A 61,052-nucleotide genomic window follows, 5' to 3' on the forward strand; every position below is an offset into this window, starting at 1 on the left:
AACATAGCCGTGCATCATTTATATTATAGTCGTTATAATATATAGTTTGAATGTATGCATGTAATGTATGTTATTTCATTTCATTACTTTGATATATATGTGTAATGTATATGTAGTAATAAAATGAACATTACATGATGCATGACATTACTTTAGGTAATCTTATTAACGTTACAATTTAATAAAGTATGTCAATCAATGCAATGTAGGTTTTAATTTGTTTTATTTACTTTATAAGAGTTATAAATAAATGAAATTAGAAATTAAAATGAATAACTAAGAATTGCATGAAAACTTAGGTAAAATCATCTTTTGAAATAGTTTTAAAATATGGTTCACATAGACCTTGTTCACAAATTTCTAATGAGATTAGAAATTAGATTAATCTTTTTTTAATCGATTTAATAGGATTAAATTGATTTCAATAAAAGACTAAATTTGTAGTAAATATATCTATAAGGGACCTTTTGTCTAAAGCGAGTTCTATCTAGGTTGGGGTACTTAAGATGACAGTAATGCCACACTCCTACCTGGGAACCTACATGGAAAAGTGAATTAGATAGATTTACTGAAAGCATGTAATTGTTGATTAAAACATTTGTTAAAGTGTTTTAACGAATATTAATCAAAATTGTTTCTTTCCAAAGTAAGTGTTACTTTTGGGCAAACGTAAACAATCACTTAATAAAAATAATTAGTCTTATTTTTCCTAAGTAAATTAAACCCTAGGTTGTTAAAATACTCAGTAGGAGGGAAAGATGTATATGATACGTCAATTTTTCCACTCACGTTTCTCCCTTAATATTCACACCGTGAGACGCATACTTAGCCTTGAGGTGCCCTACGAGCATCCCCCCTTCAAATGATGTTTGCATGGGTCAGTATCAAGGTGAATGGAGAGAGTATTTATAGTAAATGGGAGAGGGAAGTGTGTCAACATGTCCTATGGTCTCTTTCATTGGTTTGCACCGTGAGATTTTCTTGCACGGCCTCGAGGCACCCTGGGAGCGTCCCTCTTCGGACGGTTTATGCAGTTGGTCAATATTTAAGGCGAACTCTATATATGGATATGATCGCTTTAGTTTTTACCTCAATCGATTTTTCCTTCGATTAGTTCATTGGAGCGGAACTCTATGATCTAAAATGGAGGGTAACACTTACGAAAAATTATTAAGCAAGTTAATGATTTCTTGGTTGAATAAATGATGACTGATTGTTATAGGAATAAGAGTTATTCTGGTGTAATGATTGGTTGAGAGTGTCTCAATTCAGTGAAGGGACAACTGACTACCCTTCGGTGGCTTTAGTCCTAAATCACTGAAGTGTCATTACAAAATTAGATGTTAAATGGGGTTCATTTAGATTTTGTTAAAACTGATTGGATTTTTTAAGAGTTATGCTAAAATCTAATGTAGATCAATGTGTTTATTTTTTAGCAAATATGTCAAATAGCATTTTTCCATTAATTTCCTTTTCTAGTTTGATCGATTTCAATTACACAATGTGGAAAGAATCCATTAAAAAGTTTTTCGTGGTAAACAACCTCAAAATTGTCATGACTAAGGATTGTCCTGATGTCCTAACCCCTGATGCACAACGAAATGTTTGTAATGCATATGAGGTATGGATGAAGGCTAATTTGAGGGCCCGAGTTCACATTTTTCCAAGCATACCTGATGCATTGGTCAAAAGGTTTAAGAACATGGTCATTGCACATGAGATCATGGAATCAACTTGAGAATTGTTTAAACGAAAGTTCTCACGATTCAAGCAAAACGGGATTGATGACAATGAAACCAGTACTGTCAGTTCCCAAGATAATCTCCAGTCTATATTGAATGTCAAGGGACTAACAAAGAAAGAAACCGTTGCCAACTCTAATAAAGTTCATCGACAAGGATTGTCCTCTGAGATAAAACTTGGAGTTTATGACTTGGGTTTTAGAGCTGATCCCACTACTCTCTAGAAAGAAAAAACTCCAAAGAAAATAAATCTGATTCATTTGTCTTCGATGATGGAGCGAACACATGTGCAGCGAAAGAAAAACAGATCTAAAGTACTCTAATTAGATTAATTATAAAGATAAGCATGCATGTAATAAAACAAGAAAAATGGGGGAAAAGAATACAACCTTTGTAGTCTTTGAATCTTCTCCAAATCAGCTTCAATCTTCTTACAAACGGTTCATAGACCACTACGAGAGTCTTCCCAACTATTCTCAGACCTTGCAACACTGCCTATTTTATTCTAGAGCATTGGAGTTATAGCGTTAAGCAGAGATGCGACGGCGGCGTCATGAAATCTCTGGAGCGTTACGACACTTGAGGAAGTGTTGCAGCGCTGCCCTGTGATGCGTTATTTTATGTGATGAAATAATGGAATGAAATGCAGTCATGGAAATGCGTTGAGCAACAAGTTTTCTCAGCGAAATCCAAGTATAAACCCCGCTGAGTTTCCTGATAAGTTCAGGGTCGAACTCAGGGGCTAGGGAAAATAGTATGTGGTGATAATTTCTAAGAAGACTTTACGGTAACCAAACAATCAAATAGTTGTTTGGGTTGTTGTTTGCAGTATAAAATAAATGTATGCGGTGGATTTGAGAAAAGTTTGATTATGCGGTAGATACACTGAGTATGCGGAGGAATGGGTTGAGAAAGTCTTTAGCTAGCGTTTCACGGAAATGCGTCAAACTATGCGATCATGCTACACTATGCATCAGCAAATCATTTTCTAATGCAAATGTGGTGCTCCTAGTTCTAGGATGCATGTGTTGAATGTAAGAATGTCCATAGAGTTTATTCCTAAGTCTCTACTCTTTTCCTATGTGATGATGCAAGATGCACATAAAGACAAGATGACCGCACACAATTATATCCTATCTCTAGGATGTATGCGATGCGTTAATAGCAAACAGTGCTTATTCTTAAGCTCCTATCTCTTGATTATGCGTTCTAATCTGACTCTCCCAAGGCTAGATTCTAACCTGAATTTTCCAAGCCTAGATTCTGCCCTTAGACTACCCTCCTGAGTATCTCTAATGGACGAATGATGCATACATAATACAAGATAATCGCATGGAATGAAGATTCCCAGTTATACTAGCTAAGTGCTTCTCAACCCATTCGACAGATTTAGCTACTCATGCGTAATAAACAGAGAGTGAACAGATATAAAGAAGTAAATTCCATTTCTATAGATAAGTTTAAGTACAAAATGACAATATAAGATAAGGATAGAGAGCCTGGTAGCAATCCCTTGCTTCCCAAAGCTTTTACACTGTCAATTCTACTCTGTTCAAAAGTTATTCTTGCTTCCGCAAGAGCTAACCCTATCTCTGATCTCGACGCTTTCGACACTCTTCCAAGTTCACCGAAACGATCTCTCGGCACAACCTCGCTTCTCTCGCTTTCGCCTTAAATAAAAGAAAATATAAGAACATGGTTATTCTATCTAAGGAAAAAATCTCTAACTATTTGAACTCCTTTTCTGAAGGTTGCCTTCGGTATTTATAGAGCTTTGGGGTGAAAGGCGTCTTCTCTCTTATGATTGCACTGATGGGATGGCTTTAACTCTCTGCCCGATGCACCGAATATTTCTCCCCGAAAAGCTTAGTACTTGCTACAGTAGACCGTTAGCGGCTTGCCAACTTAATTCGGACTCGACCATCATCAGTTTCTGTCCCATCGTGATTAATTATGCTTTTCACCCAGATGCGCCTACCAAGTTGCGCCGGCTATATGCAAAAATCCTTCTTGAGCAGATGTCTGCAAGCATAAATCACTGGAAAGCCTTGCGGTAACGCTGCACTCGACCGTTAATTTCTTGTGATCGCATTTTTCACCTTGCGTCAACACATATTCTGCACAAAAATACAAAAGTAATCTGTTTTTATGCGATGAACGCATGCGACCGCAATGTTACAAACTTAATGTTTTTTTGACGCAATTTTATATATTTTATCAATGCAACCCTGCATTATTTAATAACTTAGCACTATAATAACGTGCATTTCTACCCGTTATCACACCCTCAACTTTAAACAATGTTTGTCCTCAAGCATAAGCTAAATATTTCTTTTAAAAAGTCGAGCACAATCTCTTTTCCTAGATTTCTCAAGGATACTTCCTTCAAATCCTATACACCAAAATTTCCTTAAGTCTTATTCAAGTCTCTTTTTAAAATATTTCTAAGACCTAGGAGGTGCAAGTTTAACCTTTAAAAGAACTTTACTAGATTTCATGACATCGCATGATTTATTTCAAAAAAAAAATTGTTTCACTAGGGTGTTAAATAATTTTTATCCTTGCATATTTTTTACATTATTATTTTTCTCTGACCTTTCGCTAATCCAAGTGTCTTGCCTTCATTTTGGCATGCCCCCACGTGTGTCACGTGGACATCCAACTACGAGCAAGGCACTCTTTATCAAACTAAACTCATACCTACTTGGCAGCGGAGTTACGATCATTTATTTTTGCATTGATCATGATTGCCACCTTCATTTTGTCTTGACCCCACGTGTCATGCGGACATCCAATTACGAGTAGGATCCGATTGCAACATTATGATGATTTTTTTAAAGAAGTAATTATGTGATAACAGATAATAACAAGGTGATGAAAGTTCATGAAGTATTGATGTAGAAAAGGGATATTCAAAAGGTTTGCGTCCCTGATGAGGTTGAATCACATAATGACTCAAGGACAGCTTATTTTACAGTGCAAGCTGGAATTTTTACGTCTACGGCGGTTTTTCTTCTTTTCTCTGTCTTCTGGAATCTTGACTGCCTTAATCTGGAGTTTCTCCCTATTGATGTTCATTATGATTTCCCCCTTGTGCATATCAATTTGAACGCGACCGGTCAAGAGGAATGGTCGTCCCAATATGATGGGTACATCTTCGTCCACTTTATAATCCAAAATGACGAAGTCTGCCAGCAAGATGAATTTGTCAATTGAGATTGCGACATCTTTCAACTCTCCTTCAGGATGTATTTGGGATCTATCCGCAAGCAGAAGAGTCTCCGTCGTGGGCGTGAGTTTGTCCATATTCAATCGTTTGAAGATTGATAGCAACATTACATTTATACTCGCCCCAAGATCACATAGTGCTTGGCCACTGTAGAACCCTCCAATAGAGCATGGTATCGTGAAGATTCCTGGGTCGCACATTTTTGGTGGGATCATAGCATTTTGCGTTACTGCCACTGTCGCGATCTTGTCTTCATCATTTTGTTTCTCTTTCACTCTTTGCGGGACTGGTGATAGTTGGACTTCTTCTATCTCATGTTCTGAAGGCTTGAGGGTGGACGAAACTTTAAGGTTCATCTTCTCAGGCTTTTCCAAATTATAAGTTAACGGGTCCTCGGTTGTCACTGCATTCAAGTTGGTCGTGATGGGTTCCTCCCCTACTTCCGCAGTCATTTTGTCGCTTAGCAAGGAGACTGCTAAGCATTGTTCCATCCCTGTACCCTCAGCATTGCGAGAAAGCTCAGTTGAGCTCGGCAACGCTTCTTACGGTCTATTTTTGAGCTCGCCCACAATTTGTCCCAGCTGAATTTCAAGATTTCGAATGAACGTTACTTGATTCTGAAGCACTGATTCATTCTTCTCAATTTACTGCTTCAACAATCTCTCCAAGGACGAAGATTGCAGTGTCTACGAGCTGCTAGCTTGGTTATGTGTTGAACTGTTTGTTTGCAAAAAAAATCTGGGTGGCCCTTCTTTTTGCGCCACTGGTTGAAAGTTTTGTTGCTGATTTTTTCACACGAAATTTGGGTGATTTCTCCACCCGGGGTTGTATGTATTGGAGTAGGGATTATTCTTTATGAAGCATACTGACTACAGATTTCCTGGGCATTCTTCCATCGGATGAGCATCTCCGCAGATGACACAACTTGCGGTCATTTTGGCAATTACGTTGATCTGCCATTTTTTCGCTCCCGTGCTGTTAATTATGATGCCTTGTATCAAACTCATCATCGCAGTCATTTGGTTCTGAAAGGATGCGATGGCCCCGTTGTTCACATCACTATCTTTAATTCTTAATCTTTGATCGCTTTTCCGCCAGTCCTCGTGATTTTTGGAAATTCGATCAAGTATATTTTTTGCCTCTTCATATGTTTTGTCAAGCAGACCACCAGCTGCTGCCACATTGGCAACGGTCTGCAATGCAGGGTTCAGTCCTTGGTAAAAAATCTCCATCTGGAAGCAGCCTGGTAAGCCGTTATGTGGACAGTCTCTTACCAGCCTCTTAAACCTTGCCCAAGCATCGCTGAGCGATTCGTTAGTTTTTTGTTCAAAATTAGTTATTAGTTTCCTTCTCCTGGCATTCTCGGTAGGTGGGAAGTATTTCTTCATGAACTTTTCCACGACTTGTTCCCACGAGGTTATCTCTCCCGGTTCGAAAGAAAACGTCCATTTTCTTGCTTGATCGCATAAGGAAAATGGGAACAAAGTGAGTCGAACTTCCTCAGTAGAGATATTCGAGAACACAAAAGTGTTGCAGATTTCTATGAAGCTCCAGAGGTGGGCGTGCGGGTCCTCGCCACGCCTTCCTCCAAACTGCCCAGCAGTCTGGATCATCTACAGCATTACCGGTTTCATTTCAAACCTCGATCCGTCTAACGCTGGCCTCATGATTCCTAGAGAGAAATCGTAGAGGTTGGGCGACTCATAGTCACGAATGAGTCTACTACGGTCATTCGCCAGAAGGATGGGGTTGGCCATTATATTGTTTACGTTTGCGGCTCTTTCTTCCGGTTGTTCCGCCATTCTTGGGGTTCTGTCTTGTTGTTAGCGGTTGTCTTTTAATCATCATCGAAACGTCCTCTCAATCTTCGGGTTGTAATTCGCGGAGATTGAGAGCTACAAAGAAATCAGAAAAATTATCGTTAGCACACTGAATTGCCGAAATCCCCGGCAACGGCGCCTAAAACTTGATGTGTTATTTTATGTGATGAAATAATGGAATGAAATGCAATGATGGAAATACGTTGAGCAACAAGTTTTCTCAGCGAAATCGAAGTATAAACCCCGCTGAGTTTCCTGGTAAGTCCAGGGTCGAACTCAGGGACTAGGGAAAATAGTATGCGGTGATAATTTCTAAGAAGACTTTGCGGTAACCAAATAATCTAATAGTTGTTTGGGTTGTTGTTTGGGGTATAAAATAAATGTATGCAACGGATTTGAGAAAAGTTCGATTATGCGGTAGATACATTGAGTATGCGGAGGAACGGGTTGAGAAAGTATTTAGCTAGCATTTCACGGGAATGCGTCAAACTATGCGATCATGCTACACTCATACGACAACAAATCATTTTCCAATACAAATACGGTGCTCCTAGTTCTAGGACGCATGTGTTGAATGCAATAATGTCCATAGAGCTAATTTCTAAGTCTCTACTTTTTTCTATTCAATGATGGAAGATGCACACAAAGACAAGGTGACCGCACACAATCATATCCTATCTCTAGGATGCATGCGATGCGTTAATAGCAAACAGTGTTTATCCCTAAGCTTCTATCTCTTGATTATGCATTCTAATTTAACTCTCCCGAGGCTAGATTCTAACCTGAATTTTCCAAGCCTAGATTCTGCCCTTAGACTACCCTCCCGTGTATCTCTAATGGATGAATGATGCATACATAATACAAGATAATCGCATGGAATGAAGATTCCCAGTTATACTAGCTAAGTACTTCTCAACCCATTCGACAGATTTAGCTACTCATGCGTAATAAACAGAGAATGAACAGATATAAAGAAGTAAATTTCATTTCTATAGATAAGTTTAAGTACAAAATGACTATGGAAGATAAGGATATAGAGCCTGGTAGCAATCCCTTGCTTCCCAAGGCTTTTACACTGTCAATTCTACTCTGTTCAAAAGTTATTCTTGCTTCCGCAGAAGCTGGCCCTATCTCTGATCTCGACACTTTCGGCACTCTTCCAAGTTCACTGGAACGATCTCTTGGTACAATCTCGCTTCTCTCGCTTCCGCCTTAAATAAAAGAAAATCTAAGAACACGGCTATTCTATCTAAGGGAAAATTCTCTAACTATCTGAACTTCTTTTCTGAAGGTTGTCTTCGATATTTATAGAGCTACGGGGTGAAAGGCGTCTTCTCTCTTATGATTGCACTAATAGGATGGCTTTAATTTTCTGCCTGATGCGCTAAATATTTCTCACCGAAAAGTTTAGTGTCCTTGCTATAGTAGATCGTTAGCGGCTTGTCAACTTAATTCGAACTTGACCATCATCAGCTTTCTGACCCATCATGATTAATTATGCTTTTCACCCAGATGTGCCCACCAAGTTGCGCTGGCTCTATGCGACAATCCTTCTTGAGCAGATGTTTGCAAGCACAAATCACCGCAAAGCCTTGCGGTTACGCTGCGCTCGATCGTTAATTTCTTGTGATTGCATTTTTCGCCTTGCGTCAACGCATATTCTGCACAAAAATACAAAAGTTAATTGTTTTTATGCGATGAACGCATGCGACCGCAATGTTACAAACTTAATGCTTTTTGGACGTAATCTTATATATTTTATCAACGCAACCCTGCATTGTTTAATAACTTAATACTGTAATGACATGATTTCTGCCCATTATCACCCTGCATCTAAGTGTTCTGTCCAATAGCGTTGAGCTAGTGTTAGACTTGTTGGGATTGGTGTCCTAATTCTCCTGGAGTCTTGTTGTTTTGTAAAGATACACATTGTTCAATGAATAAAATAACTGTTATTTAATTCTAGTATTTACTCATATCCAATAAACAAAGCTCATTGATTATCTTATATGAACTTAAGTATGTATATGTGATATACAAGTGGATCATGCCTTAAGTGATAACTGTATATGTGATATACAAGTGGATCATTCCTTAAGTGATAACCTAAATAGGTCTGTAGTATAAGGATTAAGGTGGGATACCTTATCCTAGTGACACTACGGATACAGCCCGCTTTGTAGAAATTTGCAAGTGTTGTAAACTACTACAGATGGTTGATCCTGGCCATTCATGTGGAGACGTGCAAGCGGGGGTGTCCTATACAAATAATTTGTATAAGACTTGGACCATGAGACGACTAGACTCTGTATATAACGTTGTTGATACTAGAGACTTACATCTCACCTAAACGACCATAGGTGACACGACCTCAATCCTAAGTGTTTTGGGAACTCCTACCTTTGAGGGTGGTCCTTTGATTAGTATGGGTGAGAGTGGCCAGATTGCCAACTCAACATGCCTACCTTTTTGGAGACTTGTCTGATCTGGGAGCTAGGAACTCAATCCACAATATGGAATTCACTCCTTTCCAGAAGCAGGGATAAGTAGAGAGATTGCTCCCTTAAGGACTGAATCTGGGGCTTGAACATAGTGGCCACAGCTTCTCTTTGGAAGGGAAGACTCAGTCATAGTAGGACTATGACTTATGTTCATTAGAGGGATCAGTGGTACTTAAAGAGACAAATGTAACTACAGGGGCATAACGGTTATTGGCCCAGCTGTACTTACGAGCGATCTATGAAGGGTGGTCGCACTGCTGATTGGTTAAGATAGACACATAATATATCTGTAGTAAGGAGAGTTCAGCTGTCGGTTTTTAGTGGAGTGTCTGGCAGTTAATGGATGGTGGATCCCGTGGCTAAAGAGTTTAGTCAGTTATTCACGTACTGTTGGTGCTTTGAGCTACAAGTCCATGAGGTCCCCTTGGTAGCTCAATGGACCCAGTTGAGGATCAGTTCTTGGTGTTGATTTGAAATGTTCAAATTGACAAGAGGTATTTTGATTATATACGATATAATCGATTTGATGTATGATATACATCTAGTGGAGGATTGATGTAAATGAGATTTACATTAAGTACAATGGAATAGAAAAAGAACTATGGTTTATATGTTTCACCAGATGAAATATTAAAACTATAGGTTATAAATATAGTATGATAAGTTGGTTATCATTTATGTTTATAATAATATTAATTATCCATTAATTCTTTTTCTTTTAAATAACCAAAGTAGTGGGTGGTTATTGAATCATGGTAACCATGATTTTAAAAGGAAAAAGGTTTTCCTATTTTAAAAAGAAGTTTTTAAACGATTGAAAAAGTTTTGAGTTTTCTCTCCGCACAAAAGAAACTCACGTAGTTGTCAAGTAAATACAGATTTATTAAACGACGGCTGGGCGAGCTAAACGATCATGAGTATTTACTAAACGATCACATAGTTTTGCTAGACGATCGTTTGCTCAAAGTAAACGATCTTGTAGAGTCTATAGGCGACAGACCGAGTTAAACGATCGCATAGCTTTCACTAGATGATCGCTTAGCTTTATCTAAATGATTGGGCATCGACCTATACAATAAGTCTCCGCCATCTCCCATTTGCCCAGTCATGTACGCAATCGGTGTTTCCTTCGTCTACCTCATACCAAGTCTGAATAGAGCCTACCCTCTAGATTCTCACACCGAGAATACCAAGGTAGCCTTGTTAGTGGTGTCAGACTCAACTCGACACCATCGAGGTTTTCTGGAGGCCGTTCGTGGTGCTGCGGAGGAGTTCGTGATCGAGGATATCGTTAAGGATGAGCATGAAGTGTTCGTGCTATGTTCATTGCGGTGTTGCGGTCGTGTAGATCAGGCGTTCGAGGTTGCTGTTGTTCGAGCATTCGTGTGCAACGAAGCGTGGAGACGCTTCTGCCATTGTGCGTAGAGTTTTTCCTTTATGCATTTGAGTTTATTAATGTTGTAATTTCTCTATATGAATTGTATAACCGTTTGTTTGAAGTTGACTGTAAATGTATTGTTCATTCATGATTGTGATTTGGAATAATCTTGTTCCGCTGCTCATGGAAATCTCAAACCCGATTTCCTTCAAGACTTAGGTTTAATCAAAGTGTTGCAACGCTCGACAGGGCAACATCCTTCATTCCTTCGTCATTTGATTAATTTAGCTCCTAACTTCATCATTTTAACACTTTTTGTCCCGAACGCTTAATACGACTGCTTGTACATTCGAGTCCTACAAAATAATCAATTTAAGTAAATTAAGTAGCTAAAAAATTCCGAGTTAAGTAGAAGAAGATAGCACATTTCCAGTGTTATCAGCCCCACCCTCTCATTGGCTCGAGAGGGACTCGGTTTAGTGATTGGATCACAAATCAATCGTTCATTAGAGGATCAGTGGGACTTAAGGAGCAAGATGTAATTTCGGGAGTAAAACAACGTTTGACCCAGCCGTTATCACGAACAACCCGTGAATGGTCGACTTACTAATTATGGTTAAATCAAGTGGACGAAAATATATCTACAGTAAGGAGAGTGCAACTATCGAGTTATAGTGGTGTGACTCGGTAGTTAACGAATATTGATTAATTTGGTCTAACGAGTTTAGCCAATTAATCTCAGATCGTTGGAGCTCATGATCTATAGGTCCATAAGGTCTATCTACTAGCTCGTAAAACATTAATACCTTGGATTAGTGAATTGAGTAGTTTTGAAAGGTTCAAAATCAAAAATTAAGATTTTCAATTTGAAATGTTCAAATTGAATTTAAGTATTTTCAATTTGAAATGTTCAAATTGAATTTTAGGGTTTTCAATTTGAAGTGTTCAAATAGCAAATTAACATTTAATTTTGATAAAATTAAACGAAATTGGAAAGTTTAAAATATCTAAATATTAATTATATGAATAGGATTCATGTTTAAAATTAGATGTTTGTTAATTTAATATTTGATATTAAATTATTATTTAATTAATTAAAATAAAATTAATTTTTCAATTTTCAAATCACAAAAAATTATTTTTGGAATAGATTTAATTTTGAATTAAATCAGAATGAAATTGAAAATTGAATGGGATTTATTGGAAAATTCCACTTTTCATAGTGGTTTGGTGGCTTCTTCTCCATCAAAACACATATCCCACTTTCTCATTGGCAATTGAAGTGTCAAAGGGTTGTCTCCTTCAGTGGCTGAATGTATATGATACATAAAAGCATAAATTTTCTCAAATGGAAGGGAAGGCGGCTGGAATTTAAGGAAATTCTACGGAAAATCTCTTGCTCTCTAAAACCCTCTCAATCTCATACTCAATTGACTTTAATATTGAGTTCCCTCACTCAAATCCAAGACTAAGAATAGTAGAGAAGATACTTTTGGTGGTCTACTACTGATTTGAAGGTCAAATTCGTGAAAAGCAGCTTGGATTTGGAAGATTCTTCAATAGTACAAGTTTTGAAAACCCTATTCTTTAGTAAGTTATTACTTTGCATGCTTATATAACTCAAATTAAGTGTAATTAGGGTGCTTATAGATTTTGATTACTTTCATTGCATGCTTGTACATTCCATCAAAGCGATACTTCCAAATACTCTCAATTGAACAATGGATGGGGTTCTTCCTATCCATGCTTGTTGAGGCATTTTGTTCCACAAGCTTCTAGTAGGAGAACGATTGGACAAGTATACAACACATTCAATAGCTTGTGCCCAAAATTATTTTGGCATCTTCTTACTTTTCAACGTGCTTCGAGCCATATTGAGTATCATTCTATTCTTCCTTTCAACAACACCATTTTGTTGAGGAGTCCATGGAACTATCATAAGCCGACGAATTCCATTTTCTACGTAAAAAACTTTGAATTCATTTGAAGTGAATTCTCCTCCCCTGTCTGATCTCAAGGCTTTTAGGTAATAACCACTTTCTTTTTCGATAAGAGTTTTAAATCTCTTGAATATGCTAAATATTTCTGATTTCTCCTTGACAAAATAAACCCAAGTTTTTTTTTTTTTTACTTAAATCATCAATAAATAATAAGAAATAATTATTCTTACCAAAAGAACTTGATTTAATCGATCCACAAAGATCAGTGTAAACTAGAGTTAGTCTCCTTGCTATTGAAGAAGATTCTTGTGGAAAACTCTTCTTTACTTACCTGTCATAAAGACAACCTTCACAAAATTGATCTGGATGTTTGACATATGGCAGTACTTAACCATGTTTTCTACCTTGCTAATAGTCTCAAGCCATCAAAATTTAAATGCCCAAGTCTCAAGTGTCAAATCCAAGATGGATCTTTCAAACATGACTTCAAACATTTAGTAACATCAGTTTGAATATTTAATAAAGACATTCTATTCTTCATCATTTGCACTTAAGCAATCATATTATCACAATTATCCCTTAACGAAATATTATAATTCTTCAACAAAATATTATAGCCTTTCTCTAAGAGTTGTCCCAAACTCAAAATATTGTTCTTCATAGCAGGCACATAATAAACATTAGAGATAAACTCATGCTTCCCATTCTTCAAGTTTGATCAAAATCTTACCTTTTCATTTGACAAAAAATTTTGTGGCATCACCAAATATGATATTACCACCAACTGATTCATCAAGTTCAACAAACATTGACTTACATCTACACATGTAATTGTTTGCACTGCTATCAAGATACCATGCATTATTTTCACATGTTTCTTCATCTTTGCATGCTAGAAGCAAAGATGACTCACCGCTTTCTTCATCTTTTTCAGCATAATTTACTTTTGTCTTTCACGACCTCTTGATGAATTAGAGTTTGAATTACTCTCATCAAATTTTCTTTGACCATAATTTCCTCACCTCAACCTATGAAATCACCACGTCCACGATTGTTACCACGTCTTCGACCTCGATTTCCTTTTTCTTGGCTATCTTCTTTATCTCCCAACTGTAACTTTCACTGAAAAAGTTGTTTAGTTGTTTGTTTGTTCTTCTTGAGAAGCTTCTCTTCATGGGCTTGTAAGAAACCCATAAGTTAATCAATGGACATTGTACTCATTTTGATTTTTCAATAGCTACAATGATGAAATTCAATTTTTCAGCCAATGAGCGAAGTATCTTTTCTACCACTTGCTCATCATTTATCTGTCTCACCATATATTTTTATTTCATTTACTACTGCTAGCAATCTTGAGGTATAATCTGAAATCAATTCAGATTCCTTCATATGTAGTGATTCATAATCACCTCTCAATTTTGGAGGCAAACCTTCTTGACTCGATCTACTCCTTTATATGTATTCTCCAAAATTTGTCATGTCTGATGTGCAGTAGTTGCTCCAAAAATCTTCTCAAAATTTGGATCATTGATGGCTTGATGAATGATGGTGAGAGCCTTTTGATCTTTTTTTCTTGTATTTTGTAAAGCTTCTCGTTGAGCTTGATTTAAAGTCACATCACTTTTTGGTTCTTCATAACCATTATTGATAATATCCCATACATCTTGTGAACCAAGTAGAGCTTTCATACAAATACACCAAGTGCTACAATTTTCTTTCATAAGTCAAGGCACTTGGAAGGGAACCAAATTGTTATTTGTCATTTGCAAAACAATTATTGTTTTTCAAACTCAAGCTCTGATACCACTTTGTTGGAAGCCTGTGATGGACACTCACAAATAAATAACCAACAAACGATTATTTGAGAGGAATCAAAAACACTTTTACTTGAAAGACTCTTCAAACTTGGTTCACACTTTTGATTGAACTCTCTTTCTGTATTCTTCTCTACACACTTGGATACATCAACAATGTCAATGTCAATTCTATTTATAGGATTGTCATGGGTAAATTTAAATACATAACTCATACTCTAATTAAATATATATGGAACAATTAAAATCATACACTTAATTTATGTGAAACTCTACTAAATTAACTCTTATGTTAACATAATTAATTAACTCTCATCTTTTAATGTTTTCAACTCTCATAAATTAATTCATCTATAACCTCTCATAAATTAATTCATCTATAACCTCTCATAAATTAATATGATTAATTAACCCACATCCTTAAATTCAATTGTAACTTATCTAGTTAAATAAAACATGTTTAACTTTCAACATGTAAACCTTAGATAAAACTTTTAACCCATTGCTCTAATAAAAATAAAATGATCTCATATGTCAAATAATATTAAATTCCACTAAGACAACTCAAAATATTTATTCTGGTCCCCCTAAACACATAAATTTAAAACTGAAAAATATTGAAGAACTTGAAAGTTTAAAATAAAAAGTTCTAGAATTTCAAATACCAAGACTCGTTCCAAACATGAAAAATGTGAGTGGAAGCTTCTGCCTAGTCCCAATAGCACGAATACGGATTCTTCTTGTCATTCGTCGGTCCGTCCTTGCCCTTATCTGAAAAACATATCATAAGAAATGGTGAGTATGAAATAAGTGACCCACTACTGGGCCCACTAACTGAATTTGTTAGCCTTCTTATTTGGGCATCGGTGTACATTTTATAACATGGTAGTCGTGGTGATCCCATAGGAACAAATCATGGAGATCCAGTGGTCCTGAAGGAACACAAATCATGGCAATCTAGTGATTCTGAAGGAACACAAATAATAGCAGTCTAGGGAACCCGAAGGAACACATATCATGGCAGTCTAGTGAACCCGAAGGAACACATATCATGGCAGTCTAGTGAACTTGAAGGAACAAAAATCATAGCAATAGTGATGATCCTTTAGGGACACCGAATCGGTCATAAATGGTGAACCCGAGGTTCACAACCATAAGATGTACACTGCCCGATAATAGTGCTAATAGTCATCCTCAGTCCAACATGCAACATACAACATCCAAATTTTATATCAAACCATAAACATGTTATTATGATCTTAGTAGCATAATTTATAGGTTTCCGGAACACCCACGATCGTCCATCCATTAGAAAATCATTCCATCACAATAATATCATGATTTCATGTGTATACACAATCTTAACATCAACTTAATTAGACTGTCTAGTTCAAGGGCGAACCAGTAGTAACCACTTACCTTAGAATTAAGTCCAAATAGCTAACAATTTAACTTCGTAAAACCTTGAATCCTGAATAAATTCAAAAACATAAACCGAAAATAAATCCAACATTTAAGGCACAATTTCAATCAGAACTTAACCCGAATGTCTCCAAACAACTTACCCAATACGTGATTTGATCCAAAACTACTTCAAAACTTCAAAATCAACACGATCCAACAACTATATCACCAAATCAACCTCTAACTCTAATGAACAACTTTAAACCTTCTAATCCAACCTCCAAAAATCACAATTAAAACAAAAATTAAGCGACACATAGTGGGTATCCAAAAATTCTCAACAAAGACCCTAAACCTTACAAAAACGAATGCCGAAAAATTTTAATCTTGTCGGAAAACACCTTGAGAGTATGTAAAACCCAATTTCAACATCAAAATTATATGGGTAAGCTAAAACTTAAACCAAAATTTGATGAGTATTCAAGATTTTCCAAGAAAACCCATAAAACACCAAATAACTTACCCAAAATATCAATTCCGACGACAATGGCGCTAGCGGTGGTGACGATGGCAGCAACCATAGACGGACGGACGGTCGTTGCTGTCAGACAATGCAATAAACTTCTAGATTTGTATTTGTATATAATTCCTAACTTTAAAAATGTAGGTCCATGAATTCATGATTTTTGTGTCTAATCGATTTTAAAAATATCAATTATGCATCAAGTCTATTACATATTTGAAAATGTTATATTAGACATGAAATTTAACTTGATGTTTAATAGGTATGATATGTTACATATTTGTCTATTAATTATAAAATTTAAAATTTAAGGTTTAATTAGACACTTCCAAAAAGAAAGTTCAATTAGACTCAAAACTTTTTTTTTGGTCTTCTAAAATATCCAAATTTTAAACATTTCTAATATTTCTATAATAAATTGAAGCATATAGATTTATTAGACATTTTAGGAATTTGAGTCAAAATTGAAAGTTTAAGGATTTATTAGTAACAACTTTCAAAACTAAAACTAAAGTTTTAATTTTTTAACTAAAGTTTTAATTTTTTTTTTTTTTTTTGAAAGACTAAACTTTTTAATTTAACCTTCATACAAATGTAATTTTCAAACGTATTGATATATAATATATTGATTAACTAATACAAATTGCCAAATTATTACAAAATCTTTATAGAATTATATGACCTAAATATATAAGAAAAACCATTCAGTCAATTTTCATAAAATAATTTTATAAAAATAAAATATATTTTTATATTTTTATATTTTTATATGCATATGAGAGAAATTAAGAAAAAAAAACAAAAAAAAACAAAAAAAAAAAAAAAAAAAAAGTTTTCATGACCTATTTCGAATGTGCCAACAACTAAATACTATATATATTTTAAAAAATTAAAAATTAAAATCGAATATACTTTAAAGTTTGTTAGTTGTATTTTAACCCCTATAAATCTTAAATTTAGTTTCTTGATTGCTGATTTTTTTTCCAACCAAATTTTGAAAATTTACTTCCATATTTTATTTTCTTGCCTACAAATTATTATTATTATTATTATTTAATAAATTACAGTAAAAATTAACTTTAAAGAAGTAAATTAAGAATTTATTAAAAATACAGACAATTAAAATTATAAGAATTAAAATTAGACATTCGAAATATAAGATAAAAATGGCATTTTAACCAAAATACAACTACAATTTTTATAAATTAATGAAAATGAATATACACGTGTAAAAAGTCACCAGCTGAGAGGTAGCACGTGCCCGGCCCTTAATAGATCCGCTGTCGAGAGCCACTGGTCCACCAAAGGATCCTATGCCTCAACCCTTTCGGTTAGAATAAATGTATGATGTATACCAAAAATTTTAAATGGAATATGTGTGGGCCACATACATTCCTTCCTGATCCTATATGGTAGATCAGATGTAACCACGAAATACACTACGGGGACTCGTAGTCTCGTACCCCTTCTTATTCATACATATAATATCTATATTTAATGTCACACAGGAAACATTGGACAAGCAACGAGTACCATCTCACTTGCTTCTCATTTGGCTACTACAATATTATATAAACAAAGCCCATATAATAATGTCCATAATCTTATTATATAATAATTAGTAATCTTACGTATTCAAACTACTGCTTCCGCTATAGAGGAAACCTTCCCCAGAATATTGACTTTATCTCCCACTTTTATGATCTTTCCCTTCCCTTCAACTGCTAAGTTCTTCCAAACCAAATTCTGGCCAAAGAAAATCTGGCAAATCATATCCAAAAAAAAAAAAAAAACAAGTGAAAAACTCTTTTGTGACGCATTTTCCCCAAAAGGAACAAAAATGGTAATATTGTTCCTCCATTAATCAACTAATTTCAATTTTTGGGAAGTATCATGATCATGCAATAAGAAGGGTTTCAATTTTTTCAAATGAATGATTTAATATATACACACGTATCCCAGTTTCAGATTCAGTTCTTACTTTTCCCTTCTGTTTATGGTTTGGATGCAGGACGGTATCTGATCGGATATTCTTTAGAGTTTCATTTGGCTCAGGTCCTGCAATTCCAGTCTCCTGGTTTATTGAAGGTAACTGAAAACAAAAGAGTATCTTTTTCAGATGCCAATTTTGTACAAAATACAAACAGGTGAAAGCAATACATGATGCCTTGCCAGTGTAAAAATGAATATATATATATATATATGCTAAGAACTCTACGTTATAAAAGTTAGCTCAATGATATTGATAACACATACCTTCTGACCTACTGCAAAGTTCTTTATTACCCTTCTCATGTATGTATGCACTATTGGAGGCCTAAATCCATCAGTACAAATATGCTATGCATGGACACGATAAAGCAGAAATTCCCCCAAAACTAATTACATGAAGGGTGAGTAAATCATAGACAAGAGTTTCTTTCTTTCTTTTTTCCGCTGCTTTTATCAAGCAGTTCGGAATTTGTTATGGAAAACTAACAAAGAAGTCCCAGAACGAATATAATATTTTGATAAGGCAATTCAATACCTTGCAACGGCTACATAGCCTAACACCCTGAAATATGACGTTGTCTATTTTGATCTCCGTCCACAAATCCTCAGAGAATGGTTCACAGCCATCAACAAGAATGCTAGTTTAAGGACAAAAACAAAACAGGAAAAAAAAACAAACGCTTAAAAGCGATAAGTTAATCATATATCAGGTAAGCCATCTAAAGAAATAGCATTAGGGATCCATACAAGAAATGAAACTTTGGACAATTAAAGAAAAGGTGGGGCGACATACTTAGGTCTAAAGCGATTAATTGATACGGGTTCTTTGAGAACTGTATTCAAGGCATCCAAAGAACCCTGCAAGAGAACTTGGACTTAGAAACACGGTAAGAAAGATAATGATAATTGGAGTTCCAACTGTGTCAATAGTTTTTAAACCTGAGATATCAACATGTATGGGAACTCATCAGAAAACATGATTTGATGTCCAGGACCATATTTGGGATCCACTTCTCTTGTTTGTGAAGCTGCAGAAGACAGAGCAACAAAGAAATTTGAGCATGCTGCTCTGAAATTTGAATGGTTATGAGCTTGTGAGACACTATACAGGACGACTATACTAAACCAAAAGCAAGCCTATGGATTCTTCTAATATACTGAATCAGAATCATTCCTTTCATTTAAGGACCACTAAGAAATTGAATGACATCCCCCCTACAGGATTTACTACATTGAATCTCCCAGACCTGCATTAAAGCGAACCAAACGACTGGGTTTTCCAAGATAATCTGAAAACCACTTCGAAGGAGCATCTCCCTCATCCAGTGCAGAGCCAGACCATTCCCAGACAGAGACACCATCTGCATTCTGCTGAGGTTCACGCAGGGGAACCTTTAAGACATCCATCCCCGGTGCTTTTATGACTGCAAAATGAGAATATGCTGGAGATTGCATGTTTCCATTCTGAAGGTATTCAGAATGATTAAATTCGAGGCATTTAGATATAAATAAATAAATAATTGAAAGTGTACCAAGAAACGAGGTTTCAGAAGGGTTCCAGTCCTCCAAGAATGCGTCGTTCGGCAGGTGTACCTCGACCAGAGCAAGTTTAGGTTCCACTCTCTGAGTGTATGCCCTTCCTTTATAGTTGACAACCAGCCATTGACGGTCCCATCGAAATCCTAGGAAAGAGAAAGAATGAGCTAATTTGAGAGTGGGCTCTGGAATTTGAGGGCATAGAATAATAATAATAACAGTAATCGGAAGGAAGGGGAGAAATGAAAGGAGGGTTACCAGTAGGAGTAAGAGGTGCTTGGAGAACTGAAATACCGCGGCATGATTTGATTGGGTAAATGAAGATTGCAGATACAGCGGCCATATCTCCCCAATGACTGAAGAAGAAGAAGAAGAAGAAGAAGAAGCCTATCAATGTTATATCAATGTTACGCTACTACTGTTCTACCTTACTATTCTACCTGTCCCCTATTAATGCAAGTGCACAGTACCAACGTACTTTTTTTTACTTTTCTTGGAAAGATATAGCCAAGCCAAGATACTGAAAAGACTACACCGACACTCGAACAAAAGCATAGAATATCCTATTTACCCCCCTTCCCCTAATACCGTACTTTATGTTATTTTCAACTCTTACGTCATAACCATACGCATCTTTTCAAATTTAGATAACTGAGAATAATAATATAACATATGATTTTAGGGTACCATATTTTCAGGGGTTTAGGTGTTAGTAAACAAATCATTGAAGATGGTGAATTTTGTATAATTCTACCACAAAATGCATGCTTAATTGACACGTGACCAATGCAAAAAATAAAATGGCGTATCATGAACCGGTTGGATAACAAATTATCCAAATAATAGAGAATATTTTTTTCATTTTCCCATACTCGCAATTGAAAAAAATATTCCATAATTATTATTTTTATTATTATTTTCTTAGAATAAAAGGGGCTATTAGCCCTCCGATTCTTTCCGAAAAGCGACATCAACCGAAAATTTTAAAAATAAAAGTTGTCTCATTTAGATTTGATGAGTATAAAAAATGATCCCAAAGTGGGTTTGACCTTGTATTGACTAACAGAAAAATAAACCATCTACAAATTTTTAACTGAAAGGCTAGTTTTTATTGATTTAATATAGTTTATTAGCTTATGTGTTTTTTTCTTAATCCCCCCAAAATCCCTTTCCTTCTTTTTGCTTTAGCCTTACTTCAGTGGCTGCTCGTTCCAAATTCTCCTAAACCCCCTTTCTCAACCACCAAGGACAACCACGATTTTGTAACCACATACGAATATTATCCGTTCCGGTACGTAGACCAAATGATACAATGCGAGCAAAAGTTCCGTCATTCATGGAGATATAGAACAGCATATAAGTTATCATGCTTGCATATCCACCATTTACTTACTTAGACTTCCCCAGATACCATCATTGTTTCTTCTTCAGCCACCTAGTGTAGCAACTTTTTTTGAAATGATACAAAAAAAGATATCTTTGTTCACAACAGAAAAACTTTCTTATGATGAATTCGATCAACTAAGTAGGGCCTGAGGCCCCCTGCGAATCCGTAAATCTCAGGAGCAATAGCTAAATGATGATGAGCCATATCAGTCAGCCATAAACTTTGCGTTTGCGGATGGAATCCCCCGAGAAGGGTTAGAATGGCGGTTCCTGCTGAGCGGTTCTTTCGGGCGAGAAGCGTGCATCTCCCGCAACGCAAGCTGCATTGTTCGCCACTATCCGAGAAGCAAAAGATTCGAGAGTCCAGGCTGAAAATACATGCATAGATAGTGAAAAATTTCATTCAATTAGATTAGATATGGTAAATTTTTTAAAATATGGGACAGCAAAAGAATTGACTGTTGAGCCGTATGAGGTAGGAAACTCTCAAGTACGGTTCTAAGGGAAGGAATTTACCTGCCTTATATAATATGGTACCATAGTTCATGAAACTTACATATTTATATAATATGATATCATAGCTTGAGTTTATAATATGGTATCATAGCTCATGAAACTCAATGTGCATAAGGTCTAAAGAAAATTTGAATCCAACCCAAAAATGGTGGAACCTCGAAAATATATCATCTTGAAAGAACATGTTGGACAGATCTCCCATCGGATAGATAAGATAACTAGTAAACATAAGTTCGAATTCCTACAATAATTATTGGGACAAGAGGAAACACATAGCAGCTTATTAATTAAGTACATCATTTAAGAACAGAATACTTAAGTGAGAAATTATAGATCCGGTTACATCAAGTTCCAAAAAAATAAAACATTCGATTTCATTTCTATTATTACTGCACTGCAAAGCTGTAGCACTAAACGAGCCCTAGACAGCCACCAACCTTTTGAGTATCCTGCAACAATTTTCTCAGAAAGAAGGCAACACAACCTTAGTCTTAGTGGGAATCATTATAATGAGGAAGAGAATAATGCAATTGCTCAAATAATGCTCACTTTCAGGAACAGGCTACATAAGTTGAAATTGGCCGAAATAGATGACAAAAACTGGTCATACATACTCTAGAGCCTAGACGGTTAAATAGTTTAGCGGACATTCTCAGGGAGTTTATAAGGTGAAAATGTTTACAAAGGTCTCCCTTCACACGTCAACGAGGAAGACGATTCTCATGCAAATGTGAAGAAGACGTACTATGAAACTGAAGCAGTGTTGGTACCATGTTATGCAATTGCGTTGGTGATATTCCATGCAATTGGATTGGCCGCATATCACTCAATTCCTGCCACAAAAATGGAAATGAAGAAATCTCACATAAATGCAAGTCAATACCATATGTCTTCGATGTCAAATCATAATAATAAAACAGAGTCGGTCAAATGCATAAATATATTAGTTGTTGGACCATCGTTATCATGCGAAATCATGCCAGATGCAAGTTAATTATACATCTAAAATCTAATCTTTTGATGAATTTTTTTCCTCCCTTGTTTTCTCGAGCCAGTTATGTCCGTCTAGCGTTTCCTCACATAACAATAAGAACTATTTGTTAAAAAGCCAGTTACGCCCGTCTAGCATTTCCTTCCCTTGTCTCAAGTTTGTTTCCTTTCATGTCAGTCAATATCAAACTTTTCTAATATAAGATAGATTAAAGAATAAAAAGGAGAGACAAGGCTACACCAACCAAAAAGTGCAACCGAAAGAGAGAATTTTGCCAAAAAAAAAAAAAAAAGGACTAGCTGATGAGTATCAAAGAAAGAGGAGAGAATCAGTAAACAAAGTGCAAAAGGAACCCAAAGGTTACTGAAAGAAGTGCCAGACCATATTTCTCCCCAGATTTATCCATTGTCCTGAATCAACCTTTTTACCTCTCAAACCAAATATTTCAGAATAGCGAAGAGGCCCATGTAGCACAACAGCCTACCCTTCTCCCAAAAAGGAGGCTGCACAAAAATCTCCAAGATGAGTCACTTTCAGTCTACCATATCTACATGGTTTAATAAGCTATTAAATACGGTTGGTATGATAAACTTCAGCTCGTTTTCTCTTCTAGGAAACACAAAGTCACGCTAAACTTCATTGAAATCAAGTGGAAATTTTATTTGTACCGATAGAGTACTGATTTTTGGTAATACTTTTTTTTTTTTTTTTTTTTTTGTATTAGTACTGATTATCGAGAGTACTACATCAATGCCACAAAAATAGTACAACCTTGAACCAAAGGAGAAAACCAACTCTTCAATATAACAGAAGCATATGGGAAAATGGATATATGAATGGAGAAATAGAACAAAAGCAACCCATGCAGCCTGATTGTCAATCAAATACTTTCCATATTAAAAGTAAGGTAATATCAAGATTTTGCAGATTTTCCTCCGCACAGGTCTACAGCCTAAACCTAATCATTTTTCTAACACGTCTAAGCTAATAAAGTCAAAATTGGCACTTTCAATGCTTTTTTTTCTCAAGTTGTGCGAGTCATCTGTTAGGTACTAAAGTACCTTTAAGAACCACCCTAAAAGCCAGCTATTGGGGTGGGAGAACCAAGAAAATTTTGGACCGATGACCTAATATTTCGGCCCATATTGCCAAATGACCCGATTTTTTAAAAAACCGTCAATTGACCTTCTGCTGACGTCATGAAGGTATGAGATTACAAGAATTGTCCTTAATAATTATCTCGCTCGCTACATGGTTCTCGCCCTCGCTGTTTATCTATCTTCCATCATGATATGATTGTTTGTCACTGTACGATTGATTTGACAATTTTCACGAATTCATCTGTCTACAACTTAAAATCGTTAACACACAGTAAACATATAATGGTGAATTCTTTAAATTCTAAACTTCATTTGAACAGAGTTTTTCGAAACCAAACGGAGTTTTCAGAACAGGTTTTTCATAATAGAATGGACTTTTCTTGAATGTGGTTTCATTGGTGTTTGTAGGAACGTGGTCTCAAAAAAGATATGTAAATAGCATAATGAAAGGGGCGTGGGACAGAATGACAACGAAAGGGGTGTGGGAAACAACGACAGCGACCTAGGTGGAGAGAGAGAGCAACAACGACCTAGATGGAGAGAGAGAGCGACAACGACCTAGGTGGAGAGAGAGAGGGAGCAACAGCGAGAGAGAGCGACAGCGAGAGAGAGCGACAGCGAGAGAGAGCGACAGCGAGAGGCGACAGCGAGAGCAATTGAGAGTGAGAGAGATTTATGTGTATTAGACGATATTCATCTGCTTAATCAAAAATGTTCTCTTGCTTTTTAGGATGACGGAAAAGTGTCTACTAATTCGATACGGAAGTGATTGGGATGAGAATCAAAATTTGTATGTTGGAGGTGAGCTAACAGGAATTATTGTGCCTATTACATTGAAGTATGAAGAACTTAAATCTCATATTTATAGGGTTGCAAATGTAAGTTGCTCAGAGTTTGATGTTGTTACGAGAGTTAAATATAAGCTTGACTATGAAGCCCCTCCACAGTACATACAGAATGACAGTGATGTTCGCTTCCTTCTTTTTCGGGAAGATCTTTGTAGAGATCAGCTATATGTAACGCTAAAATCGAACCCTGATGGAAATGTGAATATGAGTAATGATGGTACAGGGGTAGATAAACAATACGAGATATCATGTGAGCTTAATCAAGAAGAGGGTGATATTCCATTGTCTATGAATACTCGACCATCAACATTATCAATAAACAATGACAGCATTCATGCATAGGACTTCCAAAGAGAAATTCAATGTAACGGACCAGTGCTTGGTAATGAGAGATTAGGAGGACTTACTTCAATGGATTGTGGTCCTTCAGAAGAGTGTGATCCTTTCGTGGTTAGTAATGAGAGATCAATAGAATTGAATTTTATGGATTGTGGTCCTTTTGAGGAGCGTGATCCTTTCGTGGTTGATAATGAGAGATCAACAAGATTGAATTTTATGGAATGTGGTCCTTCGGAAGAGCGTGATCCTTTCATGGTTGATAATGAGAGATCAGCAAGATTGAATTCTAGAGACTGTGGTCCTTCAGATGTGCGTAGACCTGCAGTGGCTGTTAATAAGAGATCAATAGGATTGAATTCTATGTCTTCATGTCGTAGAGGGGAATTGATCATACCTGGTACCTCTTCATCTGAGATAGATGTTGAAGTTGGTCAACTATTTTTTGAGTAAGAGTGACTTAAAAATGAGATTGTCTATTTTGTCCATAAACAATAATTTTGAATATAATGTAAGGAAGTCAACTAAACTTTTGTTTACTGTCAAATGTATCGAGGATAAGTGTAAGTGGAGCCTTCGTGCAGTGAAAATCCCAGGGTGTGACAGATTTAAGATCACAAAGTATATGTGGTCACACACATGTTCTATTGGAATTTTAAATCATGACCATAGATAAGCAACGGCTGCAGTAGTTGGTGAACTAATCAAATACAAGTTTACAGGAATAGGACGTGTTTATAAACCTCGTCACATCGTTGAAGATGTGAGGAAAAAGTACGGCGTAAACATAAGTTACAATAAGGCGTAGCGTGCAAAGAAAACCGCTTATGCTCTCGCTAAAGGTACTTCAGAAGAGGCGTACGCTGTTTTACATGCATATGGTGAAACGTTAAAAATGGAGAATCCAGGTACAAAGTTTGAAATTGAACTTGAAAATGATATGCATTTCAAGTACATATTTATAGCATTAGGGCCTTGTATTAGAGGTTTGCAAGTTGTTGGTCTGTGATAATTATTGATGGATCGCATTTGAAAGGAAAATATAAAGGGACCATGTTGGTCGGCATTTTCATGGTCGTTAACAACCAAGTATATTTACTAACATATGTCATAGTGGACAATGAAACTGATCGAGCTTGGAAGTGGTTTATGTCGAATTTGAAGTGTGCCATTGGAAAACCCCCTAACTCGGTGTTTGTGTCCGATGGAGCGGTATCTATTAGCCTGTCTCTTATACACATCTAGATGTGTATAAGAGACAGCCATTCATCAGAGCAACGGACAGAACCCGCGTCGACCTTTTATCTAATAAATGGATCCCTTCCAGAAGTCGGGGTTTGTTGCACGTATTAGCTCTAGAATTACTACGGTTATCCGAGTAGCAGATACCATCAAACAAACTATAACTGATTTAATGGGTGCAGTCTTTCCTACAGCACTTCATGAATTGTGCACATATCACATAGAAAAAAATATTCTTTCCAACTTTAAGGGCAGTACAATTGTTGGGATGTTCAAGAATGCAGCCAGGGCATTTCACATGTCAGAATTCCAATCACACTGAGACCAACTACGTACTTTTCGAAATGGTGTTGTATCAAAATATTTGGAGGATATTGGTCTTGAAAGGTAAGCGCGTGTTTACCAAACAGAACAAAGATATGATAACATGACGTTCAATAGTGCAGAGTATTTCAATTCATTGACCAAAGAATATCAACAGCTGCCCATAATGTGCTTATTGGAACATGTTCGAGGCCTCATCCAGTCATGGTTTTATGAATGGAGAAATTATTGGACATCTCGAACGACGTCACACTCAGACTACTGTAAAAACCGATTAGCAAGTGAGTGTGACAAGGACAAACGATATCGAGTTGAGCCGATTGATCGTTATAGGATCCATGTGTGGGACAATCGATTGGACGGTATTGTGAACCTCCATACGAAGGAATGCACATGCAAGAAATTTGACTCACTTGGTATCTCATGTTCGCTTGCAATTGTGGCTGCGCGAGAACGAAACATCCCCCTCCGAGGTCTGTGCAATCTATTTTATAGCGTTGACTCCCTCATGGTTGCTTATGCAGAACCCGTAAATCCACTCGGTCACATATCTGAATGGAAGAGACCTTCGGGATATGTGGAAAAGCATATTGCACCTCCTAGAAGAGTGGTATAAGTCAAGCGACGAAGAGTACGAAGAATACCATCAAGAGAAGAACACCGCAGACAAATAAAATGTGTTAGCTGTGGGAACTATGGGCATAATCGACAAAACTGCAGTGAACTGCTCACATCTGGGTGACCTATTGAATTAAATCCAAAGATTCAAATATCGGTCGAGTGTGATTTTCTATGTGCCACTTGTAATCCTCAATGTACATAGTCTTGTCAATTTCAAATGTATATCTTTTTCTAGTTAATCTATTCATGAATACTCAATGTAATCCCCAAGTTTGTAATGTCTTGCTATCACTTACACAACTTTACTCAAGTTGGCATCTCTGGAAATGTCTCGCTATACTGTTGATAAACCGTGTCGTAAGTTGAATCTCAATTTCCTTATGTTTTGTTATTTTCTTTTTTAGTTCGACTAGAGGTGTGTATTTATCAACAGTCGTTCTCTTACGTGTTGTTTTTCAACTCTCGACCATAACCTATAGAAATATAACAAAATGGTGAACATGTCAAATAACAAATATGAAGAAAGAGATTTTTTAACCACATAATGATCATACCTGTGAATCGAGATGTATGGTGTCAAAGTGTTTTTCAGAAGGTGGAACCTCATACTCCTCAGACTTTACAGATGAATCGAGATGTACAGTGTCAAGCTGTACAGGTGAGGTAGGTAGAAGTGGGGTAGGCGACCTAGGTAGAGATGAAGTAGACGACCTAGGTAGAGGCGGGATAGGTGACCTAGGTGCAGGTGGGGTAGGTGACCTAGGTAGAGGCGGTATGGGTGACATGATGACATCGTGGCCTGCCTATGTAGTGGGGGACCTCGCTGCCTCAAAACTTTGGAACCCTTCATAGACTAATAAAGACAATGATTGACAATTGTGCTTTGATGTCTCTCGTGTCCATCTCCAACTTCGATCCACAATCATCTAAGCTCGATATTGAGCTGTCAATACTCCGTAGATACGAATATACAAGAGGATCAACAATGGTTCCCTCCCTGCGGCCAAAAACCTCAAGCTCAGAATGATCCTCCTCGAGGACAGAACACTCCTCCTCCGGCTTAGGATGTACGTCATCCAACAGCACATCACGAAACATATCCTCAATGGGGGTGTAAGTAGACTGGTGGATGTTCATGTCTGCATCAGATTCGTCGTCCCTCACTCCACCTTCTAAATTTTCCTGCTCATCACCTTTCCCGACTTCAAAACTATCGTCTAAACTACTGCCACTCTATGAACTACTAGAGCTCCTTGAACTCTCGATGCCGAAGTGTACTTGTCTTATAGCCCATCTATCAATTAGGGTGTCCCGAAACTCTTTAGCATCGAACATGACAAGACCCTCTTTGACTTTTGTCTGCATTAAGGATCCAACCCAGTAAGATGGTTAATGTACATTTAACAATCGAATAAACATATTATGGCAAGATTACGCTTACATTTTGAGACACAAAAACGTCTCTCTCGAGTACTTTGAATGACACCGAGGGGGAGCATGACCATCATAGTATACGAGGCACAGCTACCTTGCTCTTTCGAATGGCAACGTTCTCTGCTATCAACGATAGAATCTCGTACGTTCACACCTAAATATGAAACAACTCGTATTTATAACTATGTTAATGTTAAACCAAGATAAATTTAAGTTAAGTAACATCTACCTGGAATGCTTGGGGAAATCTACGGAGCGAGTACTTCACAACATAATTTTTATTTCCTCTCACTTTCTCCTTATATAAACCAACCTTATCATTTAGTGTAGTCTTAGAGGGCGTCGAGTGTCCTCAGCCAAATAATTGTACCCCAATCAAGACTATTGTAATAGTCTATGTCTTCAACATCTTCAAAAAGAGTACGATCGACAACACTCTTTTGCTTGTTCTTACCCATCATTGCAACCTCTTTGTAATATATTAGGGTTTTGTAATATTCTGTCTTCAACTCTTTTGCTAGTACGTCCTGAGCCTAAAGAGGAGCGTTCTGTCCCCGAGGAGGATCGTTTTGAGTCTGAGGTTTCGGGCCGCAGAGCAGGAACCAATGTTGATCCTCTTGGTATATTCGTACTTGCGGAGTATTGATAGCTCAATATCGAGCTTAGATGGTCATATCGAAGCTGAAGACGGACACGATAGACATCAAAGCACAATTGTCAACCATTTTGTCTCTATTACAGTCTATGAAGGCTGTCTCTTATACACATCTAGATGTGTATAAGAGACAGATGCTCGTGTATCGAAGCTGAAGACGGACACGATAGACATCAAAGCACAATTGTCAACCATTTTGTCTCTATTACAGTCTATGAAGGGTTCCACGGTGTTTGAGGCGCCGAGGTCCCCCACTCCACAAATAGGTCACAATGACACTATGTCACCCATCTCGCCTCTACCTAGGTCACCTACCCCACCTGCACCTAAGTCACCTACCTCATCTGTACAGCCTGACACTGTACATCTCGATTCATCTGTACAGCCTGAAGAGTATGAGGTTCCACCTTCTGAGAAACACTTTGACACCATACATCACGATTCACAAGTGTGATCATTATGTGATTCGAAAATCTCTTTCTTCATATTTATTATTTGACATGTTCACCATTTTGTTATATTTCTGTAGGTTATGGTCGAAAGTCGAAAAACAACATGTAAGAGAAAGGTTGTTGATAAATACACATCTCCGACAAACCAACGAAGAAAATAACAAAACAAAAAGAAATTGAAGTTCAACTTCCTTTGAACTGTCCGGATACTAAGTACCCTCTCCCTAGGGTACCTATGGCAGGATTTAAAGCGACGATCCAGTACTCCCTAGAGCATGAGGTTCCAAGTGCTATATTCACAGAAATGATGAACTGGTTTGTCGATAAGAATACAGACAACGAGGTTCGAGAAAATGCATTTTGACCATTGTCCAAGTCCTTTTTCCAGGAGTTGACCGAACTAAGTTCATGGGTTGAGTGTGACATAAGTTTACAATCCTTGTACTTTACCAATTATATACTGTGAACTCCGCTCTCCTAACGTATATCTTGTTCTGGATGCAGACCCTAATATCCTTATTCAGTTCGTAAAAGATAAATTTTATAGGTAACCGGAACTGTGTATGAACAGATTCATTTACTATTTCCAGCGCCTTTTTTCTTAGTCTCTTTTGCTTACGTTCTTTAAGGCTGACGCTTAGTGCGCTTTCCTTTCTTTTGGCTAGCTCGCCTTTCCCTGTCACTTTCTTCTTGCATTTCTCGCTCAAATTCTATCGCGGCCCGCTCTATACTGTCCAAGGATTGTTCAGGTTGGGGTGGCGGACATTCTAACTCCTTATCGCGTAGCTCATGATGAAATTCAACCTTTAAGGGAGCAATCTATCCACCTGTCTCTTATACACATCTAGATGTGTAATCGCGGCCCGCTCTATACTGTCCAAGGATTGTTCAGGTTGGGGTGGCGGACATTCTAACTCCTTATCGCGTAGCTCATGATGAAATTCAATTGCGACGATGAGTGGCAACGCATCCTTCCGAAGATTTCCCAGACCTTCACATACTTTCTTTGCTTTTTTCTGAAACTCCTTGGCCAATGCCTCAGCAGATGAGGCTGCAACACCATAATGGTTGCTTTTCTTAGGTTTGCGATCGCTTGAGTGCGGTTGGTTGATGACTTCCTCATCAAGTTGCTCGAGTGGTTTGAGTGTTTGAAGGATATCGCCATAAACCTCACGTTCATCTCTTCGTCTAACCTTGCTAGCAGTGGAGAGGTCTTGAGGGTTTTGGTCGTGTGATGAGGAGGATTGCGAAAGGGTAGGGGTTGAGACGATTATGGTAGGAGCGAATGAATGGGCGAAAGCCACCGTAGCTGGTGGCGCGTATGTGGGTGGTAGGGCGGTTGGGAAGGCAATGGGCTGCAACGAAGCCGTCGATGAGACAACTTCGAATGTGGAACCTGGGTTGGATGAATAGGTTGAGGTAGGGGTACCCTTGTTGCTTGCCATTTGGAAAGGAGATTGTCGGAATCTGAAGGGAATGATGGTCAGAAAGGGATATGATAATTCGTTGGAGGTTAGAAGGCTCGAAAGTTTTGAGAACAATGAAGGTGAAACATTTGAATAATGGAAGAGGAGGGGTTAAATAGACGAGAAAGGAGAAGGGATGAGGATTTGTGCAAACCCTAATCATCACCTGACACCACATTAAATGAGGTGACAGTTTTTGATGTCTTTTTAGTCTCTAGAGGAGACGTACGATTTCCTTACTTGCGATGGGCTGATATTGTAATCGCAAAGAATTGGGTTTTTCCAACTGCTCAACTGATCGCATGCTTTTTTCTTTTTTAAGCACATCGCATCACTTCGTCGCACCAGTCCATTGCGATCAAAATGACGCAATCAAAAGGATAGAATGAAGTACGATGTTGAAAAAGAGTTGATAGTCATATAAAGTAGTAAATATGCATAAAGTAAAATGAATTATGAAAGAAAACAAAAAGATATACTTCGTCCCTGATGAATGTATGTCGTTTATCATCGCAAGGACTAAGTGTTTCTTCTCTATTCTGGCTTACCCAAGTCAATGGAGATTTTCTCACGCTGGAAATCTCTTCCATGATACAACTTTACTCTCTGTCCATTCACTTTAAATGCGTTGGTCAATTCCACCGCTCCATGCGAGAATACTTCTTTGATTATGAAAGGCCCGGACCAACGCGACTTCAGTTTTCCAAAAAAGAGACGCAGCCTAGAGTTGAACAGCAATACCCTTTGACCTGCCTTGAGGTTTTTCTCACAAAGACGCTTATCATGTCATCGTTTGGTGCGTTCTTTGTAAATTTTGGAATTCTCATACGCTTGGAATACACTTGGTGCGACGCCAGGTATGAGAATATGTTGTCAATTCACTTCAAGCGTATGAGAATTCCAAAATTTACAAAGAACGCACCAAGCGATGGCATGATAAGCGTCTTCGTGAGAAAAACCTCAAGGCAGGTCAAAGGGTATGGTTGTTCAACTCCAGGCTGCGTCTCTTTCCTGGAAAACTGAAGTCGCGTTGGTCCGGGCCTTTCAGAATCAAGGAAGTAATCCAGCATGGAGCGGTGGAATAGACCAAGGAAGATGGGACCAACGTATTTAAAGTGAATGGACAGAGAGTAAAGTTGTATCATGGAGGGGATTTCCAGCATGAGAAAACCTCCATTGACTTGGGTAAGCCAAACTAGAGAAGAAACACTCAGTCCCTGTGATGATAAGCGGCATACATTCATCAGGAACGAAGTATATGCTTTTGTTTTCTTTCAAAATCTATTTTACTTTCTACATATTTACTACTTTATATGACTATCAACTCTTCTTCAACTTCGTACTTCATTCTATCCTTTTGATTGCGTCATTTTGATCGCAATGGACTGGTGCGACGGAGTGATGCGATGGGCTTAAAAAAAAATACGTCTAATACACATAGATCTCTCTGGTTGTCGCTCTCAATTGCTCTCGCTCTCGTGACTCTTGTTGTTGCCTCTCGCTGTTGCTCTCTCTCGCTCTCGTTGTCGCTCCCTCCCCCTCTCACTGTCGCTCTCTCTCGCTCCCTCCTCTCGCTCTCTCTCTCCACCTAGGTCGTTGTCGCTCTTTGCCACACCCCTTTCGTTGTCGCTCTCTCCCACACCCCTTTCGTTATGCTATTTACATACATTTTTTGAAACCACGTTCCTACAAACACCAATGAAACCACGTTCAAGAAAAGTTTGTTTCGTTCTGAAAAGCCTGTTCTGAAAACTCCGTTTGGTTCCCAAAAACTCTGTTCAAAAACTCTGAAAAGAATTCACCATTACATGTTTGTTGTGTGTTAACGATTTTAAGTTATAGACAGATGAATTTGTGAAAATTGTCAAAACAATCGTACAGTGTCAAACAATCACATCATGATGGAAGATAGACAGACAGCGAGAGCGAGAACCATGTAGCGAGAGTGAGACAATTATCAGGGGCAATTCTTGTAATCTCATATCGTCATGACGTTAGCAGAAGGTCGATTGACAGTTTTTTAAAAGACTGGGTCATTTGGCATTATGGGCCGAAATATTAGGTCATCGGCCCAAATTTCTCGAGAACCAAGCCACTTAAGTATCACATTGGTCATCTCATTCCAACCAATATGGGACAAAGGGAACCCATACTACCTTGGTTCCTAACAACAATCCATCCTCGGATAGCAGATGTCTTAATGAGCTACTCCAACAGTACTTACTTGGCCACACCCAGTCAGAATCTACCAGTTCCTCTGGAACGTCAACATGGGTCTATACCATTAGTTAGGTTACTTAAGCACTTGGAGAACCACACTCCTAAGCCGGCTATTGGGTGGAGAGGCAAGACTAAATACCACATTGTGTCACACCTTCCACACCGCCTCTATGAACCCCGAGAGGAGGCGTGAGGACAGCAGATACACCCTTTTGTGATACCTGCCCATCATAACCTTTTATACACTCATAAATTTAAGTCAAGATATATAACGCTATGTTTGAAGTAAATCCTTTATTAGCAAACAATGATAACGTTTATAAACTCCTCAGACCTTCAACTACAAAGTTTACATGCAACTCCAAAACCGGAAGGTGGCTGTGGCGTGGCAACCTTGAAACTAGCAGTACGCGCCCTGGAATCTCATCTTTTGCGTAATGGGAAAACATGAAGAAAAGAATGAGCTTCAAGAAGCTCAGTGAGTGGTAAACAACTTCTAGAGTCTCTTTCAGCTCATAATAATACAAGCATATACAACTACGAGGTTAACATTCAAACTCAGGGTTGAATGAGTATGTTCTCAACTCTACCTACACACGGTAGATAGTTAAACTGATACTAATCATAAACGCATATCTCCTTTGCATTCCTATTGCATTATAGATCCCCGTTATGGGCTCAGAATCTAGGCCTGCCGGCTCTCTGAACCATCACCCATAGAGGTTCTTCTCTACAAGCTTAGGAACTAGACCTCTCAATCCCTGACCCATCCCGTGAGGACATCCGGCCGAGGCGGGGGGGCATCCCCGGGGCCCCATTCCACTTCCGCGAGGGATTTTTTAATTAAATTTTTGATTTTATTTAAGTTTTTTAAGTTTAGGCTTGGCTTCTTTGGACTTAGGGTTAGAATTTGAATATTTAATATTGATGTTCCATCAAAGCTATACATTATAAACATATATATAAATAAATTATTTTATATATTATAAATATATATTTTGAAGAGAATTTGTGTTATGAACTACTTGATCAACTCATGGTCTTGCTATCAACACATGCCCTCCATGATCAACGCAAAACTTCTTTTGAATCTGCTCTCAAACACTCTTTCTAATGTCTTTGGAAGAGAATTTGTGTTATGAACTGGAGAGAAACTTTGTGGTGGTATTTATAGGCTTTAGGAACCGATCCTCATCTCTTAAGGCCTCCAACGCATGACACCTCCTACTTAGAAACTTTTAGAGTGTCTTCACCATGCTTTGCCACAACCTACTTCCATGCCACTTCCTACTTAGCTTTTTTAGTTGTCCTTTCCACACATGGTCCAACACATAACTCCTATTTTGCATGCTTTTTGGTGCATCCACCTCCTACTTTTGAGTTGTCTTCCTCATGCATACCTCCTTTGCATGAAACTCTATTTGTCCACCTCCTACTTACTTAGGCTTAACCTCTTCTCGGTTAGCCATTACCAGCCCATAGCTCTCTTATCAACGCATCACTTGTGCTACACTAACCTCAAGGCATCGCAAGTCCTTGCTTGGCCGCATACCCTTTTTCTCCTCGCATGGCTTACCCTTGGCACATGCGTTCAACTAGGACTATAACCATCACAATCTTCCAACGCATGCTACTAGCTTTGTCATGTGCGCCCACATGCCCTTAGATGTCCTTAGCGCATAGCACATCACCATCGCATACCAACCTTTGGGTCAAGCTACTCAATTCAACGCCTCATGGTTTATCTTACCATCACCTAGCCTCTTGCTAACGCATACCTTATGACTAACGCTAGCATGCCCTTGTTACTTGCCAACGCCCATAGCCTCTTGCACAAGACCAACGCATCTAACCTCGCAAGCCTTGTGTACCGCAAGCCCAATCAACACATAGACACTACACTATGCGCCCATCGTGACTTGACGCATCGTCTAGCTCATCGCGTAACTCTTGCGCTCATCGAATAACTCATCGTCTAGCTGCCTCAACGCACGCCCAGCCTCAATAGTCTAGCTTTGCGTCCATCGCATTAGCTTATCGTCTAGCTGATCTCGCTGTCGATCATCACCTAGCGCTCTCACTGTCGCTTATCGTCTAGCTGATCTCGCTGTCGATCATCACCTAGCGCTCTCGCTGTCGCTTATCGCCTAGCGCTTGCGTCTATTGTCTAGCGCCCACACCCATCGTTTAGCACTATCATGCAGCCTCGCAAGCAACTATGCAATCGTCCGCGTGCATGCTCCAACACCCAGTGTCACGGTCATGCTTGTCCAGGGCCTGTTGCCCATGGCCGCATGCCCGATCCAACCCCCTTCTAGCATACTTTCATATCTTGTATTGTATTAGCTTAGTTAGCTTGCTTTCTTTACATTTTCATTGTAAGTGACCACTCGCCCTTTTGCATATGAAAGGGCGCCAGTTGGCTTTTTGTTCAGAATCAACTATATGGGGATAAGACTAACCATCACTTCCTCATACCCGGAGTAGTTACTCTATAAAGTTGTTGTTGCTTATGCTTTCTAGTCTACTACAATCTTTCTTTTCTTTATTCACACTCACAAACTTCTTACGAAAAACTTTTCTCCAAACCCGTTTTTCTAAACCGTTTTCCCCTAAAACGGGGGTGGAGGTTACGAGAGGCACTCGGTGTGCCACCGGCAGTCCGTATTCGATTGACTGACTTGTTCGTGAGCGGAGAACAAGTGTCGCACAAATCGCTAAGAGAAGCTTCCGAAAAAGCCGATGTGACAGTTGGTATCAGAGCCAAGTCGGCTCACAGAGGGAAGATCAGTGATCATGTCAGCGACGAAGAACCTGAACAAGTCCCATGTGTGGATTTTACAGTGAAGAGTAAATTTATTAAGAGCGATAAGAGATGGAAAGAGCCAAATGCCTACCTAAAGAGGTCCGAATAATGTCCGTTTCCTAGAGACTCGGCTACAAGAAGTTGCTGAGAAAGCCGATGGAATGATGCGGTAGTGGCCGCCTAGACGAATTACCCGTCAGAGAATTGATGATGAGGGTAGAGACACTCGAGACCAAAACAGTACGGTCCGGCAGCTTTGAACGTGGCGATAGCTCATTGGGCGTTTGTTGCCCACATAGAGGAGCACGTCGAAGAGCTAGACGGCTCCCAAAAAGCAATAACTTCAGATGGTAACCGATTGTTCTGAAGACTTTCGGTCGGCCCTTGACGTCGTCAGAGTCGAGATAGCGGATGTGAGTGCTAGGGTGAATCTTACCATCCGAGCGGTAGAGAACCAAGCCCATCTGGGGAGCAAATGGCAGTAAGCAGAATAAAAATCCCAGAACCGAAACCCTTCTGTGGGTGCGAGAAGCGAAAGCCCTGGAAAATTTTATCTCCGACCTTGAGCAATACTTCAAGGCGACGAACCCAGTGACCGAAGAGTCCGAAAGTCACACTAGCAAAACGATGCCATCTGGCTGAAGATGCAACTGTGGTGGAGATCACGATTTACAGACATACAGGAAGGACGATGCACTATTGATACTTGGGAATAGATTGAAACAAGAACTTCGTCGCAGTTCTTCCCTGAAAATGTCGAATCTTGGCTCGACGAAAACTCCGAGAGCTGAAGCAAACAGGTAACATCAGGGACTACGTAAAACAGTTTGCAGGACTCATGTTGACATACGAGATATGTCTGAAAAAGACAAGGTCTTTTGCTTTGTTGAAGGGCTGAAACTGTGGGCGAAATCAAAACTATATGAACAGAGAGTACAGGATCTCCCCTCTGCCTATTGTGGCAACTGAACGCTATACGACCTTAGCACTGACTCGCAAGATCTGAAGGAAGCCAATCAACTTCCTCAAATGGGGGAAACAGAAACAGCCGTTCCAGTCCTCCAGACCTGGGGAGGAGACAAGAACACAGGGGGAGACCGTAAAATATCTCAACCGAGATCAGGAAACAACTGGCGGGGGCCGCCGCAACAGCATAACAATTACAATCGCCCCCTATCTTGTTTCATATGTAGAGGGCCACACAGGGCGGGCGAATGTCCAAATCGAACCGCGTTAATGCTTTCAAAGACACAATTAGCCTCTACCTTCGAAGACAAGGCTGAACTGGAAGAGACGGTAATCGAGCCAGCTGCAGAAATTGAGAATCCCAAGATGGGGGCATTGAAATTCTTATCTGCGCTCCAGAAGAAAATTGGGAAAGGGCACAGAGCACTAGAGAAAGGACTCATGTATGTGGACGCTTGGGTCAACCAAAGATCGGCCAAGAACACATATGGTTGACTCCGGGGCCACCCATAACTTCATTGGCTGAAACGGAAGCCCGCCACCTAAACTTGACTTGGGAAAGAGATGCAGGGAAGATGAAAGTTGTGAATTCTGCAGCCCTACCGATTACGGGGATAGCGAAGAGAACTCCGGTGAAGTTAGGAGACTGGAAGGGCCTCGTTGACTTCGTGATTGTCAAGATGGATGATTTCGACGTGGTATTGGGGATGGAGTTCCTACTTGAACATAAAGTCATACCAATGCCCCTCGCCAAATGTCTAGTCGTTACCGATCTACACCCACCGTAGTTCAAGCCAGTACCAAGCAACCAAATGGGGTGAGAATGATCTCAGCCCTCCAATTGAAGAGAGGCCTGGCCCACGACGAACCACGTTCATGGCCATCCCGATAGAATCAGTTGAATCCACTGAAGAGGAGATCCCCCAAGACGTTCTATTTGTCTTGGAAGAGTATCGGGATGTCATGCCTAAAAGCTTGCCCAAGTCCTTACCCCCACGAAGGGGGATTGACCATGAGATTGAGTTTGTTACCAGGGGCAAAGCCGCCTGCCAAGAATGCATATCGGATGGTCCCACCAAAATTGGCCAAACTCCCGAAAACAGTTAGACGAATTGTTAGATGCATGATTTATTCAGACCAGTGAAGGCCCCTTACGGAGCCACAGTACTGTTCCAGAAAAGAAGAAGGATGGAAGCCTCCGGTTGTGCATCGACTATCGGGCCTATAATAAGCTCACAGTCCGCAACAAATATCCCCTTCCTATCATTACTGACTTATTTGATCGGCTTCACGGCGCTAAGTATTTCTCGAAGTTGGACCTACGATCGGGATTTTATCAGGTCCGAATTGCTGAAGGAGACGAACCTAAGACGACCTGTGTCACAAGAATATGGAGCCTTCGAATTCCTCGTGATGCCCTTTGGCCTCACCAAATGCTCCAGCAACTTTCTGTACCTTAATGAACCAAGTGTTTCACGAATACCTCGACAAATTCGTCGTAGTGTATCTCGATGACATTGTGATCTATAGTGCCTCGCTGGAGGACCATCGACATCACCTCCAACTAGTCTTCGAAAAGCTGAGGAAAAATCAGTTGTATGTAAAGAGAGAGAAGTGCTCCTTTGCCCAAGAGCGCATAAATTTCCCTCGGCCACGTGATTGAGTGTGGTCAGGATTGGTATGGAAGAGGGCAAGGTGGCCGCGATCAGAGACTGGAGGGTACCATCATCCGTGACCGAACTAGATCCTTCCTCGGACTAAGCCAACTACTATATGGCGGTTCGTAGAAGGATTTCTCGAGAAGAACAGGGCCATTAACCGAACTGTTGAAGAAAAGATAGCCAATGGAGCTGGACTCCTGAATGTCAAGCCGCCTTTTGAGGGCTTGAAGAAAGTGATGATTGAGGGGCCGATCCTCGGAATTGCCGACGTGACCATGCCATTTGAAGTAGAGACTATGCTTCTGACTTCTCGTTGGGCGGTGTCCTCCTCCAAAAACAGACACCCCATCGCGTATGAGAGTAGAAAACTAAATGATGCCGAACGGAGTATCCCGCCTCCGAGAAAGAGATGTTAGCAGTAGTTCACTGCTTGAGGACCTGGAGACAGTATCTCTTGGGGTCCAAGTTCGTGGTCAAGACCGACAACAACTCCATTTGTCACTTCTTCAACCAACCGAAGTTGTCGTCGAAACAGGCACGGTGGCAGGAGTGTCTAGCGGAGTTCGACTTCCAATTCAAACATAGACCGGGGAAAAGTAACCAAGCGGCGATGCTCTTAGCCGAAAGAGCGAACATGCGGCCCTGTGCATGTTCGCCGCCTAACAAGCAAGTACGTTGAGTGCAACAGTACGAGAAACTGTCAAAACTCACTTGACAAACGACACAGCGGTGCAGGCCATCAACATTTGGCCAAAGAGGGGAAGACACGCCAGTTTTGGGTGGAAGACGATCTACTATACACCAAGGGCAATCCCTCTACATCCCCAGATCCGGGAAGTTACGAAGGTCGCTGATGAAGGAGTGTCACGACACACCGTGGGCAGGACATAATGGTTGGTAGAGGATCTTATGCCCTTCTGAAACAAGGCTACTATTGGCCAAGCCTTCGAGATGATGTCATGCAATTTACCAAGACTTGCCTTGTCTGCCAACAAGACAAAGTCGAAAGGGCGAAATTAGCGAGTCTACTGGAACCCCTACCTGTGCCCTCTAGACCATGGGAAGAGCGTGTCTCTCGACTTCATCACCCATTTGTCCAAGATGGAGAGTTTCGAATCGATCCTTGTTATCATCGACCGGTTCTCAAAATATGCCACTTTCATCCCGACACCGAAAATGTGCACAGCCGTGATGACTGCCCAACTGTTCTTCAAACACATCGTGAAAATTATGGGCGCGTCCCTGCGAGCATTGTTAACGATCGGGACGGAAGATTCACTAGGACATTCTGGACAGAATTGTTCAAAATATTGGGGTCAACACTGAATATCTCCTCTAGCTATCATCCCCAAACCGACGACCAGACGGAACGCTTCAACAGTATGCTCGAGGAATATCTGCGTCACTTTATCTGACAGCATAAGCGAAGAACTGGTCCAGTTGTTAGATGTGGCTCAGTTCAGCTTCAATAGCCAACAGAGTTCCGCGACCGGAAAAAAACGCCCTTCGAAGTGGTGTGCGGCAGACAGCCACTCATGCCACACTTGGTGGACCACCCTTATGCAGGGAAAAGTCCTCAGAACATAACTTCACTAAAGAGTGGAGCAAAACCTCTGAGATAGCTCGCGCCTACCTAGAAAGAGCATCAAGAAGATGAAAAAGTGGCTGATAAGAAGCGGAGGCCCTCGAGTTTCAAGCCGGGGACAAGATCCTGATCAAGCTACGACCGGAACAGTTTCGTTTTTGAGGCCAGAGAGACCAACGGCTAGTAAGGAAATATGAAGGTCCAGTGGAGATAATTGAGAAGGTCGGGAGAACCTCATATAAGGTTCAGTTACCCTCATGGATGAAGATTCATCTGTCATCCATTGTGAGTATCTTGAAGCCCTAATCATCCCCGATCCCGAGGATGAACAAAGAAACATGCTAAGGCGCCCACCAGTCACGATGAAGAGTTCTGCTGAGAAAGAAGTTGCACAAATCCTGGATAAACGTACGCGCCGTATTGGAAAGACCAGATGAGAACTGACAGAGTTCTTAGTGAAATGGAAGGATTCCCAGACGAAGAGATCAGTTGGGAGCGGGCCGAAGATTTGAAGAATGCAGCTCAAGCCATCGCAGATTTTGAACAAGGTCGATTGACGGGGACGTCAACCAATTAAGTGGGGGAGAATGTCACGGTCATGCTTGTCCAGAACCTGTTGCCCATGGCCACATGCCCGATCCGACCCCTTCTAGCATACTTTCATATCTTGTATTGTATTAGCTTAGTTAGCTTGCTTTCTTTACATTTTCATTGTAAGTGACCACTCGCCCTTTTGCATATGCAAGGGCGCCAGTTGGCTTTTTGTTCAGAATGCACTATATGGGGATAAGACTAACCATCACTTCCTCATACCCGGAGTAGTACTCTATTAAAGTTGTTGTTGTTGCTTATTGCTTTCTAGTCTACTACAATCTTTCTTTCTTTATTCACACTCACAAAACTTTACGAAAACCTTTTCTCCAAACCCGTTTTCTAAAACCGTTTTCCCTAAAACGGGGGTGGAGGTTGCGAGAGGCACTCGGTGTGCCACCGGCAGTCCGTATTCGAGTTGGCTGACTTTTCGTGAGCGAGAACAAGTGTCGCACAATCGCTAAGAGAATGCTTTCTGAAAGAGCGATTGTGACACCCAGCACCCATGCTCGCGCATACTAGTCAGCACGCATGCCCAATCTCAATGCCCAGCGTCTTGCGCTCATTATCTAGCCCTCTCGCTCTCGCTCACGCAGTCTCTTATCATCCCAACGCATGAGCAACCTTTGTCATGCCATCGCCTGGGCAGTGCCTCATGCCAACTCTTCGGCCAACATGCGTCCATACCTCACAAGCTCAACGCATGGTTGTCCTTGGCTTTAATACTTAATCTCTTATAACCTCTACCAACTTAGCCTCATTAGAGCCTTATGCGTTAATGCTTCCTAACACCAAACGCATGGTTTCTTTTTTACTTCATATTTAGCCAAATTTTTACTAGTTATGGCTCAACTCAAAGCTACTCAACAAATTCATTCAATACTTAGAATTTTCCTTCTATTCAACATAGGATTTAACTTATACTTAGTTAATTTTCTTAATTACCTGCTCAAGTAGGGAAATTGAGATCCGGATTTCACATTGGTCATCCCATTCTAACCAATGTGGGACAAAGACAGCCCAGACTACCTTGGTTCCTAACATCATTCTTGAACATAGTCATGCTAATCTTCTCCCTTGACAAAAATAAATAAATAAATATATAAAACTTCCATCAAGAAAACCAAATTTCCAATCCATGTAAACGAGCATAATAATATCCATGATTGCTCTTACAGACTGTGTTCTTTCTAAACATACTTCGTGCCTGAGCATCAAAATCTTTCAGTTCAATAATATTATAATCCAAGCCTACCAAGACATAATATTTAGGTTTAAATCCTATTTTGGTCCCTAAACTTTGAAGCTTGTTCTATTTTGTTCTCTAAACTTTTAAAAATGTCTATTCTAGTCTCTAAACCTTTAAAAAGTGCTTACTTTCATCCTTGCTAATAAAATTCTATTAACTCTCAAGTAAAATAATGAGATGACTTGTATTTTTAGATGACTAAGATGCCAAATAAGTTAATCACACTAAAAAAATCTAGGTTTCAAATTTGAATAAAGTGGTAAAGCAATTTTCTATAGGAGAACTCAAAAGTCATTTTGTATTCAAGATTTTGGTTGTTCAGTATTTTGGCACGTTGGTTGTTGGCATTTTACTTCACCTTCATTTTGCTCAACCCATGCTAGATGCAATTTCATCAAAGAATTAACAAAATCTTAATGGTAGGGACCAAAATAAATACTTTTTAAAAGTTCAAGGACTATAACGGCTGTTTTTTAAAGTTTAAGAACCAAAATAGAACAAGATTCAAAGTTCAATGACCAAAATAGGATTTAAACCTAATATTTAAGATGATTTTTATTTTTAGAAAATCTTGATGACAATCAAAACCTGCGTTCGAAAATAACTTCTAAAAGCATTGCAGCTTACCATTTGATTGAAATCATCCTGGGATCCAGCATTTGAAGCAAATGGTTGAGATACCTGGCATGTATATGAAAAGCCAATTGAAATAAATCCCCAGTATAAAGTAAGAAAGGGATCAAAACTAAGACAATTTGTATCAACATATAAAAAATACAATGATCACCTTCCCATTTTTGCTGTTTTCATTGACTGCAGGTTCATTGCTCGACCCTGCCAAGTTAGGAATTTTATTAGCATTAATCACCTTAAGATCAGGCGCATTATCAACAGCTAGGTTGCTGTTGCTGCATTGGTTGTCCTCAATACCAAAAACAAGAATTGCTGAGGTGTCAGACCTCACATCGCTTTCTGCAGAACTACTCCTCACAGTTGCACATTGTTTCAAAGCTTCATTAATCGCAGAAAGTGCAATGTCATAACTCTCCTGAGACAAAGACCCTTCTTCTCCCAATATTATAGCTCTTCGACAAAGATCATTAAAACGACGGACCTTACATTGCACCTCATCCAACTTTTCATTGATTGGATTCCTGCTCATAGCAGTGTTGGTCCAACGCTGTAATATATATTTGGATGGTATACTGAAAACGCCAGACATTTGGAGGACAATAATGGCATGTCTACAGAGAAAACCTTTATATTCAAATGAACGGCAGGAGCAATATATATCTGAATTTGAGTGATTGCATTCAACAACATAATTCTGACCATCTTCAAAGTCTTTGACACTGTACATCGTAATAGTTTCATCTTCACTTTCTTTCTTAAGATGGCATGCAGCAGCTCCCAAAACCTCCATTTGAAATTTTTTAAAGATTTCGTAAGTATATACTAGTGACATTTGTTTCTCAAATGGGGATGGAGACTTCAACTCAGGTGTTTCGTGCCAAGCATCAAAGTTCGCCTTTGCTTCTTCCTCATATCGCTCCTCAAGAATGTCTCTATATCGCTCTATAAACTCCGTCAAGGATGTTTCAATCTGAACATATTTGTCGAAAGAAGAGTTCAAACTCTCCATGCGCGAAGATGTGCATAAGCCAGCAAAAGAAAGATCTCTTGCAAAAGCAGGCACCCAATAACCACGATCATCATACAAATGTTGCATCCACTCAACTTCTCTAAGATTAAATTTATCGAGCAACTTCTGCCACCTGTTCTCAAACTCTTCCTTAGTCCACGACTTAAAAACACACTTCTTGAACTTCTCCATAAAATTCTCATGCCACATGCTTAAAAACTCGAGCTCTTTTGGAATCTTTTCCAAAATATACCACAGACAAAAGTAGTGACGTGTTCCAGGAAGAACTGCCCCAATGACTGCTTTAATAGAGGTATTTTGGTCCGTGAGTATCACCTTTGGAGCTCGTTCTCCCATTGCTATATACCATGTTTGCATTAACCACAGAAATGTATAAACTGTCTCATCGGCAATCAGTGCACAACCAAGTAAAGTATGTTGAATATGATGGTTCACCCCTATAAAAAGGACTAATGGAAGCTTATACTTGTTTGTGAAATACGTGGTGTCAAATGAAACCACATCTCCAAAGTGTGCATAGTCTTCCATACCTTTGCCGTCAACCCAAAACACATTGCGCAACTGGTGCTCTTCATTCATATCAACTGCATAAAAGAATTTTGGATTCTCTTCTTGCATATGCATAAAAAGTTCAAGCAGAAGTTGTGCATCCCCTGATTCTAGAGCCAAAGTGCGACCCTTATCGTGTTGGTTTCTCACAAAGCTTTCTAAACAATCAACATTCTGATAAGCACTGAACAGTTTTGACATGGCAGCTAAATTCTTCCGTCGCCGTATTCTGACATCGTTCTTGAGTGGATCAGTATTTCGGTGGCTTCTAAAAAGATGAACTTGAGATGGTAAAAGCTCGTGATTATGATCTTTTACAAAACTATAAACATACCACTTCCCATTCTGTTTCCTCTTCACGTGCATGCTCGCTTTACAACCAATTTTTGGCGAAGGTCGAGGGTTGATAGCATCATCAGACTGCTGCTTATTGCCATATCTCATGCATGAAAACTTTGCATCAATAAATTCCTTGGATGCCCTAGAACGACGGCTGCTTAATTTGGAAGTTCCAAACCCCATAGTCTTGGCGTAGTCTCTATAGAATGAATATGCATCTTCGTGAGATTCAAATTCCATGCCAAGGCATGGCTCTACCAAAGAATTGGCCACGATCGCATTGGAATCCATTGTTGAGGAAGGAAAATTCAAATCCACTTGAAATCCACCACGAATTTCACCTCTGAAGGCACTCAGAGATGAGGTAATATTTCTCATACAACGTCCCATATATTTAGTGCAGGGTCAGGGTCTCCTCCCATAAATGGAGAAGATACGAATTTCGGTATCACCGTCACTCCTCCCATTGATAAGACACCTAATGGCGGGAGGGGAAACGAGACATACCTTCAGAGAAAAATGTCATTGACTACAGCACTTACAAGAGTGAGTTCGATGATGACTATGAGAGAAACAAAGACAATCAGAATAAAAAGATACTAAATTGGAAATCGTTCTACACATGGGAATCAACCAGGAGGGCATACAAATCACGGAAGAAGGAAAAAGAAAGGCGATGCAAACATGCAAAGAATGCAAATGGATCGAGAGAAATACCTGCTCCGGTGTCCATGGGTCCGTGGAGAAGAGAAGGAGAGTTGTAGGAAGTAGAAGAAGGGAACTGAGAGATGGGGATTCGGATTTGGACGAAGAGATGAAGGAGGGAAAGAAATCAAACCTAGAATCACAAATCGAAGCGGCGAAGGACCACCTCTTCCCCTTGCTTCCTTCATTCTTCCCTATTCATTCTTCTCTATTTTGCACGTCTTTTTTTTTTAAATTTTTATTATCTTTTCATCTTTCTTCCTTTTCTTTTTCTCTTCGTCTTTTTGCAGTTTCTACAACTTATGATTGTTAGTTAACACAATTTATGGAAGTCTTTAACATGCTGTGTGTATATATATATATATATTCTTTTTTTTATTTAGATAAAAATTGTAGACTTTTAATTTGAAAAATTACCCTAAAAACATAGTAATTATGCCATTGATACATGTTGGTCTTAAGCATTTATATTTATTTTATTTTAGATGTTGGACTTTTAAGATTCTTCTTGTAACATTTTAAAAAATTTGAAAAATTAATTTCTTTATTTTTTACTTTCTTTTAATATCATGATTCGGTTCCAAACTTAGTCGGATACTTTCAATAAATCTTAAAATTACTTTTTGAAAGTTAACTTTTATCAAAATTGGTTTTACAATAATAATAATTTTCATGCAAGAGAAGACGTTATATATATATATTTCCAAAGTTTACTATAAGACTTAAAAAGTGAAATAGAAAAAAACTAAAACGGTATTTTAACCTAAGATAAATATGTAATTTGAGTTTTTTCCTATATCAAAAATAAAAATGAATTCACTAGAAAAATGGAATCTCCACGTTCAGAGGCTACCAGTGCCACTCATCTCCAAGAGAAGAAGAAAATCCCGAAAGCTACTACTAAATTTGCTTCATGTGGGTAATAATTTATCATTGTTTTAATAGAATACCAATGATTCTAACTGAACTCTTCTTCTTCAAAAACAAGTGCGAACTAAAGTCATAAAAATATTCATTCGCCTACAAAGTGAAACCCAGATCATGCATGCTTCATCATGTTCCATACAAATTCATAAATCCTCCTGTGTTTTATTCTTCCTTTTAGGTTTTAGACTAACATAAATTCGTTCAATTTGGAGTTTTTATTAATCTACATTCACATCCTCAGCCAATTGTATCAATTTGTACAAGAAAGAAAGTGTAGATTGTGATGAATGATGATCTGAAGAAAAATGTTCCAACTTGTAAATTAAGTCGACAAGCCAAGGTACCAATAGCAGTACCACCATTATGATATTACAAGAGCCGAATTCACATTCTATCTATGTATCAAGTATCCGGTATGCTATGCTCCATCTTGCCTTCTCTGCGTTTCCATTGTCTTGTCTTTGTTGAATACTTTTACTCCACCTCTTTTTTTTCTCATTTCTGCAACCACAACCACAACACACACAACCAATTATGAATTTCCTTCACCAAACAAAAATACAATTTATTTTTAAAGTATTACTACTGTCTTACCACGTTACACTGCGCCTTGTCTTAGCGTTTCAGTTTCAATGTGGGCTTCAACCTTGTTCTGGCTGTCTAGTGGCATGTACTGCGACATGATAGACATAATCTCCGAGTCCATGTAAGACTGTCAAATAGATATTATTTCAAGGCTTAGTTAACTCAGGACACTGCATTCTAAATGCTAAATAAAATATATACTCAAGATTGACAAAGTGGTGAGTCAGTGTTATACCCGCAGCCTATATTTGTAGAACATGTAACCGGCTAATCCCCCTCCAACGACCACTGCCAGCACCAGAAAGACGAGGAACATTCCAACTTTTGATCCACTTTTTTCTGAATTGTCAACAACAAAGATCACGTTCAAGGATCATTCATTCCTATTTCCTGATTCCATAGTAGGAAAGGATGGCATACTTACCGATACAAGTATCTTGGTCCTTCATGTATACTTGGTTACCACTACATTTACATTGATATCCACCCCAAAAGTTCTTGCAGCTACAACCATCACACTGACAAGTAAGACGCTCCTTGCATTCATCAACATCTGCCTTTTGCATTACATGATCATGGTCATTAATAAAAAAAAACCTTCACAACACTCACTCTCTAAACCACTCTCAAAAAATTCATTAAGCAACTTTACAGCAGTGGTTTTAGAACCAACCTTCGCAATTTTGGCCATCACCTCTAAATCCAGATGGACACTTGCAACCACTTATATCCGAATTCTACTTTTTGCGTAAAAACATGAAATGCAATGGTAAAGTTAGTTAATGGTGGTAACTGGTAAGTGAAAAAAAATACTATGCTTCTAAATCTGACAAATTATGATGGAAACAGCACTAAACTGAGCAAGCTGTGGCAGTTAATCCATTTTTAGTTTCTGACCAGCAACCGCCATTGTTAATCGTACATCTTGCAGGTCCATATGCTGTTAAAATAAACAACAAATGAAATAATTAAATCAACTTAATTTAAAGAAACTCGAAAGTCCTTTAAAAAAAAAAAAAAAAAAAAAAAAAAAAAAAAAAAAAAAAAAGTAACACAAGGTCTAACACAAAATTATATGGGTGCCAATGAATTGTCAAGAGAACTTTCGTTTGTGGAACAATAAAACATAATAGTTTTACCTTCACAAGAAGTGTAACCATCTCCTTTATACTGAACACCATTAACGATAGGACACTCACAAACTCGTCCCCTAAATGTATCCTGATCAAAATATTAACTAATCATTAATTTAAGATGCAACCGCAAACCTCAGAACAAAACTTCAAACCATATATAAACGTTCTTTTGTGAGGGAAGAAAATGTGAGAAATTGAGAAACTCCTCGTCTTAGATTGATTGTCTTCATTATAGGTTTTGGAAAATTGGGTGTCTTTCATAGAGTCTTTGAAATTATTTTCAGTTAAAGATTGTAAGAAATGGTTAAAAGACATTCAAATTTTCAAAAATAGAAACTAAGAAAAAAGTTAGGAAGATAACCTAAAATGTATAGAAATGTTCATTTTGTACCTTGCATGCAGTTATGTTTTGTTGTAGGAGCTGCCAACAGCCACCATTCCTTTCAAGGCATTCATCAGTTTGAATATCTGATTAGGAGTGACATCAGAACAATTTTAAGGAAAAAAATTAACATCTCAAGTTGAAGGTGGCAATCACAATCTTGGACAAGGAATTGAGCAAATATTACAACCTGAAGTTAAGCAAATAGGAGGCTCCTCAGTTTCCTTAAATCCCGAACAGATGGCCTTCAGCACAGCAGTTCTGTCCAATTTTCCTTCAATTCCAAATGGTTCCGATGAAGGAAAAAAAAAACTTCAAAATCTCACATAAATCACATACAAATTAAAATAACTGGCCAACCACTAGATAGCGAACCTCGATACTGAACTTCATTAATCACTAATGTGGGTAAGATTGTAACATCACCCCGATCCCCATGGCCAATCTAAAATCGGGATTGTGAGTCTATTATTAGCAATTATTTAAACTGAAGCAGTACATAATATCAATGTTTGAAACTCCAGAATGATTCGGTATATGAAATACGATGGTTGTTTACAGAAAATTAAGGTAAAAGCATAATGATCACCTGCATTTCTTGCTCAATTTTGAGCACCTTATTCTCCACATCAGCTTCAGGATCACCCATGCATTCATTAATCTTATCAACTGGAAGATCTGCATCAGTAAGAATAGAGAGGATCAAGAAGTTGTTTAAATGTATTTATTCTTAATAATTGCATTGATAATCATGACAAACTTGAGAGCAGGATTGAGTTGAATTAAGATAACTTACCGAGAGACTTCATGACATCCTCGGCACATTGCTTGGTGTATCTCTTGTCCTTCATGGAGCATCTAACGTGAAAATCTGTAACAAAATCCCACCAAACCCAGGAGCGGTTGGTCTCATTGGAAACTCGATGCACACAAAGTTGTCTGAGATTTTCATACACAATGTCTTTGCCTTCATAGCCAACTCCAAAATCTTGCTCTGGGTCTGGTGCACAATATCTACCGTGGTTAATGCACTGAGACTTGCATTGGCTGCTAAATCTAAAGGCCTCAGGGCAATACCAAGTGATGTAGTGTGGCGTGAACTGAGTGTAACCTCCTTTCTCCAGAATCTGAGCATGACCCTTAAAACTTTTGACAAAATCCATTTGCTCATTACAACGACTCCCACATTCGTCATTGCTGTTGGTCCAAAACTCATACTCCACTCGATTGTCTGGATAGGGAACCGACTCTCTCCAGTCTAATCTGATCACAACATCATCACCATTCTTCGCTGCTTCTTTTAGGCTTGTGCCCAGTGATTTCTCTATGAAAGCAGACGGAATTTGTATCTTTTCAATGTAACCATCTGCTTCGGTGCCGTCTTCAGGTGAATCCATGGTTATTAGAGACTCGTCGATGCTGTCCACTACTAAAACTACAGCCGCTCCCGCCTGTTGAGCATTCCATACTTTCAACGCAAAGTAGCAATCTGATAATTCAACGATAAAAAAGAAACAAGATAAAGTTTAAATCATCAGAACACACTATTCTTTTGGGATTGAACTCTCCAATCAAAACGTCAATCATACACACAAAATTTTATAAATGGAGAAGGAAAAAAAAGTCAAATAAACAGAGCAATAAACATTGAGAAAAAGTAAAAGAAAACAGAGTAAAACAATAATGTGAAGGCTAAAAAGTAAAAGATTCTAGGCCCTAGAAATGATCTAGGAATTTTGTAAGATTTAAGAGGAAAGGAAAAGTTATGATAAGGAGCATTTGGGCATTGGAATTATGAAGTCAAGCAAAATTACTAGATTTCGTTGGAAACCCATGTGCTTGCGAGGCAGATGCATTGGATTAAATCGAGTAAAAAGAAGAAAGAAAAAGAAACTCATGGATCCCCTGTTTTATTGATGTTAAATGACCGTGTATTTGGATCGATCAGAGAATTTTTTATGATATTTGTGTTGGGAAAAGAAAAGGAATGGAGAAAAGTTGAAATCCGGAGTTTGTGTAAAAAGGGAAAAGGCGATTGGATGGTGGGAGTGGGTGAGTGCATTTTGGTTTTGAGTGGAAAAAAAATTGCTAAATACATATATAGAATGCGAAAAAGGGAAAAGGGGGAAGGAGAAGGAAATACCTCCACGATCAAGAAGAAGAACAGTAGGGCGAGAGGTCTTGGACTTGAAAGACTTGTCGCCTTCGAAAGGGAGACAACCGAAAGCGCTTCTTTGAGGATAGAAAACAGAGCCGACTATGAAACCACCATAATCAGGGATCCCAAAGTTGGCTATGGCAGCGTCGTGCTTGGACTTGAGAGAGGTGGGAGAGAGGACGGAGATGCTGCTCTTCTCGACGACGAAGCGGGCGTGGACATGAAGATGAAGTGGGATTAGAAGAACAAGGAGAAAGGTGAGAAGAGGCATGTTGGATTGGATTGGATTGAAGATGAAGAAGGTATAAAGAATGAGACAATGGAACCAACTGAAAAGATAATAGAAATGGAGAGGGAAGAAGAAGGGGGCAGTTGGTTGAGAAGTGAGAGAGAATGGTGGGAATAATTAACCATACAAGAGAAGAAGAAGGAAGACTTGGTTTTGTTTGCTTCTATTTGGGGCCATCTTATGCTTATCCTTCTTTTTGTTTCTTTTTCTTTTTTCTAAGTAAACTTTAAGGAAACGTTATGATTTCATCCATCACTCTCAAACCTTCATTTTCTCAATTTTAAATAAATATATAATATCTCAACCCTTTTTTTATGTTATTTTGCACCGTATAATTTTAATATTTGAATTTTTTTTTTTTATAAAAAAGTACTAATTTAATATATGAAGTTAGTCGAGCTTCCATGGTTTTTTCAATTTTGTTTAACAAAATATTTCTCTCTCTCTCTATATATATATATATTTGTTAAGGATATTATTTCCTTTTAGTAGAACCGTCAATTGTATATATTGATGTCCATTGTATTCATGTTGGCTATTTTTTATTAATTAAAACTTAAAAAATATATATTATTTACATTACTTGACTACAATATTCAATTATACATCAACTCCTTTTTATGTAAATCTTCGATAGATTAATTTCCTTTATTTTTAGAAGAGAGTAAAATTATATAAAATACTCCTATATCTTAGGATAGATTTCAATTATCTTAATCTTCTAATTAATTTTACATAAAATTTCCATTTTTACAATCAATTGTTATGTTTGATCAATTTCCAATTTACTTGCTCAAATTAAGAAGTGGTGTCTAGTTTGAACGGTAAAAATTAAAGTTATTTCATTTTAAATTTTGAAATTAAATATTATGAAATTTCTAGTTTGTTTCATTGAATAACTTTTAAAATGTTTATTTTAATATGTGATTCTTTTTATAAAATAACATAATCTTAAGTATCTACAAATTATTTTTCTAATCGCCTAATATTTTTCTCTAATTTTTGTGGTGGTATTAACAGAATATCAAAATAAAATTAATGATAAAAAAAATTAAATTTTAAACCAAGATAAACATTTTAAAAGATCAAATATAAAATTGAACAAATATAAAGGGACCAAAATAGAAGATAAATAAAAAATAAATAGTGTTTATACTATTTTTAAAAAATAAAAGATATGAGTGGAATTAAGGGTGTAACCCTTTTAAGAATGATTTATAATTGATCACCAACTCAAATAAAAAATAAGTAGTGTTTAAACTATTTTTTAAAAATAAAAGATAGGAGTAGAATTAAGGGTGTAACCATTAAAAAGAATGATTTACAATTGATCACCAACTCAAAATTTTACCAATCAATTAAACCAAATTTTGTAAAACTTTAAGCTGCTAAATTTTCATGCAACGTCAATCACAACTTTTTATTCCAAAAATAGAATAATATTGGTGTATTTTATATTGAATTTTGAGTTTGAATGTTAATTTCATTTGAATTATGACAATTTTGTAAAATTTTAAGTTTTTTACCCTATTTAAAAATGCATATTTGTTTTATTTATTTATTATTATTATTATTTGTTGACACCTCTTCCAAAGTCAATGAATTAAAGATTAAAAAGCAATGGTTAGAGTTGAATTATTGCAACCCATAGTTAGGCTTAATTATTTGTGACCCAAGTTGATGTGTATATTTGTACATTAAAATGATCTAATATTATTAATTAAAAATTAACGAATCAAATTCAACTTGATATAACGTGTAAATTAAATTTATTGAATATTGCACTATCTTGACTAAGTAAATGGAAGACTAAAAATAAGAAATTAACAAATGAGATGCAAAGTCTAGACCACATTAAGTTATTGTTGTTATTTTTTGAGTTGACCATGTTGATTAAATTAGTTTATGTAAAGAAGATCGATTTAAATAATTTTATTTTATTTTATATGATTTGTTATTTTTTAGATGAAAGCGGCGATTAAAATGACAAGATGATATACTTAAAAAAAAAGTGACATTACCTAAAAAAAATATAATGAGAGAATTAATGTAGCTATCTGTCAAATTATTTTTTTAAATTAAATTGTTACGAAATAAATAATTGAAATCGAGCCAATGGAGAAATGTTAAAAGAAAGTTGACTCTTTCTTTTTTTCTTCTTCTTCGAAGGGCCCTTTCCCATCATATTAATATCATAGCTTTGAACTCAAAATAATAATAATAATAATAATAGCTTTTAATTACGTGTAGAAAGGACAGCCTTCGACAATAGCAAGAGGTTTTTGGTGTTCATAATAAGTTTGGCAACAGCTTAGCTGTTTTCTTGTTGTATTATTTGTATCTTATCTCGAGGAAAAACCTATGTATTCATTCATCCTTAATTTTTACTTTAATATTTTAAAATATGTCATAATATTTAAAAATTTGTTAACGTTTATTATAAAAAACAAAACAAAATAAAATTTGTATTTTATTAACATGGAAGATGCCATTTAGACATGGCCACCTGAGAAAAAATTAATTAAAAAACAAAAAACAAAAAACATTTGTTTCGAGATTATCTCCTTATAGACATTTAGATTAATTTATTTGTATTGAGATAATTTTAATATAGGCAGACCTTTTGAGGTAATCAGAGAATTTTTTATGATATTTGTGTTGGGAAAAGAAAAGGAATGGAGAAAAGTTGAAATTCGGAGTTTGTGTAAAAAGGAAAAAGAAGAGAGTGGGTGAGTGCTTTTTGGTTTTGAGTGGAAAAAAATTGCTAAATACAGATATAGAATGCGAAAAAGGGAAAAGGGGGAAGGAGAAGGAAATACCTCCACGATCGAGAAGAAGAACAGTAGGGCGAGAGGTCTTAGACTTGAAAGGTTTGTCGCCTTCGAAGGGGTGACAGCCGAAAGCGCCTCTCTGAGGATAGAAAACAGAGCCGACTATGAAACCACCATAATCGGGGATCCCAAAGTTGGCTATGGCAGCATCATGCTTGGACTTGAGAGAGGTGGGAGAGAGAACGGAGATGCTGCTCTTCTCGACGACGAAGCGGGCGTGGACATGAAGATGAAGATGAAGTGGGATTAGGAGAGCAAGGAGAAGGGTGAGAAGAGGCATGTTGGATTGGATTGAATTGAAGATAAAGATTAAGATTAAGATGAAGATTAAGATGAAGAAGGTGTAAAGAATGGGACAATGGAACCAACTGAAAAGATAATAGAAGTGGAGAGAGAAGAGGAAGGACAGTTGGTTGAGAAGTGATAGAGAATGGTGGGAATAATCAACCATATAAGAGAAGAAGAAGGAAGACTTGGTTTTGTTTGCTTCTATTTGGGGCCATCTTCTGCTTCCCCTTCTTTTCATTTCTTTTTCCTTTTTCTAAGTAAACTTTAAGGAAACGTTATGATTTCATCCATCACTCTCAAACCTTCATTTTCTCAATTTTAAATAAATATATAATATCTCAACCCTTTTTCTATGTTTTTTTGCACCTTATAATTTTAATATTTGATTTTTTTTATTATAAAAAAATACTGATTTAATATATGAAGTTAGTCGAGCTTCCATGGTTTTTTCAATTTTGTTTAACAAAATATTTCTACACACATATATATATTGTTAAGGATATTATTTCCTTTTAGTAACCCTCAATAGTATATATTGATGTCCATTATGTTTATGTTGGCTATTTTTTTTATTAATTAAAACTTAAAAAATCTATATTATTTACATTACTTGACTACAATGTTCAATTATACATCAGATATTTTTTATGTAAATCTTCACTAGACTAATTTCCTTTATTTTTAGAAGAGAGTAAAATTATACAAAATACTCCTATATCTTAGGATAGATTTCAATTATCTTAATCTTCTAATTAATTTTACATAAGATTTCCATTTTTACAATTGTTATGTTTGATCGATTTCCAATTTACTTGCTCAAGTTAAGAAATGGTGTCTAATTTGAATGGTAAAAGTTAAAATTGTTTCATTTTAAATTCTGAAATTAAATATTATGAAATTTTTAGTTTATTTTATTGAATAACTTTTAAAATGTTTATTTTAATATGTGATTCTTTTTATAAAATAACATAATCTTAAGTACCTACAAATTATTTTTCCAATCGTCTAATATATATTTTCTCTAATTCTTGTGGCTTGAAATCTTGTTTGTATTAACAGAATATCAAAATAAAATCAATGATAAAAAATCAAATTTTAAATTAGGATAAACATTTTAAAAGATCAAGTACAAAGGGATCAAAATAGAAGATGAATAAAAAATAAATAGTGTTTATACTAATTTAAAAAAATAAAAGATATGAGTAGAATTAATGGTGTAACCATTCAAAAATGATTTATAATTGATCACCAACTCAAATAAAAATAAATAGTGTTTATACTATTTTTTAAAAATAAAAGATATGAGTAGAATTAAGGGTGTAACCATTAAAAAGAATGATTTATAATTGATCACCAACTCAAAATTTTACCAATCAATTAAATCAAATTTTGTAAAACTTTAAGCTGCTAAAATTTTCAGCAATGTCAATCACAACTTTTTATTCCAAAAATAGTATAATATTGGTGTATTTTATATTGAATTTTGAGTTTGAATGTTAATTTCATTTGAATTATGACAATTTTGTAAAATTTTAAGTTTTCTACCCTATTTAAAAATGCATATTTGTTTTATTTATTTATTTATTATTATTATCATTTGTTGACGCCTCTTCCAAAGTCAATGAATTAATTGCAACATGTAGTTAGGGCTTAATTATTTGTGACCCAAGTTGATGTGTATATTTGTACATTAAAATGATCTAATATTATTAATTAAAAATTAACAAATCAAATTCAATTTGATATAACGTGTAAATTAAATTTATTGAATATTGTACTATCTTGACTAAGTAAATAAAAGACTAAAAATAAGAAACTAACAAATGAGATGCAAAGTCTAGACCACCTTAAATTATTGTTGTTATTTTTGGAGTTGACCATGTTGATTAAATTAGTTTAGGTAAAGAAGATCGAAATAATTTTATTTTATTTTATATGATTTGTTATTTTTTAGATGAATGCGGCAATTACAAAGATTAGAATGACGAGATGATATACTTCAAAAAAAAAAAAGTGATATTACCTAAAAAAAATATAATGAGAGAATCAATGTAGCGATCGGCTGTGCCAAATTATTTTTTAAAATTAAATTGTTAACGAAATAAATAATTGAAATCCAGCCAATGGAGAAATGTTAAGAACAAAATTGACTCTTTCTTTCTTCTTCTTCGAAAGGCCCTTTCCTATAATATTAATATCATAGCTTTGAACTCAAAATAATAATAATAATAAATAATAATAATAGCTTTTAATTATGTGTAGAAAGGACAGCCTTCGACAATAGCAAGAGCTTTTTGGCATTCATAATAAGTTTAGCAACAGTTTAGTTGTTTTCTTGTTGTATTATTTGTATCTTTTCTCAGAGATGAAAAAGGAAAAAACCTATGTATTCATTCATCCTTAATTTTTACTTTAATATTTTAAAATATGTCATAATATTTAAAAATATGTTAACGTTTATTATAAAAAATAAAATTTATATTTTATTAACATGGAAGATGCCACTTAGACATGGCACCTGAGGTTAAAAAAATAATTAAAAAATAAAAAAAACTTTAAAGGATCATTTATTTCGAGGTAATCTTAGATTACCGCATTATAGGTATTTAGATTAATTTATTTATCTTGAGATAATTTTAATATAGTCAGGCATCCAAAGATACCCGACATCTTAAAATTCCCCCATTCTATACATCTCCATTCCCTTTGAGTAGATGCGTTTTCAAGATTTCCTACTATCAGGCATCCGTAAAATTAGAAACCTTACCTTTATCTTAATTAGTATATAATTAGCTACCATATTATTTCCTTTATTTTGCCTTTTTTTTTTTTTTTTACTTTTTCTCCATTTTGCATTTCCTTTCTTAATTTCTTCTTAATTTTTCCTACCCTTTCACATTTATGTTATTGGTGTTGTCTATTTAATTTTGATCATTTTTTTTTCATATGAGTTTTATGTTGAGATCTTTACTTTGAAATTGGAGGTCTCAATGTCTCTCATTTAATATAGAGCGCACTTTAGATTGGATTTATGTATTTTCTTTAATTGTCTTATTTGTTGAGACTACATTGTAATTAGGTAATTTGTGCATGTGCGTGTATTTTTTTTTTAATTTTTAATTGTATTTTTGTTGAGTCCATAGCAAAATTTAGAGTTCTTTGTTCTTTTTTTTTTTTTTTGGAAAAAAAATTTCTTGTCCTCATACTTGAGCCTAAACCTTATCCTCATACTTGAGTCTAAACCTTACTATTACGATATGATTTTCATTTTATCAAACTTCAATTTTAGAAGTATCTATTAGTTCTTTTAAACTTTTAGTTTTTTTCTTTGAACTTCTAAAAAAAAATTAACAAGTTCTTAAGCTCTTAATTAAGTATCATTATGTACTCAATGTAAGTCAAGACCTAGTTCTACGGTAAAAGAGAAAAAAAAATCTACAATTATTTTCACAAAAAGTTTAATGATGGAATGAATAATAAAAAAATGATTTTTTTTTTTTCAAATATTAGATTTTTTTTTTTATTTGAGTTTGTATCAAAATGTATGAACTCTATAATTGTGTTGGTAGAAAGTCCAATAATGGAATGAAGATAAAAGATTTGATTTTTTCTTTTTTCTTAAAAGATTAGATTTTTTTTTTTTATTGAAGTTTATTTAAAAATATATAAAATCTACCATTGTTTTAGCATAAAATCAAACAATGGAATGAAGATAGAAGATTTGATTTTTTTGTTAGAAGATTAAATTTTGTATTTTAATAATATTAAATTAATGAGAAAATTACAAGAACAATCGTATGGACATTATTGGAAGATTACGTAAATTTGAGACATTTCCATGTACAAATCTTACTACGTAAATTTAAGACGTTTCCATGTACAAATCTTACAAAACAAACACAATTACCAATAATTCACAGGCATCTATAAAGCATATTCCTATGAAACAAACATGACTATCTAAGGATCCTGGGTATCTGTAATATCTATAATTTCGGACATATACATATTCCATTAATCTACATTCTCAAATAACGAAGGTCCTTAAGGGTCATTTGTTTCGGGGGCATCATAGATTCTCATGGAGTAGGCATCTATATTACCATGTTTGTTTTACAATATTATAAGATGTCATGGCATCTGAAGATTCTCGAGCATCCTAGGATGTCCTTATGAGGGGCATCTCAAGAGTTTTGGATGCCCTCCTAAAACATAGGTTTTTCATATTCCTAAGTTGAGAGCATCCCCATTTTACATTTTTGTCCTTCCATTTATTTTTTTACATATATATATTACTCTTCATCTATATTATATAATTAAAAATATTGTCAATCATGAACCATATATATCATATTTTTCTGTTATATCGTAATTTTTATTATTTTTTAGCAAGATATTAAAATTTAAATTTAAATCAATACTTATTTTATATTAAAAATCTTAAATTATGATATATTATTTTGATAAGAAAATAACATATAAAAATAATATAAATTGCATTAATTTAAAAAGAAATTGCAACTGATACGAACAAATAAGTTATATGAAAGTGATACAGACAAATATGTTATATAAGTTCAAATATATTAAATTAATTATAAATTAATAAATAGTCACAGGGGCATTCTTTAAATATTATGTATTTAAGACATTCCTGAGTAGAACTCCTAAGATGCGGGACATCTATAATTCTGTATATCTATAATTTCAAACATTTAAGATTTCGGTTATCTACATTCCAAAAAACAAACAACCCTTAAGTAATTTAATTAGTTGAATTTTTATGATGAATGACTTAAGTTTCACAAGTCAAGTAGGAAAATTGTCCAAAATAACCCTATAAAATTTTCACAAATTAGCACCTTTTTCAAAATTAGGTTTTTTCTCATAGAAAAAATGAAATAGATGGTCCAAAATAAAGGGCACAAATAAAAAATGGGTATCCTTTTGAAAATCAATGAATTTTGGCATTCTGCTTATATCATTATTGTGTAAAATTACCGCTATAGCCCTAAATGCATTCCTCTAAGATTTTTTTATGCAATTTTTTCTGCATTTCTTCTTCCGTTATTTATTTATTTATTTATACTTTTGTTCATTTTTCTACAATTTTCCCCAGTTTTTTTTCTACGTTTCTTCTTCTTCTTCTTCTTTTTGTGTTTCTTTTCATCGAGCATCAAACATAAAATATAGAGTATTAGAGCATTGAGCATCGAACATCAAGTGATCTTCTAAATCAAGTATAGAATGTACAAAATAGAGCATAGAGTATCGAGGAACGAGGATCGAGTAGCATGTAACAAATATAGCATAGAGCATGTAACATAGAGATAGGGCGTAGAGCATCAAGTATCGAGTACCTTGGATCAAGGATCGAAAATCGAGTAGCTAGTATATAGCATAGTGCATAGGGTGTAGAGCATCAAGCATCGAGTACCAAGAAAACTTATGAATCACAATGCACGGATGGTTTCTAGGGTCAAATGCGTAAATTCATCACTTTTCATTCATTTTAAAAAAAGTACCCATTTTTCATTTGGCCCCCCAAAAAGGAGCCATCCATACCAACAAAAAAATAATAATAAAAATTAAAAGAAAAAACAAAATAAAACCTTTTCTCAAAGGATTTTATGTACGGATGGCCTCAATTCGGAGGTCCAAATTAAAAATGGTCACCTGTTGAAAAAGAGATGAAAAATGGTCTTCTGCTTGCATCATCCATGTGTGATTTTACCGCTTCGCCCCTGAGATACATCCCATGCACCTGCCACGACCAAGGTACTCAAAACTTAATTGCTCGTCACTCGATCCTTGATGATAGTCACTCGATACTCGTTGCATGGTGCTACATCCATCATACTCAATCATGCCACGTCATACTCGATACTCGATTGCTTTATACTTGATCGTTTTGAATTACCTGTGCCCATGCATGACAATTGACACGTGCTATATCCATTATACTCGATCAAGCCACGTCATACTCGATACCCGATTACTTTATATTCAATCCTATTTAACCTTTTGAATTCTTAAAAAGTTCGAAGGCCATTATTTCACTACTTTAATTTGTTCACTCAGACCATTCTCTCTCGTCTTTTGATTCTATATTCCTAGGTGACTATACCACTTGACTCAAAATTCTCTATCAATTCTTTCTACATCAAGTAATATTCGTCTCTTTGTTTATCTTTTGGTTTAGTTTCTTTTTCTTTTTTTTGCATTTGCATGTTACTCATACTCGATCGATACGATTTTCTCTCGTTCTATTCATTATAAACTAAAATTACAGCATGTTGAATTTGAGAAATAGGGAAAAAAGTGAATTTACCCTTGAAGCCAAATAACTTTGTGAAAATCCCTCGATTCGGATCACGAACCCTTCGTTCTGGATCTTGATCTCCAAACCAAGACATAACCACTTGAGAACCCTCTATATTCTTTTGGGATTGAGAATTCAAACAATAGTTGTGGGCTTTGCTTGAATTCAAAAGAGGGAAGAAAGGATGACAGGAGGTAGAAAAAGAAAATTTTCTTCTTTGTGATTTCTAGGAAGAGAGAAGCCAAAGAGAGTCAGATCCCAAATCTATGCATTCGCAATGCAAGAAGTGAACCAACCAATAGTAATCCCTCGACACCATCATGTGAATGAGAGGAAAAGTAGGGAGGGAGTTATTCTGATAACTTCATCATTTAATTTAACCTATAATTTGTATTTTCTCTCAACATTACATGACATTTAATATAAATCATATTTATACTAAATTCAACTATAAGAATTACATCCATATAACTACTCAAAATAAATTATATAATAATGTATCAAATACATTATATTAATTATATCATATATAATTAATTCCCTCATTTAA

General features: G+C 36.8%; 3 protein-coding genes and 1 long non-coding RNA gene across 22 annotated transcripts; all 4 read right to left on the bottom strand.

Moving 5' to 3' along the window:
• Window positions 1-12,874: 12,874 nt before the first annotated feature.
• On the bottom strand, window positions 12,875-16,890 carry LOC120069771. The gene is made up of 2 exons (XR_005479682.1): window positions 16,352-16,890; window positions 12,875-16,106 (listed from the first exon to the last, which is right to left on the bottom strand). It is a non-coding gene; the product is annotated as an uncharacterized LOC120069771 (long non-coding RNA).
• Window positions 16,891-17,775: 885 nt separating this feature from the next.
• Window positions 17,776-20,310, bottom strand: LOC120069770 (mitochondrial amidoxime reducing component 2). 2 transcript variants are annotated; one of them, XM_039021579.1, is made up of 8 exons: window positions 20,138-20,310; window positions 19,876-20,025; window positions 19,591-19,785; window positions 19,283-19,371; window positions 19,137-19,201; window positions 18,879-18,981; window positions 18,333-18,443; window positions 17,776-18,112 (listed from the first exon to the last, which is right to left on the bottom strand). In XM_039021579.1, the coding sequence occupies exons 1-8, from the start codon at window positions 20,220-20,222 to the stop codon at window positions 17,987-17,989; spliced, it is 924 nt and encodes a 307-aa protein (XP_038877507.1). In that variant the 5' UTR covers window positions 20,223-20,310; the 3' UTR covers window positions 17,776-17,986. The 2 variants fall into 2 exon arrangements, with proteins under 2 accessions (XP_038877507.1, XP_038877506.1); XM_039021578.1 differs by having other exon boundaries at window positions 19,591-19,767; window positions 20,138-20,235.
• An 827-nt stretch (window positions 20,311-21,137) lies between these two features.
• Window positions 21,138-45,886, bottom strand: LOC120069772 (protein FAR1-RELATED SEQUENCE 4). Of its 16 annotated transcripts, XR_005479688.1 has the most exons (6): window positions 43,288-45,885; window positions 43,116-43,162; window positions 42,956-43,009; window positions 28,685-28,831; window positions 27,798-28,602; window positions 22,479-22,614 (listed from the first exon to the last, which is right to left on the bottom strand). XR_005479688.1 is itself a non-coding variant. In XM_039021583.1 (5 exons), exons 2-5 carry the CDS (start codon window positions 45,267-45,269, stop codon window positions 21,521-21,523), a joined length of 2,409 nt encoding a protein of 802 aa, XP_038877511.1. In that variant the 5' UTR covers window positions 45,270-45,357; window positions 45,597-45,886; the 3' UTR covers window positions 21,138-21,520. The 16 variants fall into 16 exon arrangements, 8 of the variants coding, with proteins under 8 accessions (XP_038877511.1, XP_038877508.1, XP_038877510.1 ...); XM_039021583.1 differs by lacking the exons at window positions 27,798-28,602; window positions 28,685-28,831 and adding an exon at window positions 21,138-21,633 and having other exon boundaries at window positions 22,527-22,614; window positions 43,116-45,357; window positions 45,597-45,886; XM_039021580.1 differs by lacking the exons at window positions 27,798-28,602; window positions 28,685-28,831 and adding an exon at window positions 21,138-21,633 and having other exon boundaries at window positions 22,527-22,614; window positions 43,116-45,386; window positions 45,597-45,886.
• Window positions 45,887-46,769: 883 nt separating this feature from the next.
• LOC120069789 (vacuolar-sorting receptor 6-like) lies at window positions 46,770-54,399 on the bottom strand. Of its 3 annotated transcripts, none has more exons than XM_039021602.1 (13): window positions 53,881-54,395; window positions 49,411-50,103; window positions 49,204-49,292; window positions 48,990-49,059; window positions 48,805-48,888; window positions 48,624-48,700; window positions 48,236-48,317; window positions 47,954-48,036; window positions 47,770-47,833; window positions 47,521-47,649; window positions 47,332-47,435; window positions 47,106-47,223; window positions 46,770-47,012 (listed from the first exon to the last, which is right to left on the bottom strand). In XM_039021602.1, the coding sequence occupies exons 1-12, from the start codon at window positions 54,341-54,343 to the stop codon at window positions 47,110-47,112; spliced, it is 2,052 nt and encodes a 683-aa protein (XP_038877530.1). In that variant the 5' UTR covers window positions 54,344-54,395; the 3' UTR covers window positions 46,770-47,012; window positions 47,106-47,109. The 3 variants fall into 3 exon arrangements, with proteins under 3 accessions (XP_038877530.1, XP_038877531.1, XP_038877532.1); XM_039021603.1 differs by lacking the exon at window positions 53,881-54,395 and adding an exon at window positions 50,758-51,399; XM_039021604.1 differs by lacking the exons at window positions 46,770-47,012; window positions 47,106-47,223; window positions 47,332-47,435 and having other exon boundaries at window positions 47,521-47,653; window positions 53,881-54,399.
• Between the last annotated feature and the right edge of the window lie 6,653 nt (window positions 54,400-61,052).

The sequence above is a fragment of the Benincasa hispida genome, unplaced genomic scaffold (assembly GCF_009727055.1).
Source record: "Benincasa hispida cultivar B227 unplaced genomic scaffold, ASM972705v1 Contig587, whole genome shotgun sequence".
NCBI classification, from domain to species: domain Eukaryota; kingdom Viridiplantae; phylum Streptophyta; class Magnoliopsida; order Cucurbitales; family Cucurbitaceae; genus Benincasa; species Benincasa hispida.

Coding starts and splice junctions, on each gene's coding strand:
- LOC120069770 (XM_039021579.1), bottom strand. CDS start 20,222: ATGGCCGCTGTATCTGCAATCTTCATTTACCCAATCAAATCATGCCGC. Junction 19,372..19,590: donor TTTGGTTCGCTTTAATGCAG/GTCTGGGAGATT, acceptor TGTCTTCTGCAG/CTTCACAAACAAGAGAAGTG. Junction 18,982..19,136: donor ATTAATCGCTTTAGACCTAA/GTATGTCGCCCC, acceptor TCCTTAAACTAG/CATTCTTGTTGATGGCTGTG.
- LOC120069772 (XM_039021583.1), bottom strand. CDS start 45,269: ATGGGACGTTGTATGAGAAATATTACCTCATCTCTGAGTGCCTTCAGA. Junction 43,010..43,115: donor AAAACAGCAAAAATGGGAAG/GTGATCATTGTA, acceptor TATACATGCCAG/GTATCTCAACCATTTGCTTC. Junction 21,634..22,526: donor AACACTGCTTCAGTTTCATA/GTACGTCTTCTT, acceptor ATGTATTTTCAG/CCTGGACTCTCGAATCTTTT.
- LOC120069789 (XM_039021602.1), bottom strand. CDS start 54,343: ATGGTTGATTATTCCCACCATTCTCTATCACTTCTCAACCAACTGTCC. Junction 48,701..48,804: donor TCCTATTTGCTTAACTTCAG/GTTGTAATATTT, acceptor ACTCCTAATCAG/ATATTCAAACTGATGAATGC. Junction 47,650..47,769: donor TGATGGCCAAAATTGCGAAG/GTTGGTTCTAAA, acceptor TGCAAAAGGCAG/ATGTTGATGAATGCAAGGAG.